This window comes from Corapipo altera, unplaced genomic scaffold (genome assembly GCF_003945725.1).
Source record: "Corapipo altera isolate COAL_440 unplaced genomic scaffold, ASM394572v1 133, whole genome shotgun sequence".
Taxonomy (NCBI): domain Eukaryota; kingdom Metazoa; phylum Chordata; class Aves; order Passeriformes; family Pipridae; genus Corapipo; species Corapipo altera.
Genome location: NW_020884939.1, coordinates 1,543,433 through 1,605,983, shown reverse-complemented (window position 1 = coordinate 1,605,983; position 62,551 = coordinate 1,543,433). Strand labels below are relative to the sequence as shown.

General features: G+C 46.9%; 2 protein-coding genes across 4 annotated transcripts in view; both read right to left on the bottom strand.

Moving 5' to 3' along the window:
* Positions 1-2,167: 2,167 nt before the first annotated feature.
* On the bottom strand, positions 2,168-37,394 carry LOC113955493 (hexokinase-1). Its single transcript, XM_027661063.1, has 18 exons — positions 37,219-37,394; positions 30,425-30,587; positions 25,646-25,794; positions 20,817-20,936; positions 18,084-18,179; positions 16,817-16,916; positions 16,546-16,729; positions 16,175-16,330; positions 14,407-14,640; positions 12,699-13,003; positions 11,954-12,102; positions 11,734-11,853; positions 10,835-10,930; positions 9,930-10,029; positions 7,826-8,009; positions 5,651-5,806; positions 4,714-4,947; positions 2,168-3,994 (listed from the first exon to the last, which is right to left on the bottom strand). The coding sequence occupies exons 1-18, from the start codon at positions 37,279-37,281 to the stop codon at positions 3,850-3,852; spliced, it is 2,754 nt and encodes a 917-aa protein (XP_027516864.1). The 5' UTR covers positions 37,282-37,394; the 3' UTR covers positions 2,168-3,849.
* A 14,313-nt stretch (positions 37,395-51,707) lies between these two features.
* The window catches only part of LOC113955491 (putative hexokinase HKDC1), an 18,569-nt gene continuing 7,725 nt past the window's right edge, over positions 51,708-62,551 (bottom strand). The window contains exons 6-19 of one of the 3 annotated variants that reach the window (XM_027661060.1): positions 61,478-61,577; positions 60,657-60,840; positions 60,206-60,361; positions 59,229-59,462; positions 58,415-58,472; positions 58,168-58,309; positions 57,717-57,865; positions 57,502-57,621; positions 55,941-56,036; positions 55,750-55,849; positions 54,711-54,894; positions 53,849-54,004; positions 52,996-53,229; positions 51,708-52,674 (exon numbers count right to left, since the gene is read on the bottom strand). In XM_027661060.1, the coding sequence (XP_027516861.1) occupies positions 52,530-52,674; positions 52,996-53,229; positions 53,849-54,004; positions 54,711-54,894; positions 55,750-55,849; positions 55,941-56,036; positions 57,502-57,621; positions 57,717-57,865; positions 58,168-58,309; positions 58,415-58,472; positions 59,229-59,462; positions 60,206-60,361; positions 60,657-60,840; positions 61,478-61,577 (2,058 nt within the window). In that variant the 3' untranslated portion in view covers positions 51,708-52,529. Of the gene's footprint in view, positions 52,675-52,995; positions 53,230-53,848; positions 54,005-54,710; positions 54,895-55,749; positions 55,850-55,940; positions 56,037-57,501; positions 57,622-57,716; positions 57,866-58,167; positions 58,473-59,228; positions 59,463-60,205; positions 60,362-60,656; positions 60,841-61,477; positions 61,578-62,551 lie in introns of all 3 variants that reach the window. The other 2 variants (XM_027661059.1, XM_027661062.1) reach the window with 2 other exon arrangements.

The following is a 62,551-nucleotide window of genomic DNA, read 5'->3' as shown; positions in this document are numbered from 1 at the left end:
GGCAGCCACCAACTGAAAACCAGCTGGGAGGGATGCTCTGCCAGGCACACATCTCTGGGATCAGGCTAGAGGTGGGCAAAGACTTCTGCTCTGAGGAACTGCAAGACACCTACAGAGTTCACTATATGATATACATAAGCTGTACCTCCCCCTGCCCAGCTGATGTGATTCTAAGGCAGTTTTCTAATGCAGAGCTTTTCAGACCAAACAGGCCTACCTTCAGCATCCCCCCTTCCCCTCCACCTTCCATCACACCTGAACAGCCAGAGCCTATTTCAGATGTCACACATGTGCTGCCAGTGCAGCCCCTGTGCAGCCTCTGACAGGCACCAATGTCTGCTGACAGCTCAAGGCATCTTTCTCTTGTTTGATGCAGAAAGCAGGGGGTGATTTCTTCAGGTTGCAAAAGGAATTCCCCATGCTCTGGTGGACTCCCACAGCAGATCCTGAGGTTTCATCCCATAGAAACAGCAACAGTTAAGGGAGCAGAGACCCTCTGAGCCCCTGTTACACTGGAAGAAAAGGCATGCCAAGGCAGGCTACATTATTCCTGTGATACATGAGGTAACAGGAACACCATGCTCCACAGTAAATACATGCAATTCTTCATATAAATATAGACAGGATTAAATACCACACAGCAGTAAAGACCTCCAGGGCAGCACTAAATCCCTCCTCTGCATGGTTTCTTGTGCTCTAAGCAGCAAAGCAGTCCCTGCAGTCAGTAAAGAAAATATTTGAAGAATCTCATTTTTAAGGCAAAGGAATGAACAAAAAGCACAGAACGGGGTTCAGAAGTTCAGAAACACTTTATTTTGCCTTCTGCTATTTTCTTAAGAAAACAAAACAAAACAAGGTCTGCTTGTTTTAAAACTCATTCAAAAGGCTTCTGAGAGAACCCTCAGAGGAGGAAGGAGCAGATGACATTACAACAGTGGTATGCAAATGGTCTTTTCCCCAGGAAATATAAGATTTTTGTGTTCATATTGCAGTAACTACAGCTTAACAATTAAGAGGACTGTGATTTTATTCACCAAGCCTAAAAGCTTCAAGAAAGACATCTCAGTCATTGTTTGGATAACACTGGAGACATTTCTTCAGACAGTTATAGCGTGTGATTCACTTGGAACAGTTTCCTAGGGGTAAGAAGTAGTCTGGAAATGAAAATCCCACCAGGTGTCCCTTTGGAAAAGAACTACTGTGTCTTATCAAGCACATCAACTATGGTCCACGGTAGGAAAAGTTGCGCTGTTAGAAACACAAACTCACTCCCTATTTGTTATGAGCTGGATCCAATAAACAAAATGACCTATGCCAGCATCTCCAAAATTCACAGTCACCCTGAGACCGAGTTTAACTTCCACTTCTCATTCCCCTCTACCCTGCACTGAGCCTAGTTCTCAGATGCCAAAGAGCTCCAAACCCAGGTCCCCAGGCACGGCTCACACCACCCCTACAGCACTGCCGACTACGGGCAAGCACAAGATTTGCAAACCTTCAAGCAATTCAAATGCAACATGTACCCTGTGCCCAAAAAGTTTCTCACCTTCTTCTGTCTCCTGTTTGGGGTCATAGCTGCACATCAAGGGTGTCAGAGACTATTCAAGCTGTAATGTAAAATGCGCGTTATTGGAGAAGCACAGCTCTAGTGTATGCAAAAGGGGCTTTCATCTACAACAACTCCAACACAGACTGTGCCAACCAGTGGTGTAGGAGCACCTGACACCAGGATTCTGCAAATGTTAACCCTTTGCACACAGGGAGCTCACCGACTGTGACATGATGTATCCATCACTGTGTATCTGGCAAAGCCTAATATAATCACACTGCTCTCGGTGCAGTGGGCTGAGGTTTTCCTGCACTGCAGATCCCCCTGCACAAGACAGGGCATGAGGTGCCCCCAGACAAGCTACGTGCCCCCTAAGATTTGGGCGTTGTCAGCGCTGTGCCTCTGCTGAACTACATTAGGAAACACGAGGCATGGGGACCTGGGTGAAATCCACCCTGTTTGAATCTGACCCCGAATGCCCGGGAATAAAAACACACACACAAAACACAGGCACCACTGGGATTAGGTTGCAGCTCTCCCTACACAATAGCTCTTCCCAAAGCACTAAGCCACCAGCCAACAGCACCTCTTCCAGAAAGAACCACTAAACACCAGTTAACGCACATCAAAAAAGTTTAATATTTTCACAAGTATCACGTAACACTAGTACCAGAGCTACTAGTGTGCAAAGTAAAAAGACTCTCTACCTTTGCAAAACCAGTTAGGCATGCAATTTTTCAGGTAGACACACACTTAAAGCTGCAATGACTGTTTGTGACTCACATGTTACTTTACAACATTCACTCACAGTGCACCATAATGCATATTGAAATGTTATCGGTAGGTAGGGCAATCCAAATCTTAGAGGAGTGGAATGAGGACAAAGAGGAGTAGCCTGCAAATTTCCATCTACTTTCTGCAGGAAAAGGCAGCAGGGAAAACCATGCAGATATCTCAAATTCATTTTTGGTAGAAGAGTGGGAATTAAGGACTACTGTGTGGTCTCCCTCTTTGCAGAAAGTGCTGTGACTTGCAAATGTTACTCGACATTTACTTTCCTAACTGTTTTTCAATTTCAGTAATGCAACTGGTATGCAAGTATAATAATGGCATCAACTCGACAGAGGACAGGGGACACCAAGTGTGTATGATCTTTGCTGTTGCTTTCATCCTTGGAATAAGCTGCAGCCAATTTTGGCTTGGTGGGTTGTCTATACGCCCAGGTCCTCAAAGGCAAGATCAAAATCAAACCCTCCTATTCCTTTCTGAGCACTAACTCTAGCTGAGTGTTTGTGTTCTGAGTGATTGCTGAACAGTATTAAAGATTAAAGCTCTGTGTGGAAGCAAATACCCATTTAAGGCGAGAGACGGAAGTGCTGCATCCCAGGGACACAGGCGAGCTGCAGGTTCCGTGGAAGGGCAGCAGCAGTGCCCTGATCCAGACTAACAAGAAGAGATAGGAAATACTTTTTATAAGAACTCTTAAACAGAAGAGCACAGCACAGCCGTGCAGGGACCATGAATCTGCCGATCTCGCAGGTCTGGAGGTTTGGATTACCCCAATCACCAACCACTTCATTCTACTCTTTGGGGATTTCTTGCCGAAACGTGGCGGATTTCGCCCAGTAACACAACACTGCTCACAGAAGCAATGGGAAATACCAGTGGAACCAGATCTGTGGGACAAGGGTGTTTACTTTTACCATGACAGAACAGGCATCAAGGAAGCGAGTAAGTCGCGGTGTCAAGTCCCACTATAGAGTTACGTGCGTGCACAGTGCTGACACACCATAATGTTTTCACAACCGCTTTAGACGGAACAACAGCAGGTAGATATGCAGGAGGGAACTGTTGCTTCCCCTTCACTAAAAGCATCAACACCCAGGTCTGGTGGTCAGCGTGCTGGCAGTGCGCTCACAGGGATGCTGCAAAGGACACACTCGGTACAATGCAACGGTAGCTCTCAATGCACATCACTTGGGGGCAATTTTGTCTCAGACAACAACCGAGATTTGACAACTGCAGAAATTATAGACTGATTTTTTTCCATGACCTACAGATGGGGAAGGTACCAACAAGGTGAGTAAGAAACATGCAGATTGGGGTCCAGAAAAAGGAGATATTATTAACAGCACACATTCTATCTTGTATCCTATTTTTTTTCTTTTATGTCATTAGTTGTAATTTCTTTTTTCCCCCGATAAAGCAGTGAGTTCTGGGTTTTTACCAGTTCTGACTATGCAGTCGCTGCTTTATGAGAAAGTGCTCACAAGACAGAATCGGGGCCAGGGCTGTGGAGTTCAGTTCTGCTCGGCCTCACGCAGCCGGCATCCCACCGCTGTGATGAGCGCGGCCCCCTTCCCGCTGCCATCCTCTGACAGCAGGAAGGTCACGTCGCAGTTGGGTGCCAGGTCCTTGACTGTTTGGTGCATGATCCTTGAAAAGCTGTGAAAGGAAACACAGGCAGTGGGTAAGGGAGGCCTTGCAGCATCCGCAGAGCAGAGCGCTGCCATGGGCCTCTGCGCTGCATCCCCTTTCACCAGGGAAAGAACTGAAATGTTGGAAACTAGGGTGGATTTGAAGACTGGGCGCAGTAGGAGTTAAAGGAAAGAAGCACTGGCATCCCGGCCCTGCCTCTCTGTCTGTGTGGGGTTAACTCAGATCACTACTACCACAGCAAAGGGAAGAGAACAGATCACATAAGTCATCTCCTTCCCACCCATCTCCCTCCATGCACACTGGAGGTGGGCACTAGTCCTCTCCTCCTGCCCCTGCTCTTTTAGACTCCTACCCTCACCTGCATTGCTCCTCAGCAGCCCATCTCCGCTGTGCCCAGAACAGAAACATCCTCCACAGAGGCACCAATCATTTCAGCACTGCTCTGTCATTGCCTGTGCGCAGCCAAGAGATCCTTCCCTCGCTGTACAGCTTCCAACTCGTCCAGCAAAGGCTGTGTCCCCTTCAGTTTGTCACTGCCCCAAGAATCTTTCACAAGTCCTTCTTGACCCTCTTGTTGCCCTTCAGAAAGCCCCAAATCCCCTGATTAAGACTTCTTCCCTGGCTCTTATCCTAGCAAGTAGGAGAGCCCAGTTTGGTGTGTCAAGAGAAGGGATGTACACGCAACGCGCTACAGGCAAACAACTGCTGAGAAGGTAGATACTCACTGAGGATGTAGTTTGTACAGAGTGCCATCCACACCGACCGTTATCTCCAGGCGCTCCAACCCTCTGTTCTCCCTAATTTTATCTACAACGGCAGCCATTCCAGCGCCACACAGCTGAGCTGCTCGCCTTGACACCGCCCCGCAGACCGTCTTGACAATGATACTGTCGTCGCAGGTGCTGTTGAGCCCCAGCTGCTGCAGGATGGTTCGCACCTGCAGCAAGGCCAACCTGTCACTGCAGGAGAGCACAGTGGTAAAACTAAAGGTTCCCCTCACACAAGCCAGTGCCACAAACCCCACTGCACCCATGGCTGCGTCCACGCACCCCCACCAGGCAGCAGCCTTTCCTGACAGCACTAGAGACCTCAGGGAATGCAAATTCATTCGCCCCAGCACCATGGCTGCAGTGTAGGAGGGGGGTGCAAGCAGCCACAGAGGCTCCAAGTCCAGCTCTGCATTGCTTCCCCTTCTCTTTTCTTACCATGAGGTGTTTCAGGAAAATATTTTTCATTATGAATTTGGGGTTTTTTTCCCCCATAAAGACTCAGAGATTGCTTTAAAATACAGAGCCCAAGCAATAAAAACACAAAAACACCCAGTAAAAAGTGCCCACTCAGCTAGTGTTCATTCCATCCCACAACTATACCTACACACACACAAGGGGCCCAGGAAAATGGCTTGATTTCCAAACAAGCAAATAAAACAATATGGTGAGGGAATCTTTAATGGCCCTTTCCAGGATTTAGCAGTGAGCACTGACAGAAATTCAGATGATGCTGTAAAGAGTCCTTCTGCGCACACACACAGAGGCTCTTACTGAAACCAAAATAATCTCTGGAGGAGTAAGCAATGCTCTCCAGCTGTCCCTCCCCTTCAGGAGTGTCACCAGCCGAGCACCACCACAGTATTTCACACTGAGCAGCCTCCCATGCTCTTACCTCTCAATCTGAGAAAGGAACTTGGTTTCAAAGATATGCCTGGTCTTCAGTGTCTCTGAAATCTGGCCTCGGAACAGGAATCCCCGTTTGGTGAAGTCGATCAAAATATTGCGGACTATTTCCCCCAGGTACATCCCACTGATCATTTTCTCATACCTGCAAGGAAAGATAGTGGTGCAGCTCAGAGGAAACCTGCTCACGTTTGCAAAGGCAGCATCACAGGTCTGTCACCAGCCAGGTATCCTGCCCACACACTTTGGGGACGTAAGATATGTGACCCCATTCACACAGAGAGGCCATTTACTAGAAAAAGTAGGCAAGAAAAAGCATGAAGACTTGGTGGGAAGCCTCATGAGCCCATCTACAGACACTTCCTTTAATTTCTCACTGCCATGTTCCCCTGGCCAGGCATGTTAATGACGGCTGGTATTTCTCCCAGATGAAAGAAATGAAAACCTGTCACCAGAGAGCAGAACGGTGCCCAGTCAAAAGGCACATTAGCCATGCATCCCCCAGGGACAGCCCTGAGTGGACCCCAGGAAAACTTGTCTCCACATTTGGGAGCCCTCTTGAAGCAAGGCTGAGGCCTTCAAACAGAAAAAGTTCAGTGGTTCCAAGCAGCAAAATTACAGGGAAACTAACAAGGTACAGTCACTGCAAGTGCAGGGTTTTTAAGGGAGTCCTGTGCTGCAAAACCAACCCTGTGGAAGATAAAGGATGTGAAAAGGTACATCTGGCATGTTCACAGGACCACTGACCCATAAACCAGCAAGCTGGAGGTCCAGGGTTGGCTTATGCTCTTCACTTAATTCCAGCACCTGGTTTCCAGTAGGAAACCAGTAGTCCCAAAATGACAGGGAGGAACCAAGCTGTCTCAAACCCCTCTCACACCTCACTCTGCACACAGGACCCAAGTATGCCCCCAGACTAGAGAGAGGGAATATTTTCCACCTGCAGACCTCCTCCCACCACACGACAAGGAGTGGTCCCGGAGCGATGCTCAGCACTGGCACAGGGCAGCCCTGCTTTGCATTCCCGCCCCTCCAGCACCATCCTGGTTTGAATGGAGCTTTCTGAGGTCTGCGAGTTGTGTCCTTACCAACAAACTGAATGCTCTTCCATTTCCTGAGCAGGGCCATTCAGTGATGCCTCCTTTATTTCACCTCCTGAAGCTCTACAGCAGTGTCAGTGCCCTGGATTGAGCAGAGCCCAGCACACCACCCTGCTGGAAGCAGGCCACGCAGTCCATTTAATACTGTGAACTCTCTCAGGCTTGTACCCAGCAAGAGTCCTCCCTCTTGAGTGCCTAACTATCTCAGGAATAAATTATTCCCCCTGGCAGCCTCCATGACTGCCTTTGGCTGCTTACTCCATGCCAACTCTGCTGCTGCATCAGGCTCGCCCAGCATCTGCCTCTCTGGGTCTGTTTGAGCCTCAGCTTCTAAAGAGCTTCCCATGGGACCTGCCAACTTGTCTGTATTCCCCAGGTTTTTGGGCAGATTTACTCCAATCACAAAATCTTTTTAAAAGCTCCTGGCATCAAAGTATTGCTGCAGAGAAATGATGAAAAAGTGTAGTCCCAGCATGCAGCAGTTTCAGCCCAGTTCTATCAGTGCTGGGTACACCTCCCACGAGCCCTTTCTTGAAGGGGACAGGGAAGCACTTGCCCAAACAGGAGCTGAACCCCCAGAAGAGGACCAAACTCCAGGACCAAGAAAGACAGGTTCTCTAACACAACACATTTCATCCAGAAAATGGCCTGAAATAAGAGCCTGCGACTGGCTGCAACTGCTAGAAAGCTCCTGACTGCTTTACAGCAAGCAGCTCCAAGCTCCAACCACACCAGCTGGTACAGGCTCAGGATTTCTACAGGCACAAAAAGAGAGTTCAGCTAAAAGAGATTAACCTGAGACCAAGAGCAAAAGAATGACAAGACATCTTAACCCCCTCAGTATAGCACAGGATAAGAAAAAGGGTTTCTTTGTAATTTCAAGACTTTTGAAGCAGGGACCAGGAAAAGCACAGGAAGGGAAGATCCCACAGGATAGCAAGGCTGCAGTCATTTTCCACCTCTACCTTCTCCGACTACAAGAAATCCAATTCTCTCTTAAAAGCATTTAAGACAGCCTGGCTTACATCCACAGCACACAATTTACAGAATTTATAGCAAAGTACCTTTGCTTTCCAGCATTCAGTGAATAGTCATCAACTGCTTTGTCATATATTGTCCTGATGTCATCCAGGCATCCGTTATCCCCGAACGCTCCCCACTCCGTGTTCACGCACATCCGCCCTTGCTCACCATCCACCATCTCTATGTTCCTCATCTCTTCCATGTAACAGGCATTGCTGCCCGTTCCTGGAGGAAGAAAATACTGACATTGCTCTTTGTTTGGAACAAAACAACACTAGGATCAGCACCACAGCCCTGAAAAGCCTTCTGGGGGATCCCGATCGTGCTTCCTTCTGAATGACGAAGTCAAATCATCATTTGAAATATCAGGGAAAAACCAAAACCCCACACTTTGGTAGTCCTAAACTGAAGGAGAACATTTCTGCCGTGCTGCACAGCTCAGGGTGGCTCAGAGAAGAGGCTCACCCTGGCCACCCATGAGGGTCCCATGCTGCAGGGAGGGGCAGCAGGGCAGCACTTTTGGTCCACCAACCCTCATGGTGTTTCTGAACCCAAAACCACAGCAAGCAACCAGCTGGATTTTGCAGTTAGGAACCACCCTTTCACAAAGCCCACAGACCCAGAGAATCCAGGGAAAATGTGCTGAACTGAAAACCTCAGCAAGTTCTGAGGCATCAGGGCTTTTACCAGCTGATTGCTTGGGTTTTTTTCTGATTTAAATTGCTTATTTTCTCTGGCAGGAAGGTTACTTCCATGTTGAAATGACACAATATCTGATTCTGCTTAAAGAAGATCCTAAGGAGTGTGGCAAGTGCTCCATGTACACAGAGGTCTTGGGGAGCAAAGCTTTACTAGCAATGAGAGGTAGCTTTAGCTGCTATTCAGGACGAAAAGTTTTCTTGAAGTTACCTAAGGAACTCCATTTAACCCTGCACCACAGATTCTGCATCAGTTATGTCAGCAAGTCTGTTTTCCTTTGCCGTTTCTGTAGGGAAATATATCAATACAGTCTGAGCTAAAATAGATCCTCCCACAGTACTCCCTGCTGCAGGAGAGATGAGCCACAGCACAGAGTGTGAGGGGGACGTCTGGGCTTGCAGACTGAGACTCAGGATTGCAGGACCAAATCAGACCAAACCCAGCTGTGGGCCACCACCAGTGTCCAATCTCCCCCACCAGGTGCCACCAGCCCGGCCCAGGCAATCCAGGCAGGGCAGAAGGAGCCTGTCAGAGCCGAGGGCTCTCACTCCCATCATCCCAGAAGTACCCAGACCACCTCTGACCCCCTGCTCTGCACACAGACACGCTTCTGCAAAGCATGCCTGGCAGGGCTGCAGCAGGCAGTCCTGAGAGGATGCTCCCAACGCCCCAAGGACACGCTGTCCTTCCCGTAGGGAACTCTGGTTCCTGAAAACACGCCACCGATGGAGCTGCGCAGACACGACTTCCTACCCACACTGCACTGTGCTGACTCATCCTGGCCACCTTCCAACTGTCTGGAGGAGAAATTGGTGGCGTTTTATTTTCCTACACGCCACCTCACAACTTAAAAGCTTGCAGGTGCTTTGTCCCCTTCTCTCCCACAGAACACTCATTTCTCTGGATAGCTTTGGGAATTCACACCGCCCCATGTCTCAGGCTTCCCGGGTGTGTGGCATTTGCATGTCACCCATGGAATTACTTCAGCTGTCTCGCTGCTGGGAAGGCAGCTCTCAGTCACTGCACTCTGTCTATCAGAGCTCTCCATCACATGCCATTTGGGAACTGTGGCTGTGCTTTGCAAGTTTATTCTGAGAGACCACATGCTTGAGGGAAGCTGTGGGCTACTGGAACACCCCGGCAGGGAAACTCTGACAGGCTGAACTAACAGAAACTCCAGGAGCTGGTGAGGCTGCCTGAGCCCACCTCTGCTCTCTTCTCAAGCAGCACAGTGCCTTTACTAGATAAAACAGGCAGGATTTGTTTGGCACCACAGCCTCTGCTTATCTCAACTGACTGCAGGCAGAACTAAGCTGGCTGCTGAATTTTGCTCTTTCACTCCTGAACACCCTGGCTTTATTTTCAGTTAACTACAGAGATGCCTCCATGAGAATACACACAGATGTGTTGACGTGCTGTTCAATAAAAAGCAGCTCTAACACATACCCACAATGAGCCCGATTTCACAGTTTGGGTCTTCGTAAGCACAGGTCATCATTGTGCCCACTGTATCATTCACCACAGCCACCACATCCAAGTCAAATTCCTTTGGGAGAGAGAAATACAACAGTGAGAACTCTGGGCTTGGGGCAACCATCACACCAAAGGGGACACGAAAGGAGCATACCATAGGCGATGCTGTTGAAGCACACTGGAAACAACTAAAATTATCATCCTGATTTCACACACACAGAAATAGGAACTTAATCTACCAGCAGGCAGCTAAGGCTCCTCACATGTTGTACCTGTGATAGATTTGTCTCCAGATGAAAGAATATTCCTGACTGTTCTCTTTGGCTTAGGTATGTTATGTACAGATCTTGTTCAGAGGCACATGGTAGAGGACTATCAACACTCTCTATTACAGCAATAAGGTAGCAAATCCAGTAACAAAGGTTTTAAGACCTCCTTTTCACTGGCTGACAAAACCTCTGCAAAAGTAATGTCCTACTCAGGCTATTTTTCTTCCCTTCCTAGAAAGTTTTGGCTAAGCTGGTTGAGGCATTTTAAAGACCAAGGAGGGGAGGGGAGAAAACTGTCCTTTAGGGTGCACTGAGGTGCATTCCTACAACCACCATTTTGAAAACTCGTGCTTTCTCCATGCTCTGATGCATGTGAAATTGCCACATGGTTTGAAAGAAGTCTTGAAAGTTTGGGCAAATTTGGAAAGTTAGAAGCCTCTGGGGGAAAAAAAAAATCAACCTTCTGTGCAGGACAAGAGATACAGCTCATGTCCACAAGGCACACAAACCTTGTGAGAGGGAGCCAGCCTGACCCACAAGGTCTGTCAAGTCTGGAGGGGACGGAGGAGCAGGAGGAGAAAAAGAAAACAAAACCAAAAGAAAAATCACCTCTCTTCTTTTAATTCCTTCTCTAAGCAAATATACCACATCTTCTCCCTCGCAGTCCGTAGCTTTGAAGCCTTTTGTCCAGTTGAGAAGGATACCCTAAAAAGCAAGAAAATAAGTTACCAAGTTGCTAAGACTCAGATGTTGCTCTTCATACTTCAAATGATTTAGTTTGAGGTTTTATGGAAGAGCCTCTGTGAAAAAGATACGTGGAATTTGCATCTAAAACTACTAATTGTGCTTGGCCTCTGAATTTCCAGAGCAACGTATGAAACTCACAAAAAAAAAAAAGTGTGACAGGAACAACAAACTCAAAAAAAACAAGTGTGTAACAGAAAAAATGTCTTTCTTCAAAACAAACAGCTAAGTAGACAGGAAAGTATTAAGAGCTGCACAGGTGGGGTTGGTGTAAACTCGTGGCAGCGAAGGAGTTAAACACTAAGAGAAAAGAACAAAGGCGCACTTGTCAGGGACATGCTGCAGGCCACACTGTCACCTCAGGGTGACACAGCCCACAGGCCCTGGTCCATCTGCTCCATCCCATGAGACAAGATGAACTAGGAATAGGTGCAGGGATGGACTTTTGCTTACTGCTTGTAAAACTAGGGAAGTATCACAGAGCAGCAGGTTTATATGGGGGGAAAAAGCATAATGCCTTAAAAAGTGGTATCAGCACCACAGAAAATTTAAATGCTCTTATCTTCACAGCCATGGGCTGAGCAGCATTTGCATTACTACCCTTAAAGAAACTATTTATAGGAGCAGCTCTACTGATGAGGGTCAGAGCATAAACCTTCCCCTTGTACAACCTTCCTGTAAGTGTCACATGGATGATATGAATACAGAGAAACCAGGCCTGACACAGGCACAAAAGCAGATTCAAAAGACACTAAGGAACTTACAGCATCCAGACTGGTCTGCTTGCAAGGGAAGGAAAAGGTGAAGCCAAGAGGAAGACGTGCACCTTTTATCCCCATATAATCCAGGAAGTCAGAAATGCAGGTAACGATGTGATCAAACAGCTTTAAAGAGAAAAGTCATATTATTTGAAGGTGTACATGTTACTTGCTCTTAAGAAGTTATTTAAAAAGCAGCACTGTAGCCAGAGAGAAACACAAATACCTCTTCTCCTGTTCCCTGCATCACCTCTATAGGAATGGCATAGATCTTGTTGTGCATCTCAACTGTTCTCCTTTTACCACTGCGGATTTTCACCAGCAAAACTCTAAAGTTTGTCCCTCCAAGGTCAAGTGCCAGAAAGTCTCCGTTTTCTGTAAAAGAACATGTGTGTATATTTAAAGAACCATAAGCAAAATATGAAAAAGTGCTTTCTCCAGAAAGTACTTTGACAGAAAATCTCCGAGAAACTCAGTTGGGAAGATCTTCATCGAAGGAGGATTTTAGATGCTGTTCTGATTATTCTACCTCCTTTTTTTGCATGTGTTTTTGTTTTATTTTTGGTTTTGTTTTGCTTTAAACTGACAAGGAAAAAAGGACCCACACAACCGTTCCCTGAGAGAAAGAAGAAATTTGGCCACACTGATGGGCAAAGAACTGCCCACTTAGCGTGAACAGGGTTCGTGTGGGTTTGGATTTATGAGCCCAGCCGTGGCTTTATGAGCCTGACTGTGGTTTTATCCCCTCAAGCTTTGGCTTTGCTTGCACCATGGGGTAAGAACGTGGGGCCAGCAACTAGCCCAGGGCAGTGCAGGCTGAGATCTCCTCCTTTGCACAGTTCAGATTCCTCTTTGACACCAGTTCTGCTCCCCCTCCATCAAACTCAAACCCAAACCCCATCGCCGGGAGCCAGTTTTGGGCACCCCATATCCGAGCCAGTGTCCTCCCCCCGGCGAGGTCATGCCTCTACCTGTCCCATCCGGCGTGCTGCGGACGAAGGTGGGCAGCATTTTCACTTTGGCCGTCTCGTGAGTCTTCTTCTTCAGCCCCGCTTCCATCTCCGCCCTCATCCTCTTCTTGACCTGCAGCAGCTGCTCGTGGGTGAGCTTGAACTCGGCCAGGGTCTCGTCGATGAGCCGGTGCTGCTCCGACAGCCGGTAGGCCACGGCCGTCACCATGGCCGCCCCCTTCCCGCTGCCGCTCTCCGACAGCAGGAACCGCACCTCTGAGTCGGGCACCAGGCGCCGCGTGGTTTTGTGCAGGCGCCGGGCGTACCTGGGGGAGAGGAGGTTGGTGAGCCCCATGTCTGCACGGGCTCCCCCCGAAACCTGCGCTGCCAGCACGGACTGACTGCAGGCAATGAGGACACTCATCGTGCCCAAACTACATACAGCCTCCCAGGCAGGAAAACTGCCAGGGAAGAGCAGTTCTTCCCTATGGCCTCTTTGCACTGGAATTTCTAAGTAAAGCCAGCAAAAAGCAGGGAAGAGCATCAGAGTCCCATCTCCTGACCACGAGCCCAGACGGGAGAAATCCCCTGGCTCCCCTGCTGCTCTGATCCCCTCTCCTGAGGTCATCTCCTGAACTCACTGGTTTAGATGGTGTGGGGAAACAGTTCAGAAACCAAAATTGCCCGTGTATGTTATCTTCACAGAATATGCTGAGCTGGAAGGGACCCACAAGGATCACTGAGTCCAACCCTCAGCCCTGCACAGGACCATCCCCAACAGTCACACCATGGGCCTGAGAGGATCATCCAAACGCTCCTTGAGCTCTGCCAGCCTTGCTTTGACCACTGCCCTGGGGAGCCTGTTCAGTGCCTGACCACCCTCTGGGGGAAGAACCTTTCTCTAACATCCAACCTAAAATTCCCCTGACACAACCAGGCCATTTCCTCAGGTCCTGTCACTCCCTAGACCTGCCCATCTGGAAAAACTAGGCAAAACAGGATTCTTGGAAATTCTTTTGTTTGCCAAAATTTTATGGTTTCCTTTAACTGAGGGAAACACTGTTTTCAACAAAATAATGCGAAACTGAAAATGAAACACTAACCATATTTCTGCTTTCAGAAGTTTCCTCATAAATTACACCTTCTGATTTCCACATAACTCTAAGCAGCTTAAAAATTAAAGATATTATTTGATTTAAATATTATTTGATTAAAAATATTGCTTGATTTAAAATATTGTTTTATTTAAAATATTCATTTTCAAGATGCAGAAAAAAAAGACAAAGCCAGTTTTTTAAAGGCCACGGAAATGTAAGCACAATTTTTTTCCCCTGGTTTCCAAGAATATCTTCAGAAAAGACCAGAAAAAATAGGGTTCAGCACAGGCATTTTAAAACCAATTGAGTTTAAATTGGAAAGGGATATGAAGGTGAATTTATGTAGGTCTCTTCATAGCCCAAACTAAGGGCATGAAGTAAGATTTCATACAAAGAAACTCTCCTTCTGAGAGGTCTACTGAGATCCCTTAAGGTATCTTGTCAGACCATTGTAGCTTTCCCTGATGCTGCAGTACCCAGTTACTCAGGGGTCTAGTTCTTTTCTATGTGGTTTTTAAAATCTCACACTGCTCCTTCACTTAAAGACATCTCTGCTTTCCCCTGAGCTCCCCAGCTCAGCCCAGATGCCCAGATTTCGAGTTCCTCATTTCCCACCCAAACCGGGGACTCACTGTGGGTGCATCTTGTAGAGGGAGCCATCCACGCCCACGGTGGTGCGGAGGCGGCCAACCCCCTTGTTGTCCCGCAGCTGGTTGAGGATGGCACCCAGGGTGGAGGCCACCAGGTTGGCAGAGCGGAAGGACACGATGGTGCAGACATGCTGGACGGCGATGCAGTCCTCGTGGGACGGCTCCACCCCCAGCCGCGTCAGGATCTCTTTGGCTTTGTTCAAACCTTCTTTGCTCCTACAAAGAGACAGCAGCAGAGGGGACTCCTCAGCGGGGATGTACTGAGGACTAAGGTGCATCCAACCACGGGTGTCCCTGCCTGGGGCTTGACAAGGTTAGGAAGAGAATTTCTCAGAGATCTGGACTGGGAAGCTCTATGAGGCCTGACACAAAATGCTCTAAACATGCATTCATTCACAGATGGAAACAGCCTTCCATTTAAGCCTGGTGCAAATATGCCACCTACAAAGGGACCTGGAGGAATTAAATGCTTTTTCATCATGCTGATGCTTTAAACTTGAAACAGCTTCTCTCAAGCACGAAGCACCAGCCCCATATTTCAGCACAGGCCTGAGCACACACCTAATCCCACGCTCGCTCGCTCTTATGTCTCAGTAAATTAAGCCCAGTGTGAAAAACAAAACCCTGAGCGAAGGTTGCCTAAGCAATTTCATGCTAACGGGTCTCTTTTCAGGCTTTTACAACCTCACTGAATCTCTGCCTCTTGCACTGCTTTTTCCCTCATTAGCATCCAGCCTGAGAGGAAAGCTTCTGGCAAAACTTCTCCACATCCAGCTCGGTCATTTTCCAGACAAAAACACGAGGAGTACATCTTGTCATCACTAACTGCACTCCATACATCTTTTTAAGGACTCTTGCATTTTCCTAGCACCAGCTAGAAATTTGAAGCTGCACAGGGATGTGCTTTCCACTTATAACCAAAGTGCTCTTCAGGAAGTGAGGTAGGATTTCAGGGCAAATTTTACTCTTAATAACTGAATTCCCCAATAACTGTTTTTCTCACTGCTGTTCAAAGTTACCTTGGTCCATGACACAGACCTCTGTGGTTAAGACAAATGAACACACACATTTAATGGAAAACTATTTGGAAAAGATGGTCTGCAGGGACAGGAGTAAAACGTGGCAGGAGGAACAGGCACTGTAAAAGTTACTGGCTGTTTTCAAAAACAAAAGCCAGACCAGTGACTACAGCACAAACTATCCCAGTGATGTGAATTTTAAAAACACCAGGGAAAGAGCCTGTAAGTAATGACCAAAGGGGCGATGACACCCTAAGAAACCAACTGGCACATAGCCCAGAGGTCACCGCGCAGCACCCGGCACTGCCTACGAGACTGAATGCTCTGCCTTGTCATGCTTGTTTTCCTCCTGCCCAGCAATCCCAGGGATACAGCAAGGAGCAACACAAGTATTTGCTAGGAGGCACTAAGCCAATTCACTCCTATGTTTAGCTGTGGGGTGGCAACTTTGGAGATTCTGTGAGCAGGGTGAGAGGTAGTACAGCTCATACACTGAAGCTGTGCAAACTGGCAGACTTTACAGTTCCTCTCAACACCAAAAAAGGGAGAAATCTTGGGGAGGAGGGCACAGACAGTCTGCTGGGGGTCCTCACATGCCAGCTCTGCACCTGCATGGGAGGATGGCAGCCACCCCCAATGCAGCACATCTCCCCACAAAGCAAAAAGAGGTGCTGGAAAATTAACATTCAGTGTCACTGTGAAGCCCAGGGGAAAACAGATAGATTACTCACTTTTCTATGGCAGAAACATGCTTTGTCTCAAACTTCCCTTTGGTGAGAAGCTCAGGGGTGATCCTCCCCTCAAAGAGCAGCCCCTCCTTGGCCATCTTCACCAGGATGAGCCTTACCAGCTCCCCCATGTACAGCCCGCTGACCATCTTCTCAAACCTGCAGGAGAGGACAGCAGTCACTCACAAATCCATGGGCAACACCAGGAGGCAGAGCCCAGCTGTGCCACTGCAACACCCAGCCCAGCCAGAGGTTTGCCTCACCACAGGCAAGGTCAAGCTTTCTTGAACCGCAGAATTCATATCACAGGTGGAAAAGGGAGCACGGAGCAGAAAAGAACAGAAGCAAAGTTCCCAAATAACTGCCTCACTCACAGCTGCTTCCCTGGGTTAAGAGATCCACGGTCGATCTCTCGATCAAACTCAGTCCTGATGTCTTCTAGTGAGCCGTCGTCTCCAAAGGCCCCCCACTCCGTGTTAATGCACATCCTGCCCTCGTCCCCTTCCACCAGGTCGATGTGCCGCATCTCCTCCATGTAACAGGCGTTGGTGCCGGTGCCTTTGGGGAAAGCACATCAGAAGGTGCTGACCGAGCCAGCCAGGCAAGGGGAGAAAAGCCACGTGCAGCAGCAGCAATGTGTGTTACCAATGATCAGGCCAACTTCGCAGCGCTGGTCGTCAAAGCCACAGGTCATCATCGTCCCGACGGTGTCGTTCACAACAGCCATGATATCCGCATCGTAGTCCTGAGGGAGCAACAGACATCACTGGGGCCCTGTGGGAAACACTGCTCCTGTTCATCACTGGTTTGCTTTCACAAGGAACAGGAGACAAATATCACTCACTGCTCAACTTCCTAAACGTCCCCTGCTCCATCTGCCAGTTCCCTATCCCACGTACCCAAGAAGGCAACAAGAGCAGACTGATGCACCAGGCAAACAGTAAAACAGCACTAGCATCATTCTAGACAGCAGAGACCTGCTCTCACATCAGCACCCTTAGGCAGGAAATAAAAGGGCTATACATGAAGAAAGAGGGACTCTGCATGGAGTGATTTGAAGCAGTTGCTTGAGGAGCCAATCTGGAAAATATTTCTCCTAGGATTCACTAAAACCAGGAGTTTTATTTCAAGTGAAGATTTCAATACAGAAATAATGCAATTAAATAAGTTAACCACATGACATGCACCCATTGCTTTCCAGATTCCTCAGTATGTGATTCCACCAACTCTAATGATAGTAACTGACTATAGTAAGGTTGTTTGGTGACAGCAAAACTCAGGTGTGCTTAAGAGTCCACAACTGCCCAAAGAGAGCAAACACTCTCAGCTCCTGATGAATAAAGATGTTGAGTAATCAACATATCACCTGGTTGCAAGCATTATGCAAACCCAAATTCATGCTATCTCACACTCAGTGCCTTCTTATTTGTTTAAATCAGCAACCCGGTCACCTTCACTCTCTATGAAGTCAGCAGTGAGAAACTGCAGGGAACATCACAGTTCACTGAGCCTGAAATCCCGCTTCTCTCTGCTCCTCTTCTGCCCCCAGGCACAGCAGGTGCACAATTGAGCTGAGCCCAGTAGGTGAGACAAAGTTTCTCAGGAATGGGATGCATTGGTATCACTGAAAAGCCACTGCACTTTCTCAGGTTTTTGAGACTGATAGGTTTGCTGAAGGTTGCCAGTAAAAAGACACGTCATAACAACTCAGACCTGTGCTGCGAGGAAAATCACAGCTTCCACACAACAGCTCTGACGTCACTTCATTTTTCCAGGAAATGGCAAAACCACACCTTTTCATGCAGGAAAGCAGAGCTCCACCATCACTCAGACCACCCACCCAAGCGAGTGACATGAAAGTGGTCCCCAACAAAGCTGAGATCCAGTTAAAAAGAAATTAAGTACAATTTACCCCACGTTTCTTGATGGCCTTGTTAAGCAGCCTCACAACATCTGCTCCCTCCACTCCACTTGCTTTGAAGCGCTTCGTCCAGGTTATCAGAATACCCTGATAAAACAAGACAGCAACATTCAACATAATACAATAATAAGACACACACTGATTACTTTTTTTCTTAAAAACAAGATTTGATACTGCAAGTGAATCTTCACGTCTCTTTTCTTATATGGCCTAACAACCCAGCGTGAGACAACTGGTGGTCTTTGAGTCTAGTCACAGTTTGCTGAAAGATGGAAAATTGTTTTCCCCTCCCATGTTAGAAAGTGGTGTGTCTGCATTTTGTATTTTCAGCCTACTCTTCTCCCTGTTACTCCTCGACAGTTTTTCTTGGAAAACCATTTAATCCTTTTGGACCATGGAAATAGACTGCTTTCAGAAAAAGCTGACTGTGCGGGACCGACCACAGAGCAGGGATGTGCTGTTGGTATGTCCAGGACTCAGGGCAGTGGGGATCAGGCTACTGCACAGCTCCTGCCCAGCTTGTTTAACTGTGGGATCACGTTTATGGGCTGAGGTAAATGGAAATACTGGAAATGTAGCAATGTATGTCCCCAGTTTACAGCACGGATCAAAAAGGAAATCCTGGTATTGAATTCTTTGTCTGCAAACTGTCATGAAGAGCCTGCAAATCCCCCAAGGTAAGGACTTTTGCTATTTACAAAATGACTGGCTGAATCAGAGCATTCAGTATACAAGTAAATAGTAATAAAAGAAAGAAAAGAGCATTGACAGTAGTCAAGAGGAAAGACAACTCAAACCAGCTCAGCCTTCCATACCCACAATATTCACATCTGTCACAACAGAAGCCCAGGAAGCTAAAAACCAGAAAAGCTGAAGCCTGTAGGCACAAGCAGCCATTGCCCAGGTGTATGTTTGCCCATATCTCAGCTTAAAAATCAAATTTGCCCTCCAAACTGGGATAGCTACAGGAGACAGAGGGTCAGGGCAGCTCTTTACAGACCAGGAGGTATTCTCCTACCACTAGACCACAAACTCAGGTTATTAAAGTTTTGTCACTGTGCTGCTCTCGTTTAGAAACCTCATTTGACATCATTTAGAAACCCAGCAAAGCCCTGTTCTGCTGTGCAGGGAAACCACGGGCAAAGCCCTCTCTGCTGGCACAGCTTTAACAGGCTAAAGGGCACCTTGTTCCACATAACTTTTATAAGAAACTGGTCAAACCACACTGGCAATGAGCAGCTCCTCTCAGCTGTCTGTGACACTGTGCTGGAAGGAGTTTTTGCCCTACCAGCAAGGCCTTGGCAGCAGGAAGGAGCCCTTGGAGTGCAGCAGGGTTGAGTGAGACCCAACCATGCAGTGTCCACCTTGTCACCCGTGGAGAAACTAGGGACCACCTTGCCTCCTTTTGCCCACCAAGCACAATGAAACAGCACCCAGGCAAGCACAGCCTCACAGAAGCAGCAACCCAGGAACAAAGCTGACCCACAGAATCCAGAAAAATGTATTTTTCAAACAGCCAAAACATCACAAAAACTCTCAGAAAGAGAGGTGAGGGGTTTTGTTGGATTTGTTGGTTTTTCTTTTTAATTAAGAGACACCTTCCCTTGTCTCTTACTACCCCCACTGCACTCTGCCTCTGCACCCCACATGCTGCCTGCCTGCCCCTGCCCCACACAAGCATCATTCCATCCCAGCCGGCTTCAGCAAACCAGCCCACAAACAAGTGCCTTCCATCGTGCAGCTGAACAAACCTCCCAAGGGCAACTCAACTCCACAGCCACACCCCCAGCACGGCTGGTCAGGAGCCTGAGCCTTGCCATGCACCATGGCCAGACAGGAGAGCTGCACCAAGGTCAGCTCATCTCTCCTGATCCAAGGCAGGGAAAGGCAGCTCCCTGTTCTGAGACCCTGAGGTAGTCAGCACCCTGGGGCTCAGCTCTCAGCACCGCTCGACAAGTATGAAATGTAATAAAAATCGTGCCTCACCTGGCCCTCAGCACCAGCATCTGGGGGGCTGTTGCACCAGGCTAACCTAGAGACCTGCAAGCTGGAAAAGCAGGTCGGGCTTTAACAGGGCAACCTCTGTGTTTGGTGAAGGTTTAACTTTCCTGCACTCACTTGCTACACCGTTGCCATGGCAATGCTGTGCCAGGAGGCTGCTGAGTCACTTGTGATACAGTGAGCAAAAGGAGGAAAATCCCACAGTATCCTTGCGGTGGGAATTCAGTCCGTCGCTTCACAAGGCTGGTTAATCCTACCCTTTTTAAAGTAGGCTGGCCCCAGGTGACCTGCCCGATTGCCCTCAGTGCACCCAGCCTGTGCCATGGCTTATGCTCAGGAGGGACACCTGGATCCGGATCCGTGGGTACACTTGTGAGGGTCAGCAAAACCTGAGCAAACCCTGCTGGGCTGGGTCCCTCCCAGTCACACCCCATGGAGAGGTGAAAAAGGCTGCACAGGAGGCAGGAAAAACCGCCACCGTGTTTATGGGGTAAACCATAACGCTGAGGAGCTCACCCAGGGACAGCACAAAACATCAGATGCCTCTTCCTCATGTTACCCAGCTCTTTCAAGCAAAAACATAAACACAAACACAGTCTGCCAGTGAAATATAACACTCATTTATCCCCAAAATGAGCCCTGTCTGGGATGCTGCTTTCATCACAGTGTTTTAATAACACAGCAGCTCTTCTACATATTAAGAGAATTGTGAAATCTTCTTACCTCATCTAGCTTGGACTGTCGACAGGGGAAAGAAAACGTAAACCCGACTGGCAATTTCTTGTCTTTGATCTGTTGTTTCTCCATGAAGTCTCCCAGGCACTCAGCAACGTGATCAAAAAGCTATAAGAAAGGTATAAAACCACCATGATTAGATATACAGCTTCGGAGAGAAAATGTTTCAAGTTCCATAATGAAAACTGCACAGGGTGAGGGGAAAGGGGAAAATAGCTGCTGCTCCAGGCTTTAAAAGATATATAAATGGCATAGCTATGAAAATACTCTCAGGCAGTGCACATTAACATTGTAATAATTAATAAACTATGAAATACATTGTCCTTTTACACACCTAATTCTGCAGGCATCTATTACACCCATATAAGAACACTTTTCATGAAACAAGGGGCTCTTGGCTCTCAAGCCTGCTGCAACCCTTCCACTTAATATTTGATGAGATCAAAAATGTTCTTTTAACCTTTCAACAACAGGAAGGAGAATCTCAAAAGAACACTTGGGATCCAGACCCACAGGAGGTTAAGTACTTTTATAATGACGCAGAGAAGATAACATCTGCTTCACTCAAGCATTGCTGAGACCAGAGAACCCAGCACTCTGCAGGAACCACCCAAAAGAACATCCTCTCTCAAATCTATTCCTAAAGCACACAACAAACAAACAAAAAGAACACCCAAGGGATTCGTCTGAATATTTTACATGCTCTGAGAAACAACCCAAAATGGGGACATTTTCTGCCTTTTTCTAACTGCTGAACTATGCAGGCAGCCTGCACCAGGCTTGTGGGTACCAATTCCCACCCAGTGCCTTGATGGCACCTGTGACCACTGCATGATGTGTCCCTGCCAGCCAGGTCTGGAACCAGGCAGGCGCAAAGGCCTCTCACACCAAGCCTTTTGGAAAGCCCCTCAACACTCAAAGCTGAAATCAAGTCCAAGCAATTAAAGCAACAAACATACACATTTGTATTTACCAGTACCAGAAAGCCAGACATGCCTTGAACTGACTCGTACCACAAATGGATGGTAAACTATTAACAAGTCGCTGTCTGCCCCAGGAGATAACTGGGCTTCACATTTTAACTCCCTGGAAAAACAAACAAACAAACAAACAAAACCCCCCAACCCTATCTGCAGCAGCATTGGTGGGACAAGACCAGGTAAACTGCCCAGGAGACTGGGACTAGCTGGGAAGGAGTACAAAAAGCCATCTGTTGTGGTTCCAATTAGCCCACATGGCCTTATTAAGAACAATTTAGAATCTTGGAGAGGTGGGAATGCACTACAGACAGGCTGCAGCAATTACAAATGATGAACAGGAATATTCTGCCCTTTGAGGCAGGTCAAGAATCGGTGCGTGTAATGCTACAATTAAACTGAACACCTTAAACCCATTCTTTAATTGAGGTCAGATTTGATTAAGCAGAAGAACAGTAGTTTCCCAGAGAGAATGTTGCCATTCACTGTCCTGGGCAAATCAAGGACATTTTGCTGAGCCCACGCAGTGAAACAACATGGGAAAGAATGTACACTGCTGCACTTCTGGAAGACTACTTTCAGCTATTCAGATTAATGAGAGAGGAAGAGGAGTTATGAAAAGAACTATAGTTAAGTAACAAAATATGAGAACTTCTCCAGGAGGAACACAGAAAGAGCTGGAGTGTGTGTTTTGATTATGCTTTTCATCTGAAAGTATCTTGCTGAATACTCAATACTACTAAACTTTCAGCTGCTTCCAGGATTACAAACAAAAGCCAGGGGCCAACGTCAAACCCCTGGGGAGTTCAGAGAGCAGGAAGCAGAAACGTTGACTATGTATGTTGCTACAAAAATCCCTCTCATGCAACGAACCACAACTGCACAGAGAAGAGACGAGATCTGCTTTGTAAGTCCAAAGGCAAAAAATCCCTGGGCATTCCCCATGGACTCCAAAGAGTCTGTGCACCTGCTGTGTTTGCCCAGGCAGCCCTGGTAGGACCTGCTGAGGCTGAGCTCTGAGCTGGCAGTGCTCTGGGAGTCGCTCGGGTTCTGGGCTGGCAGCAGGCACGCGAGCGTAACCCGGGCAGGAGGTGCAGTTAACTATCAGCCACGACCTGGGCACTGCAGGAGCTGTGTCTGGTCAGTGAGGCACAGCCTGGCTGAGCTACTGTTCTTTACACAGCACAGAGGGAAGGCAACACCCAAAAGCAGAAAACAGACAGGCACTTATTCATTTTATACCATGGATGTTCGTAAGTCTTTCCCTAAGGAGACTCAAGGCAGTGTCTGTATGTGCCCATGCCCACGCTAACATCCAAACCTTCCCAGTGCCAAAGGACTCTGACAGAAATCTGAGGGAACATTACAACGTTCCTGTGGATTTCACTAAAGCAGGGAAGGTGGACTGAGATAAAATCCAAATCCCCGTTCACCTACAGGTGTGTGGTAGGGAACAGTGTGAGCCAAGCATTTTATCAAATGTCCAAGATGGACAGAGCGAACGCCGCAGCCAAGAGGGAAGGACCAGTCTGATTTCACACATTTATAAAATTGAAGCAATACAATCATGAGATGCTGAGCAATAGATCAGGCTTCATTAATTCCTCTGGCCATGAAGTTGCCTGCTCAGGCTGGGCTCCAAGAGGGCTCCACAAGGACACATTTAGCTGGCAGACAGGAGATTTTGGCAAGCAACTGAAGATCCGAGCTCAGGCTCAAGCTCCCAAACGGGGATGTTTTAAGGAGCAAGGAAACCACAGTTTCAGATCAGAACAGCCACAAATCCATAACCTATCTCCAGTGGCAGCAAAACACAAAAAGCAACAGCAAAACCAAGCCTTAGCTATGCTCCTCTTTGCTGAGCTGACATAGAAGACAGGCTTCTTACAAATTTTACACCTGCTATTTCACCACTGAAATCAATGAGAGTTTTGCCCTTGATTTTGACAAGGAATAGACTCTGATTGGCAAAGCTGTCAGACCATGCCTAACAGATGGGAAAAAAAAAGAGGTTCGAATGCCATGAAGTAGAAAATATCAAAATGAACCATGCTAGTGAGCCATGAAGCCATAAATCACAATCCTGCAATAAGCTGATTATGTACTAAGCTTTATGAGTATAACTCACCCAAGTTAATGACACAGCTTGCTGGAAATCATTAGTAGCCTACCCCAGACAGGCAGTTCAGTCCAAGTATTCCACAAACCTGGCTCAGAGGTTTCAGGAAACCTCCACCATATCCATCAGTCAGAAGCAACAAACCATCACCTGTCTGTGCCTCCTGGGCCTGTGAAGTCACACAGCAAGCACTGGATATTGTCATGGGACAACTTCAAACCTGGCTGTAATTCTGATGATGCTTCCAGTTCTTCTTCTCCTGGTTCTCAAACACTGGGAGTAACTGTGCCCACGGGGTCAGTGGAAGCCTTGCTTGCCTCTCTTTCAGCTTAAAAGCCATGACAAAGCCTATCAGCCTGAGCTCCACACTGCTGCTTCCTGACAGCCAAATGGTCTTTGGGTATTTAAAAATTAAACCACAAGCATGACACAGCTGTGGAAAGAAAGCAGACCTGATGTCTCCTTTCTTCACTTCTCTTGATCACCCTTATCATGTCTCCATTAAGTCTCCATACACCCATCCATGGACACACAGCCCCCTGCTCCCAACCTGCCCCTGAGCAGCCCACCCAACTTCCCCTCCTCCACCAGCACCAGGCAGCTCAGCTCAGCTCCCCTCCAAAGTCACTCTGTGGGAAAGCCACTGCATGACCTCTTGGCCCAGGAATAAAGCAGTAAGGTACGAAAAAGTCTTTACAAGAAGGTTATTTTACTGCTGTGGTTCAGATAGCACAGTAATGCTGTCACCAGTTCTACTGACAGGCCATGATTGCCACCTTACACTCACTACTGCATAAGAATGCAGCAGATACATACATTAAGGGTATTAAGGTGACTACAGAAAATATATTAAAGGTAGAAATGCTGTTCCCAGAATTTTTCTTTTTCTTCTCCTTTGTTTATTCTTCTGAAACAAGCTTTAAGTTACCTGCAGGTCTCATACTCCTAAGCAGCACCTCATTCGAGTAAAAAGTGTAAAAACCTTGCTGTTTCCAACAATGAAAATTATTTGTTTTGCCTTACTCTGACGCGGAGACAAATCTGTCAGTAATATATTCATTGTAATCCACTTCCTGATCATAAAAAGAAAATAAATTCCTCCAAAGAACCCAATTTGAAATCCAAGTGAATGGATCCAAACATTTTCTACTCTTGGAACACGGGGAAATAAAAAAAATAATAATAATAAAAAAAAAAACAACAAAAAAATGTTCAATTATTCAGCAAAACTGAAGTTGAAGCTGTGCCAAAACATTCTATGAGCTTCCTGTAATTTTTCTAACGTACTTGTACTTTTCATGAGTGCTGAGTTGCTCAGACTGCCGGCACAGATATTTGGCTGTCATGGGGATTTCTATCCCTCACTTAACACTACAATTGCAGGGCTGGTCATGCTCATTGCTTACAAAGACTAAGTTGTTTTCCTGCTCTCCATTCGTGCTCATGGAAAGTAACTTTACTATAAAAGCCAGAATTTTTATTTCCTGGTCATTTTTTCCCTAACTCATCCAAAAGTCTCCCAACAGGATGACAGCAGGTTTGCAGCAGCCATGGATGCTCTGTTACACTAAATACTGCTTATTATTTCAGTATCGACACAGAAGTCGAGTCCCTGCACGCTACAGGTGCAGCTGTTAAGATGCTACGGTCATTCCTGTGGGGCTTTCCTAAAATCTAAGCAGCTAATCTTTCCAGACACCTCTGAGGGAAGAGGAGCTTACCCGTGTCCCGCTGCCATGCATGATATCTTCAGGGGTGTTATAAATTTCACTTTCCATCTGCACCGTCTGCTTCTTTTCATGCGATACCTTCACCCGCAGAATTCGGAAATAAGAACCACCAAGGTCCAGTGCAATGAAATCTCCTTTCTCTACATGGAAAACAAGATACAGGTGATTAAAAACTGTATGCAGCACAAATCTGGAAAGTTAAGTGCAACACAGAAGCGAAAGTCCAGTGCCTACAGCAAGGAAGTTCTACCCACAGGGCATCCATGCGAACATCAACCTGATTCCCTGCAACTTAACGTGAAGTTGGTGGAATGGCAAAACCAACCAAAACAGGCAACTGCAATGAGGGTTTCTCCAAAATCATTGGACTAACAGTGGACAGTGTGTATCCAGATCTCATGATGAAGGTGCCAGATCAAAGATCTCAGGAGAAAGGCAAAAAAGATGTGGAAAACAGACAGTAAAATGAAGGGATGCCAGACCACTGATGAGCAGCCTTTTGCTGTAAGTAAACCTCTGTCATTTTGGCAAATAACCCTGAATAGTGGCTGGATTGTGCTTACTCCAAAATCAACAAATTATACACAGACGTAATTAAAGTAGGAACCACTTACTTTGCACCCAGAAAAGCTGAGATTCACTGCAAACTGCAGTCAGATAACACAAGTCAGAGAAACGACAGCCTGAAAAAACAGCTCTGTACTGCTGCAGGAGTTATTCACAAGTTGTGATGCCTTGCCCAGAGCTCCTAAATACCTCCCCAGGAGCCAGGGAAATACTTAGAATACCTCCATCTCCCTCTGTGGTGGAGAGGTCTGAAGGCAAATCCACTACCCTCCAACCTCCACAGACTTCAGGGTGCAGTTCAGGCCTGGCTATCTGAGGAATGACACTTTCAGCACCCCGGGGAGAGCGAAGCAAACATATCTGACTAACCAACTCACCTTATCAATGTTATCTCACCTTATCAATGAGAGAGCAAAGGCAGTGATCGTTAAAGTCCTCGAAAAGATAATATTTACGGAAGCAGAGTGCACAGTTTATCCCCCAGGAGTGTGTGCCCAGGCTGCAGGGAATCCCCAGGGCTATCTGCAGGCATTCCTGTCTGTGCACGGCATCCACCAAAGGCACACAGAGTTTTCTCATCCTACTTCCTCGTCAGCTGTGACTTTAGGAAGGTCACTCCTAACACTTTTTCCACTTCTACCTAAATTCAACGTGGAAAGACCTTTGACAGCTAGGAAGGCAGTTTGGTCGTGTTACCTCGAACAAACTCCACGAGGATTTCCGGAGCCAGACCTGCCTCTGAGATTACTCTGTCTAATCTCAGATCAAAACTCCGAAGTCTGGTTTAGCGAGCTGTTCCTCCTCCTCATTGTACCATGCACCTCTGGGAGCCTTGTCTCGCTCAGCAAAGCTGATGAGCTGGACAAGGCGTCCCTCAGGGCAGGATCTTTAACAGAAACAGACCAAGAGAGGCAAAAGCACTGCAAATGCCCTTATGGTTTTCTAAGGATGCAATACAGAAACAAAACACTGCCACATGAGAAACCACAAAGAACAGTAAGCTCCATACAGAAAAATGTAGCAAAATGACAGTGGGAGCCCCCAATTCTAATAATCCTCCCAGTTTTACTGTGCTGCAATGCAACTTCTTCTTCTTCTTGCTGCTTAAGACGTGGGCAAACTCAGTTTGCCAAAACACAGATCTTGCAGTGCTTCCCTACCTGTTCCTGAGTAGTGCGGCTTTAAACATCACTTTTTTTACCAGTACAAATGTCATTTAAAATGTGAACATACCCAAACACATCCAAAAGGAGATGCAGTTCCCCTTACTGGGCTCAGCATAACAAATTTAGCAACTCATAACCCCTTCACCACAGCAAGTCCACCAGTCAAACATTGACCACAAGTGCCTCATTAAGCCAAATACTCATAAGATAAAGCTTATTTGGGTATCATCTGTTGAGTGCAAGCCACTACCTCCACTAATGGGAAAATCAACAGTGGAGCAGATGGCCCTTTTTCAAGCCTAAACGCACATCAGTACATACCTCAAACAAATACTGCACTTCAGAAATATCTCCCCTGTAAAAAAATTAATGGGTTAGCATGCTTGATTTCCAGCACCATCAAGCTCATTGCAAGGTAAAATTTATTAAGAATTATCCTTGTCACTCAAAAAGATCTCTGAACTAGATGTAAAGCTTTCTTCATTGCAAAGTAGCGGTTTTCTTTTAGTGTATTTCAGGAATTAAGCCCAAGTAGCAGCATTTAATCTGTGCTTTGCAACACCAAGGTGCAATCAAACCTGCCATGAATTTATTTAGGAAGAGCCTCTGACAGCATTTTGAATTAGCTTAAGGTACCATTCTGGGCACTCTGCACAAAAAAACCTTGTGGCTTTTGTAAATAAAACCAAATCTGAATGAAGCAAAAAAACCCCCTGCTAACACCAACACCTCCAGGGTCTCCAGAATTATTGCTCACAAACTCCTTGTTAGAAAAGTACACAAGCAAAGATCTGAAACTAAACAACAGTATTTTTCTGAATAGTCAGCTCCCATAATAATAATTGGACTCAGAGGAAAGAGCTTACAAGGCAGTAATGAGAGACAGGCCAGAGAAAAGGGCAGGCTTTCAGCCTCTGGCTTTCACGGAGGGACAGCTGAAGGCACAAATTGCCATCTTTGGGCACAGCAACACGGTCACATCCGTGAGGGGCCCCTAGAACCTTCTGGAGGAAGAGGGCAGGGGGCTCCATGTCTGCCCTGGCTGCACCCGTGTGGTGGCTGAGCCAGGCGTGACAGGCACAGGCGGGTGAGTCAGGGAAAGAAACACCACACCCACCCACAGCAAATATTGCTCATACCTGGGCTCGGAATATGCCCTGTCAGGGAAAGAAGGGAATGGTTGTGCCTGCTTCACTAACAGCTATCCAAAGATACCCTCACCACCTGCACGTACGGATCACTATTGTGTTCTACAGAAATTGCCTGGCCAAAGCCCTGCCTTGCCCTAATCCCTGCTGCAAAGCCCTGCCCAACCTGGAGAGGCTGGCAGGAGCCAAGTGGGCACAGGATCAAGAACTGAGCACCCTGTACACAACACACAAGGCTGCTTTTTTAAGTAGGTGTGTCATACATGATCTGAAATTAATGCCTTGGCATACACACATGCCCATGCTCAGCCAGGGCTACCCACTGTTCTGCCTTGTCCTCAGTCCCAGCAGCATTCAGCAACCTCTCAAACCTCTCCTGGCCCGGTGCATATCCCCTTTTTCCTGTGCCATATGGCATCTCAAAGTCTTCCCAGTTCGTACCACAGAACAATTCACTGAATTATCTGACGTGCCGCCAGCAGCTCAGACCTGGTGCCCTGCAATGGCTGATGGAGCAGGGTAGGGGGACAGCTCAACTAAACTCAAACACACATGGAGGAAAACACAGGGATTTCTGAGCCAGTTAAATTGCTGGGATTCTATGCAAAGGCCCTCAAGTCACCTCACCTCACCTGCGAATCCTCAGTGCAACCCCTGCCCATGACCCAGCTGTATGTAGTAGCTTTTAGCTTTCTCAACAGGTTGCAAATTTCAAAACAGTATTTCAACATAACAGCCAGCAGTGCTGAATTACGGGGAACACAGCATTCATATTCATTCTCCCTTTGCTTTTTTTTCTTAGACAGAGACTCAATTCTCAACTAAAATGCTTAAGGTGGCAGAAAGCAACAGCAAAGCAGAACTATCAAAGATTTCCACCTGCCAGACAGCAGCAGGAAGTTACACAAAGCACCAGGCCTCATGTTCTTTCACCAATAAATTCTTGATTTTAACCCAAAAAAAAAGAAGAAAGCCTCAAAACAGATAACTCTGTTATGCAGTTCTTGCAACCTTGCAATTTCTGCACACAGGGACATAATTTGTGGTAGGCACCAAACTAGTTAACCTCCTCACACTACGTGAGAAGGAAACCCAGTGTCACTACTAAATAATAAACACTATTATATAATGTTTATAAATATATTTATGTACTCCATATATGGTATTTATTTTTTACAGACACCAAGTAATTTAGAAGTAACAACAATAATTAATAGAGGTAATCTTGGTCTCAAATACCAACACAACATCTTTTTGGTTTCTGATAGCTCTTTGTTCCACTTTTATCAGTACAGTGAGCACAGAAAAACCAAGTCCTACATCTGGATGGAAAAAGCTTGGTACACTAGAGCAGCAGCTTTGGAGCCACATGCTGCAACCTCCTTGAGTTCTGTGACTTTTCCCCCAAGACAGTCTGCAAGGGACAGCTACAAAATAAAAAACAAATGCCAGGAAACTCAAATTCAGACTTCCACTGGGGAAAAAATAAGGAGAAGGAGATGTTGAGTGAAGCAGCAAATGACTAAAAGCCACTGTATTTGTTAAGATCTAGATGACATCGGTGTAAACTGCACAAATCAAAAATCATCCTATCTGAAGTATTGATTGTTGGCAGACAAGTCTCAGAGTACATGTATTGACTGATAATGAACTGTTTGCTAGGAAGGCCTCTTCCATTGGCATCAAAATGGCTTTGACACAGGAATCACTAAATCTTCCAGCATCTGCGGGAACAGACCTGCACACAGAGGGGGAGCTGCCTTCAAAATGCTGCCTGGGCTTGCCAGGAAGCAAATCCCTCTTGTTCTTGGTGGCAACTAGTGTATTTCTAACAGGTTTCCACGAAGCACATCATGTTTAACACGGAAAACAAACACCAAGCTTCTTACCTGAACCATCAGGAATGGACCTGACAAACGTGGGAAGCATCTTGACTGCAGCCGTGGGGTTAAAATCCCTGGAGAGGCCGTTCTTCATCTCCCTCCTGAAGCGAGCCATGACATCCAGCAGCGTTTCGTCGGAGAGCCGCATGGCGTAGAGGTATTTATCAATCTGGGGACAAACACACACCACCATGGAGTGGAAGACTGCCCTGAGGCACCCAGGTGGGGCTACACCTCTCCCTAATTGCAAGGAGAGTGTATAGCCCCAGCTCAGCCTCAGGGCTCCGGCCAAGCTGACAACACAGCCGCATGCTTCGTGCCTTGTCTTTTGACTCCAAATCATGGAAAACGGGAAAGCTGCACATGAGCTGAAGCCCACCCCATCCTACTGCTTCCCAAGGCACAACCCAGTCCCACTGCCTCCTCTTTTCCACTCAAAATGGTCTGCCCACAGCCTCTCACTACCTCCAGCCCTTGCTCCACTTCTCAGCTCTCCTGACTATCCACGAGCTGAGCTAAAAATCCCTCTTTTGGCACCCTGTCCCAGCTGGGGTGATGCGGATGTCAGAGGTGCTTTGTATTTAAAGCCTTACATTGGGAAGGATATGCCACACCAGTTTCGGGGCTACATCCCAGGCTGAGGAATTATTTCAGTGCAGCAGACCAAAGCTATCACAGCCAGAGGGTCAGGAGAGGCAGAATTTGGCTGTGGGCAGGTGGCATCTTCCTCCATCAAATTAAAAGTTGTTGATTTTTCCCTTGTGGCTTCCAATGACAGGAACTTTCTTTACCTCCCTGGAAAAAGGAGGCAGTTCTAGTTTTCCAACAGTATTGCTTTCCATAATATTACAAGCACCTTCACCATCAGGAAGACAGAGATGCTTTGATGCCCAAAAATACAACTTGTCCTTGGGGGTTCTTGCCAAACACACCTCCCACCCCTTTCATCTCAGCTGCCAGTCTATTCTCACCTTGTTTCTCTACTTGCCTTGGAAATTTGGTTCTGTAGATGGCTCAGACTAAAGCCACACCTTCAGGATCACTTTTGCTTTCGGCTTAGCAGGACCAAGAAAATAAAACCCTGCCCATGTTTTCTGTCCTCAGTAAAACTGGAAAAGCCACCTCGTTTTAAACCTCAGGCCAGCTCTGCGCCAAGGGTGCTCTGGAAGCCTTGAGAGCAACTCATCTCCAAGCTGGCACTATGTCTTACAAGACCAAGGCCACAGTAAAACACCCCATGCAACACATACATATGCAAGTGCTCCATACTCCAGGGCCTTTGAGATGGGAAGTGATGAACAATGCCATTCACAAAAGAAATGCAATCAAAATGTAATTAAACTCTAAACTGACCATAAAACCAGTGCCGATTTAATGGCTCGTGTAGAAAGTCCACCTGCCACGTGTAGTCAAGGCCTGCACCAAAGATAGTGTATCTCCCTGACCCAGGCACCCTCAGTGACCCAGCAGTTACGTACACAGCCAGGGAGGAAGGAATGGATGGTGCTGCTGGGCACAGCTACCCAGCCTGATCCCAGACCACAGGGCTGGTGCCAGGCAGGCCTGGCCACAGGGGACAAGCCAGAGGCTGCACAAGCTATGAAGTTTTCCATGTCATTGATTGCAGAGGAAGAGCAGAAGGGGCTGTAACAGTGCAACAATACCATGATTGATAACACCACGATGAAATGAGACCATGCATTTTCCCCACGAAGCGGTGACGTGACAGTGCAGGCGTACAGCTAAATGGCAGAAGAGCTGAGCTCAGGTTCTCTGCAACACAGGCCAAATGCAAGACCCCAGGGCAGCATCCCCACATCCCAGCTGTGTCCTGTGCCGCCCTGATGGGCTGACAGCCCCTTCGCAGTGACAACCGCAGCCAGTCACCAGTGTCATTTCACTCCAAGAATAAAATCCTGGATGGGATGTGCCCTTTCTGCAGCCCCAAACGCTGTGGGGAAGGATGCAGAGGCTGCTGTCAGACTGAGTAGGAAAGTCTCTCCTCTGTGGCAAACCCTGACATGTTTTTTTTTTAGCAGAGTGTGTAAAGCCATGATGTCAGAGGATGAGGCTATTTCTTTTTAAAGGAGGGGGGAAACAACTCTTTTTCAGGCTGAGCTTTCAGCAGCCCACGCTGCCGTTCAGAGGGGTGATCCCCCAAATCTTCCAGTGAAAGCTACACTAACACATCATTCACACAATCAGACCTCACTGTGCAATTAATACACCCCTCTACAAAGCCCCACTGCTGCAATCCTCCTCCCAGAAACAGGAAGGAAGGATTCCACCCCCCACCGAAAGTCCTGTTGTGAACGCAGGTTTTGGCGTTTGCACAGTCAGGACTGACAGACCCATTCTCCCCACCTCTGCCCCTGTGCTGCCCTCAGCAGGGAGGGAAAATGGGAGGGAGGGCTCTTTTTGCTCCTGTGGAAACCCAGTGAACGTGTCAGCGCCCTTGTATAATTGGGCTGGACCCTCCTGCCCTCGGGAGCATCGTGTAGCACCAAGGCCATCCATCTCCACCACTGAGACCCACAGGGAGGAAGGCAGGGGACACGGAGCCTCTGCTTGGAAAAAATCACTCCTGTGTGTTACAGCTTCCAAAACCAAAAAAAAAAAAAAGGCAGGGTTTTTTTTTTCTCCCAGGCAGGAAAAGGGTTAGTCATTCCAGCAGTGTGGCGGCAAGGGAATAAGCGCTGCTCTCCTGTGCTGGCAGTACATGCTCCTGTTTTCCCTCTGAGGGAAAACTCCCAGCAAATAGCCATAAATAACTTGGGGCAGGGGGAGCTGGAGGCTGGATTATGGGATGGAGATTTAATAACTCCCAGCTCTGTCTGCAATAAAAGCCGATCAGAGAGCAAATCTCAGCCTGATCCACAGGGAAGCTGTGGAGAGGCTGGCAGGGACAGACGGGAGCTGCTGGCAGCACCCAGACAGACTCACAGTCCCACTGAGGCTCCCATGGATGGGAGTCAGGTGCCAGCCCTTCCCAGGGGATGGCAAAGGGCAGGAACAATTTCAGGCAGGCAGTTGTGTGGGCAAGGAGCAGAAAACACTCCTTTATTTAGCTGCCACCTCAGAGACACGCCCCCCAAGAAGGGCACCTTCCCAAAGTGCCATATAAAAGTCCTCCAGAGTGCTATAGGAGTCCTCCAAGAGCTCTATCACTTCTTTTTTTTTTCTCATTTGCTTAAAAAAAAAAAAAAGACAACCAGCCAGACAGAATCTATGAGCAATTTTTTAAAAATAGGATTTCATAATCTGAACCACATTCACGTAATTTTTCCTGGTCACATAGGAAAGACACTCTTTGTAATTGGGGAAAAGAAGTTTCTGAAAATCCAGGCATTTCAGCAGTTGTGAATAATTATAAGTGCATAATGAAACAGGCAGCACTTAATGAAACAGGCTGTTCCTTAAACGCATGCCTCATTCCAGGGACAGTGACAACAGTCACTGGTATCCAAGAAGAGAGCACTCCCACAACAATTTCAGAAATCATTAGCACTTATTTTACTGACATAGCCTTTGCACCAAAACCCTTCACCAAAACGTAAACATTTTTCTGCACAGCTAATCCTTTCAGCACGAATAAAATTCATCAGGAGCCAAGGCATGTTAAAACAAGTAGTTTAAGACATTCTGAAACTGTTTATGCTTACTTATGATTTATCTGATTGGTTCCTAAAAAGCCTTTATAGGGGCAGGTCACCAATAAGGGCTCTTCTTGATGCCAGTTGTTACATTTTACACTCCATTCCATCACGGTTTTTTCAAGGTTAAACAACATTTAAACATGACTCTTGGATTGCAAGATTTTTTCTTCTCTCTTCAGGTAAGACAACAAAAACATATTGTTTCCCTGACAGGCAGAAACCAGGCAACACCCAGAGGCTCCCTTTGCTGGGTTCAGGTACTGCAGGTACAAACCTGTTGGAAACAAAGGGTACTCCAAGGCAGTTTTACAAAGCTCTCCTGCACATTGGCCAGGGGCACAGCTCCCAGGGATGCTCCATGACACCCTTGGCCCTGAGGATGGGAGTTGGCCCTTCAGAGAAATCAGGGTCTGGGTTCAGCTTGTGCAAAGTGCCCTGTCACAGCAAGGGTGCTGAGCTCCTGCTGCTGTACCCACAGTGCCACAAACATCCAGGGAACAGACGTTTTCAAAAACATCTGGATAATTTAAGCTGCTTGGAGCAAACCCACAAACGTCTTTATACAGTACAGGGCATCCCACATTGCCAGCTTGCTGCTGCACAGAGAGGGGACATGCAAGTGCCATTACAGGTGGATTCACTGGAAAATACCCCCTTGCAGGAGCCACAGGGCTGCCAGCATCCAATGAACAACCCCCTCCTTCAACACTACACAGCCACCTTGCCTATTCCTCCTGCTTGCCACAATTCATCCTGGAAAATACTCCAGGAACTACAAATTTGAAAAAAATACACTCAAATTTAAGGGGGTGCGTAAAAATCCAGCAAAATCCAGCACAGAAGCATTAGCTCTTAGATCCAGGGTACCCCAAGGGCCTGGAACCACCAGCCCTATCCATGGCCCTCAGCAGGGCTCCCACCATGGAAAGGCAGCACGGAGCACTAGAGCCACACAGGGATGGGAACACAAAAAAAAAAAAAAAAGGGTGGGGAAATAAAAAAAAAAAAAAAAAAAAAAAGAAGAAAACAGGGTCACAAGGGAAAAAGAATGCTCAGCCTTGGCTTGCTGGTACTTTTAACCTGTTCACACCCCTCCTGTGACTCAGAGCAGCATCCTGAAGGTGACCTACCACCTGTGCCACCAAACGCTGAGCCGATGGCTGCGATGGACCAGCGAGGCAGAGGAGCTGCCACCGTGGCCAGGACACCCAGGGTACAGCGTGGGGAGCAGGGACAATGCCTTGGGTGGCAGCCCTCGGCCCCAGGCACGTACCAGCAAAGTGCTGCCCTTTCCGGAAGCAGAGAGGAGAGGGAGGGACCTGAAATGAAGCCATGCAGGCACGTATCCCTCAAAGCGGCACACTGATGGAGCACAGACCTCGGAAGCAGCGTGCCGAGATGGAGCGAAACCACTTTTGCTCCACAGGGAACCAGGGAGTGGAGCCCACCAGCTCCCAGCAGCTGTGGGGTAGCAGAGCCCCTGGCTGCCACTGACACCCTCCCTACAGAACAGCCAAAGGTGAGCAGCTCGATATCCGTTCCAAAAGCATACAAACAGGAAAAGACGTCTTACATCCTTCAAAAACAGTAGCCTGCCTTTTTTTTTTTTTTAATTGGGCTTAATTTTTTTATTTCCTTTTCCAGACAAAACCAGATCGATCCATTAGAATGCTTTACAGCTCCCTGGCCAAACCATTTCCCGTGCTGTTAGACAATAGGAGCCCCACAGTGCCAAACCAGCCTGCAATAAATAACCCCCAGAACACCACAGTTTCCCTGTGCTCCCTCCATGCCTTCCCCACAGCCGTTCTACCACTGCTGGGCCACCGTGCTCCCTTGTGCTTATCTTGGCTTTCTAAATATAACCCACAGAGCGAGACAGAGAAGGCCTTACCCAGGCATGCATGCCTGGCACAGCAGCAGCACTTACAAATCCTGCGGGAAAAGGAACATAATGGGCCTGGGGCACAGGGAGAGCCACGTCTGTGGGGCCAGAAGGTGCAGGACGGTGCAGGCTGAGCAGCCTCCGGCCCTCGCCAGAGTTACTGGGTGGAAAAGCAGAAGACCTAAACCACGGAAGGAGACGTGGAAAATATGGGGCGCTGCCTCGGGTTTTCTCCGAGGGAGGAGTGGGCACGGGTGAGCACATGTGGAGTGGGGCAGGATGGGTCACCCACACACGGGAGCTAAGGTATCCCCTGGCACAGCTGGAAGCCCGAAGGGAGGAGGTGCTCTCCTTCTCCTGGCTGGGGAGGTTCGCAAGCCCCGGGAACAGTACAAATCAGCGCTGCTCATGTTGCCATTGCGGCTTGCCCAAAATATTTTAGGGATGCCTGCAGCCATGCGGCCAGGTGGGTCACGCAGCACGGCCGGAGGAGGTGGCACAGGGGAAGCCTCTGTTTCCTGACGTCAGCCCGGCTCAGGGATGTTTGCAATTATTTTCCCAATTTGTGTCCCCACATCCCTCGCCCCAGGCTCCCCGCTTCCTACAGCTCTGCAATATGCTCAGCCGGGCCCTAACTGCCGTGTTTTTATTTATCCTGTGCTCCGCACCCTTTTCCTTGTGGTAGTGCTCAATTCCAGGGCTGCACCAACCACACAGGAGCAACCACCTAACGCTGAAGGAAAAGAAAAGAAGCCTATGGAAATGCTCCTTTTTAAGTACAAATGACAACCATTTCCTGTAAATTTTGAACCTGCAGTGGCACATAATTCAAAAACTACCTGCTCCTCGCTTGCTGGAGTGACGATGCCCACAGATGCCCTTGGGAAGAAGGGGAAATACCCTCTCCAGGGATGCTGGTGCCCACCAAAAACCCGAGGAGCCACCATCCTCCGCTCAGTGCCAAAGCCCCCCAGCTCCTGCCTCGCCTTGCTGAGCTCAGTCCTGCGGCCTGAGCCGCCGCTGTGCATCCATCACCCACGCCCCACTCCCATCTCCAGCGGGGATGCTCGGGGCGGGGGGGCGCTTAAAACCAGGGTTATCCCCCTTTCTCCCATAGCTGGGTGGCTCTGGGGACAAAGCAACAAAACCAACGAAGGAGGAAATTTTAGAAAGTGAAAAAAAAAAAGAAAAAAAGAATGGAAAAAAAAAAAAGCGGTGCGGGCGGGGGGCAGCCTTGGGGCGGGGGATGTCCATCTAACCTTTTTGACCTGGTCCTCCTTCAGCTCCGTGAAGTAGTAGGCCAGGAGCTGGGCGGCGATCATCCTGCCGGCTGCACGGCGGCTCCGCGCACGCAGCGATGCGGGGCCGGGGGATGGCCGCGCCGAGCCCAGCCGAGCCCAGCCGAGCGCCGCCCCTTCCTCCTCCTCCTCCTCCTCCTCCTGCCGCTCCTCGGGGCCGCCCCGGCCCCGCCCGGCGGGACGTGTCGGCGGAGGGCGCGGGGCAGCGTTCCCGGCCTGGAGGAGCAGCAGCAGGGCAGTGCCCTGCCGTACCCCGCACGGTCTGTGCAGCAGCCATGGAGACAGCCTGCTGAAGGCTGCCCCGAAAACACACACACACACACAAACCCCCTCCTTCTTGGTGGCCAAGGGCGTCCTGGCCTGTATCAGCAAATAGTGTGGCCGGCAGGACCAGGGCAGTCACTCTCCCCCTGGACTCAGCACTGGTGAGGGGTCACACCTCGAGTGCTGTGTCCATTCTGGGCCTCTCAATTCAAGAAGGACATGGAGAGGCTGGAGCACAAATTTGAGGAGGAGCAGCTGAGGGGGCTGAGCCTGGAGAAAAGGAGGCTCGGGAGTGACCTTATCGCTTTTTACAACCACTGACAGAAGATTGTAGCCCAGGTGGGGTCAGTCTCCCAGGCAACCAGTGACAGGACAAGAGGACATGGCCTTAAGCTGTACCTGGGGAGGTCCAGGTTGGACATCAGGAGGAATTTCTTCACAGAAAGGGGGATAAGACATTTGAATGGGCTGCCCAGGCAGGTGGTGGAGTCACTGTCCCTGGAGACATTTAAGGAAACACTGGACATGGCACTTAGTGCATGGTTTGGTTGATATGGTGGTGTTAGGCATAGGTTGGACTCAATGACCTTCTGTCATTCTGTGAAAATACTCTAAACCAAAGACACAAATCTTTGAGAAAATAGGAAAACTTCAGGAATCTCCACTAAGCCCAAGTATCCCCTGCCTGGGTGTGATCCTGCAGCCCTGGACAGACAGACGAGCTGCTGGAGACCCGCGGGGGACCCCAGAGTCACTCTGACAGTTGTACTTTCAAGGACCCCACATTCATATTCCATCAGAAATTCCCCATATCAAAGGTGGTCTTGGGCACATGGTGTTGATTCTTGGGGTGTCCTGTGCAGGACCAGAAGCCAGACTCGATGATCCTTGTGGGTCCCTTCCAACTCAGGATATTCTATGATAATACACTTTTGGAGAGGTCCTCTCCTCCCTGCATGTGATGCCTACATTTTTGCCACACTGGAGCATGTTCCTCAGCACTCCGAGGAGGCATCCACCACCAGGAAGGGTCTTAGGGCCCACACACACATAAGAGAAGCAACACAACGCCCCTCTGAAAGCTGAGGCCAAGTGCAGATGCCAAGTGACACATGTCAGCAGCCCAAGGGGCTCTTGCCTGCCCTGTCCATCCGCAGGGACAGGAACACACACCCATGCATAGGGTGGTGATGCTGGAGGCGTGATTTGCATAGAGATTGTCTACCACAGTCTAAGTGATTAAAAACCTGCTTCTTGAGTTTCCGGCTTCCTTTTCAGTGCTACTTTAATTAAATGGTTTCACTGGCCAAAATCAAGAGCTGCTTTGGCAGACACATCCTCCTTCAGACTGCCCTAGTCGCTGCAGGCAGGGTGGGCAGGATTTCCTTCTCCGCCTCCAAGCTCCGAGAGATTTTCATCAAGCGTTTCACTGTTCTGCACGGTGTTACTCCTGCTTGTTTGCTTGGCAAGCTAATGAGCAACATTCCCGAGCTCCCTGTCACAGGCAGGCTGCCTGTCTGCGGGCACAGTGGCATCACCCTGCGACCAGGCACAGCAGGAGCTCACAGGCAGCACAGGAACGTGGGGCTGAGCTGAATCATCCCAGTGTCCAGCATCACCCAATCCCTTACACAGGCTGACCAAGCTCTTGCTCAGATGTAATTCACTGCTCAGTCACGCTCCACCCCTTCTGCTGGTCAGAAACTATTTTTAATTCCCAGCCAGGCTCGCTCCTGTTTTCAATCCATCTGTCATCTGCTAAACTGTGTCTTTCATCTGAGATAACTCTCCTTGCTCTTGAGTGTTCACTTTCTATAAACACACTGAAAGTAACCCTACACATCCCCAGCTTTTGCTTCACTTGGTTCTTTTTGGTCTGAACACTGCCTGACACTGCTCACTCCACACAGGTTCTCTGTTAGTGGAGCTGCCTCTACACAAGGTTTACAAACCCTGCTATCTATCTGCTCCATCCCAGACACCTAACCACCACCTAAAATACACAATACTCCCCTCAGGTACCTTGCTGCAGGAAGGCTTATGCAATTAAAACACTTGGACAATCACACAGGTAGACACTTGAGCAGGAGGTGGTTCATGTACGAAAGTCAAGTTAGGGGACAGCTAAACAAGTATTGCAAACAATTGGGTTTGTCTTCAGTTACTGAGTGTGGTATTCAGGAAAAACGAACTGAGCACCCAAAAAGCCACCAGAGAAAATGTAACAGTCCATCCACGGTGAAACAGCTGCAATATTTAAATACGTGGTATTTTTAAACTCCATGCAAGGATAAGAGTGCATGACCAGCTTTGATGCTGTTACCAGCACTGGGATAAACAAGACGGAAGGGCAACTAAATATCCCTGTGGACACCCCAACCCTTTGCAAGCCCTCTTTGCATTGCCAGGCCAGCAGTGAGCACCCAGGTGTTATTTTGGGGGGGCTAGGAGGAGCTGTGCACAGGCCGCCAGGCAGGAGCAACCAGCTCTCCATCTCGGGCTGCAGGAGTCTCGTACCATCGAGCCCTGGGTTTTCCCTTCTGCTTCACTGGAAGGGATCAATTCAGCAGCCAATTAATTACCGGCACCTCCCCTACTCTGCCAGGCATCCAGCAGACTGTTTTGAAAGCCACTGTCCTTTAAGACAAATTACTGGAGGCTGAACGTGACACCTGATGACTTGCAGCTATTTTGATTGCGCTTTAATCTTATTGTCCCTATTTAACTGTAGTCAAGTGCTTCAAGTGACTCAAGTAATTCTGTGCATCAGCCCTCCTGGATGTGTTTTGGGGTTTTTTCCCCCTTTGCCTGTTTCTTCACTCCTATACAACGTGGGGATTTTTTTTTAAATCATGTCCATCACGTAGTTTTGATGAACGCAGCTGTTAGATGCTTTCTACTTTTATAAGTAAACAATTAGGTTGTAGTTGTGTTTGTTGGCTTTTTTTAAGTGTCTGGAAAATGACTGATCCCCTTTTCCTCCCCATTACATTTTCTTTCACAATTCTCAAAAGAAAGTGAAAGAAAGCACCCTCTCTAATAAATAGTAAGTTCCCAGTTAGTGACAGCATCTCTGATTAACAAGGGAATTTTTAGGTAGCCTTTGAAGCTCCCTTTCCAGGGCAGGAAACCACATATCTGCACTAAAGAAATCACTGTTCATTTGTGCTGAACTTAGTGCAGAAGCTACGAAGAAAATCTAAAAGCAGCAGCGATATCGATTTGATGAGCAATTCGGCCAAACAAGGTTAAATAAGTTATGCAACTTCACCTTGCCAGGGGGCACAGCAAGCAGGCACTACCACACACAGCCAGCCAGGATGCTTTAGCTCATGTTTCCCCTATGAGGAAACAAAATTAGCTAGGAATGCCTTGAGGGCAGCTCACCCCACGCACAGGAAAGGCCACTCCATGTGCGGACAGAGCCGCGCACACTCTGAAAGAGGGTTTTATGCTCCTGGTACAGCACACCAAGAGGATGTTTCCAAAAGATGTTTAAGGCACGAGGACTAGCAACAGGTTCTGGCATGGTTTTGGCTTGTTTTGTTGGAGATGCTCCAGGGAGAGGGTGAGCTACTTTTTAATGAAGTCCGGTTAGAAGGATTTTAGCACCATTCACCACACTGAGCATTTGATGGCCAAACTGCAGGGCTACAGGTTTCAAGAGTTAAATCCCTCCAAAGACACAGCAGGATTACTGTAAGCTGTGTACTAAGCAATTAAGGATCACAAACAGCCATGTCTAGATTCTAGACTGTGGCCATGGTGAGAGGACAGTGGAGGAGGAAGCAAATCCAGCAAAGGAGGAGTGTTGTCTACTGGTTCACATGGGAACAGAGACTCCTGGGGCAGAGGGAGATGCTCTGTGTCTCAACTCCCCATACCTGAGCATCAGGCAGATGTGTTGGCTTTTGTTTCTTTAAATTGGTTGCTGTTCTTCAGCATCAGAGGGATGCAGAGACCACGACCCCCACAAACCCAAGAAAACCAGAAAGCAGATAAACACAAGCCCCAAACCCATGGCTTACAATAAAGCTCCCCTATTTGGAAGGCCTAGATGATAATTTCTTTTTAAACCTCTTAGTGACTGCAAGGTTCATTAAACTGGGGGCAATTATTCCATCTTTAGTTAAATGATACTTCCAAAAGCTATGGGCTGCATGAGCTACATTGCAAAGGACTTCCCAAATCTGCACATAGGTGGGGAAAAGAGAAAAATGCTCCCTGGAGTCACACCACCACAAAACTTAACATCTAGCTCCCGTGTTGCACAGCAGAGCTACTCTATGCTGCTTTCCAACCCACTGAAGTTTTCTAACACATCCAGCCTGCTGACATCCCCTGGCACTTCGTATGCAAGTCCACTTACTTTGCTCTTCCCTTACACACTGAAAGTGAAACAAGTGTAATCCATCCAAACTCATCTCTTTCTTATTTCTCCTCCTGTCCTAGGTATTCACCACAGCACCTTCCCTCTCTCCAGTGCCAGAATTACAACTCATTTTACATCTCTGCATAGGAAAGCAATAACCATCCCAGTTTTCTGACTCAGCTGAGGGGTTCTGCATTAGTTAAACATTTTTTTCCACTTAGGTGAGAGCTGCTGCATCAAGCAAGCACTTTTTGTAAGGCATTAGTAGTAAGTCATTATTGCAGCTCATGTACCCATAAAGCAGACCATAAACACACACACATCTACATGCACACAGAAGCAAATCAACAAACTCAGTTTGTAAGGCAATAGAAGGGCCTCGGTCTTCGGGTGATGAGCCCAATGTCAATGAGTTGCCTTTCTTGACCAGGAGATTAATCATTTATTTAATTTCATAAAACATCTCAACTTCAGCAAACTGAAATGAGCACAAATGAACATTTCTGACGCCTACTAAAACTCCAGTTCTGGTAAACAATGTTAAAAGAAATTATATTGAAAAAAGGGCAAAACATAGAGTGCAAACTGGTTTCAAATTTCAGAAGGGATAAGTTTAAAGTATTTTACTTTACTGATATCTTCAGAAGAGGCAGTTCAATACCAGTTAAAGAATGTCTGCATAACCAGCAATTCACTTAAGTGATGAGCCAGTTACAATGATTTAAACAAAGGAAAATATAGCCTAATTTATTGTACTATATAGAGACAGCTTTCCTAAATCTGCTTTCAGCTCCTCACAGATCACTGAGCTCGTTTGTCAAAGTTCAGCTCTAACACACTCACTGTGTTAGAGGACATACAAAACCAAAGGCAGTCCTTCAGCCCTGCAAGGACCAGTGAACCTCAGCAGCCAGCTGGTTTCTGTGCACTGGTGTGCACTATCCCAGGAAGGGTTGGATAGCAGGGTCCCAGTTGCTGCTCTTTAACGACAGTGCATCTTTGCTCTGTGAGCAGTAAATCCATAATGAAGAGCCTGAATTTCCAGCACAGGGAACGAGACCTGCCCCTGTCTTTTAGCTTTCCACTAACACAAAACAAGGCAACAACTCTCAATCCAGAGATATCCACTCAGGATACACCTTTCTCCTTGACCCAGCGTTCGATACTAGTGCAAATCAGCTTACATCACAAGCCCCAAACCCACAGGGTGCCAGCATTAATTGAAGAGGCTTTGGGTTTGTGCACCTTTTCCAGCAACACCCAGCGTAAGAGACCCTCCTGCCAAGCCAGGTTAATACCCTCACAACATGGGGCTCTCTCCCAGTAAGTGAAGGACCTCCACCCTTTAGCCCAGGAGGGGTGAGAAGCAGGTGCTTACTTTGCACAACGGGGAGCAGCAGGAGCCAGGAACATCCACGGCATTCGGCTCCTCCTGCGTGGCCATAGCAGGAGCACCTCTTGCCATGTCACATGGTCATCACAGGGGACTGTCAACAAGAAAAGAGGCAGAATTGTAGGTTTTCACATCTCTTTCCCCAGCCTCAAGACGCCTTTGAAAGCCACACTCCCCACAGACAGGTGCTCTCTTAAAAACCCATCCAGTGGCTGGAATACAGCAGACACAGACTCACTGTTGCCATCACCCCAAGAGAGGGGAAACAGGGGACATACAGGTTGTGGACCACAAGTGGGACCTAGAAGAATGATGGGAATGGGGAACATGTTGGCAAAGCACTGTCCCTTGCATAGCTCCCAGATGCAGCAGTGCCATGGGATTCCTGCTGCACTCAGGGAAGGAGAGCTTAGCAAGCAAATGCTGTGTGGTGAAACACCTGAGACCTGCTACAGTTTGTTGTTCTAATTAAAAGAACCCACACAGCCTTGAAGAAAACAAAATAATCACATTAAAACTCAGTACAGGAAGACAGACACAGATGCTGGACTTGCAGCTAAGCATCATTTAGGAGCAACTGCAGATTTTGAGCTGCTCTGTGATGATCTGGAGATATCTTTTTTTTTTTTTTTGGCCAGAGTCCAAAGCTATCTCAACAGAGGCTGGAGGAAGATGCAGACAACACCTCTGAGCAAAATTCTGGCTTCTTCAGCTTTACAGGCTCTTGTCATTAAACAATTTAAAGTGGGATCAGAAACCCAGTGAGGTCAGCCCTGGCCGGGTCCTGGGGCATCTATGAGGCCTATTCGGGGTTGTCCTCTCCCTCCACCCCAACATTTGTTCCCTCATGCCCCTCTGGCTCTCTCAGGTCTTTCGGGGTGTCCGTGCCCAGGGGCAGCAATGGGACTGAAGGGTCTCTGTGAGGAAAAGTGGGAACTGCCCCAAGCTGGGCTCTCCTGCAGCAGGGCAGGTATCCATCCTGGTGGACACTGGTGCACACTGGTAATGCTTTTACACTGGAGAAGGTGTTGCCTTAATTTTGTGTTTGTTTCTCATCATCCCAATCCACTTTAATTAATATTCCCCAAGTGGAGACGTTTTTGCCCATGATGGTGGTGGGTGAGCCATCTCCTATCCTTTTGTCCACCCATGAGCTTCTTCCTCCTATTTTCTTCCCTGTCTTGCTGAGGAGGAGACTGTGAGCGGGCTGGGTGGGCATCAGGCAGCCAGATACAGCCAACCTGCCACACCAGGTCAAATACAAACCTAGGAGAGACTTGGACCCCTATTTTCATTCTCAGATTTTCACACAAAAAAAAACATAGAGGAAGAATAAAAATTTTCCAAAATTCATGTATGTATCAGAAAGCAAGTTATTGTTTTAATTAAGCAGGTTTCTCCATCCCTCTGATACATTCCTGATAGGAAACCTGAGGGTCTGGCTTCACAGCATAGCTACAAAAGATGGTGATGGAGACTTTTTTAAAAAATATTTTAAAAAGAAGTTTTTCTTGTCATCCCAGTGCTTTATAGGGAACCCAGCCCTCCGGGCTTCCTGGTCGGCAGCTCTGGCCCCAGATTTCAGCAATGGTCCCCAGAACTCACTGCAGCAACAGATAACCCCATCCTATTTGTCCTTCCCTTTCTTCCCTGAAGAAGATACCATTTTTAGGAAAGCAAAAGTATCCTCACAAGGGCCCTGATATCTGGGGCCACTACGACTCATCCCCTGCTGGCCCTTTGACAGCTGCTGAGCTCACCAGCCCCATCTGGGACCAGGCCCAGCATGGACAGACCCGTGCTCCCACTCCCTGTCTCCCAGCAGGGTTACGGGTGTTTCTACTCTGACATTTGACATTGACACAAACAAATGTTCTAATCACACGATTTATCTATAATCATGTTTTGGACACATTACTGCAACAACAGCCCGTGGCAATCAGTCAACATTCGAGACCCAGAAAATGCCCTCAGCTGTTTCATCACCTGCCCTCAGTATCAGAATAAAGCTGCAGGGATGGCACAGGTGAGCTCTCATGATTTTCAGTATCAGCCTGGTCACCTCCTTCCCTCCCCTCACAGCAGTGTCATTGCACGTGGTTCAACAGATGCTTCCCTGGGTGGTGGGATAAGCACCCTCCTTGCAGAGCTTTGTCAGCACCCGAAGTGCCCTGAAGGGATTTTTTCCTCTCTCTGCAGCACTGCATATTCAGAACAGCAGGGTTTGACTCGGGCTCCTTAAACTTTGACCAGAGCTGGGACAACAAATCCAAACGATTTCCAACTTCAAAAGAGGAATTTGCTTAAAAATAAAACTGAATTTTTAACATACCCTTGGCTTTATCTGGAGACCAGTCTGGACAATAAGACACAACCACCAGCACAAACAGGATCCCAAATATATTTGAAGAGCAAAAGAGCCTCTTTGCAGTCGGGTGACGATGGTGCTTCATTTGGATCTGCTTTCCAAACACTTCCACAGCACCCCCTTCCAATCACAACATGCCACTTTGAAATGCCAGTACCACTTAGCTCCTGAGCCTATTAGACCATGAAGCAATAAACCCAGAGAAACAAAAATAACCCAGATACCTACTTTAGCACCCAGTTGAGTAGACAGGTGTTACCCCGAGGGCTCCATGGCAAAAGCATCCTCAGAAATGCCACACCTTGACCTCTGCACAACGGGCGGCATGAAGCTGGTCTCCAAAAACCGTGGTGTCTTCCCAAAAGGTGCTAATATTAACTATAGCCCTTTGTTTCTTTGCACTCAAGGTTTCTCCCTGTCAGCTTTCTGGTATTTGCCAGCGTGGTACACGCTTTACTGGGCAGATATTGAGCTGCAAATTCCTTCATATTTCTCTATCCGCAGCATTCTGCAGCTAAAGCTCTCGCCGGCCAGCAGATGAAAATGCCACTTACTGCTTATTCCTGCTGCAGTTTGTTGAATTAAAACCTCTTTGTTTCCGAGCTGTAAACAAATTCTTCTTAATCTTTTAATAAAAAAATGTCAATTATGCTCTCTAACAATGTAACTTCATTGTGATGAAAGAAGTCATTGCTATTGCTCTAATCGTGATAACATATCAGCTGCTTTTAGAGTCAATTCCTTTTTGTGCAAAATTTAATGACCATGCAATTATTCAAATTTCAGACTAACAGACTGGGCTTTAGACCTACAGCTCTGAAAACCCTTTGGATATTGCTCTGAAAGCACACACTTGAAAGCAACAGAAAAGGCTCTAGAGCAGAGTTTCCGAGTTCAGAACGCAAACCCCCTTCACAATTCATTCAGCACAGCCGGCCTGGGGCCCACGTCAAACACAGCTACTTCACTGGAGAGCCAAGGAAAGAGAGCCAAACTCTCAGCACGCTACAACAGGCACTTGCCAGGCCCATGGCTTTCATTTGGCTTCACTGGGAGTCGTGTTTATGTCCAGTTTCCTCGCCTCTCCCTGGTTTCAGTGCATTTCCTGCAGAATCGCTGGCCGCAGCAGATGTGCCCTTCGGGCATTTCAATTTGTTTTTTGTTTTGTTGGTGTTTTTTTTTTTTCTCATGCCAGTATTTATCGCATTTGTTTCCAGAATCAGCTGTTGCTCCCAAATCAGAATCCGTAACTTTCCGCTTTGAAGTGTTCAGGACGTGCCTGCTGGGAAAGCACCTTCCCCGTTTACCTACTCAGACCCTCACAGACCTTCCCTCCACGCCTTTCAGCCATCCATTTTCTCTTCCTGCAGAGAGCTCCCCTCCACGACCAAGTTGTCCATCACCAGCCAGTCGGCTCCATTAACCACTTACATCCCAATTCCCGCCCTCGGCATCCCAATCATGCTTTATTTGTGCATCCAGGGATGGCTGCTGCCCCAGGACCTCGGCTCATCCCAGAAGGTGCCTTCCCTTGCACTGAGGGGAATGCCTGTGCTAAACTCAGCCCCAGTGTCTCACCCCCTCCACCCTTCCCCGCTCTGACTCCCTGTGGCAACACAGAACAGCCTTTTTTAGCTCCCAGGAGCGGACACAGCCTGCAAGGATGAGGACAAGGATGAGGACAAGGATGAGGACAGTCCTCTGCAGTAGCCTGGCAGGCAGCAGTCCCAGTCCCACTGCTACACAGATGGCCAAGGCAGCCCTACAGGAACAGGGGCTTCCCAGGGGCAGAAACCTTTGGCAAGCTGGACATCCAAGCAGCAAACTGAGAGCAACAAAAACAGACCTCAGCAAAGCAAATTGAATCGATAACACCAGTGGGTTTGAGAACAGAACCCCAGCATTTCTGCAATGCCTGGGGCTGGGAGCTACCTCTCACCTCCAAGTCCAAAGAAAATGGATACCAATAAGGTTGTAACCCCATTGCCTCCCTCCCGTTCTGTCCGGCCCAAAGAACAATAAAAAAAATGCAGCAGTTAACTCAGTGAACATCCTTGAAGAGTCCTTGTAATTAATGGCTCCTAAGGTATCACACCTGGCATTGCTGTCAACCCTTTTCTCCACTGTTAAGACTTACTTTATAGTTGTTCTGATATGCAGTAATGAATTTATGGAGAAGCTTTCACTGTTGACTCTTCACACATCTCTCCCCTCTTCTCCAAACAGCCTTTATCCCTCCCAACAAAAGAAAGAAAATAAAATATAGTGGTAGTGAAACAGACTCAGTCTCCCCTTACCTCTCTCTTTTTTTTTTTTTTATCACTTTGGTTTTCACCTGGTTCTGATTCAGGCTTTTCTAGATAAAAATAAAAATTTGGGATTCTTGGGGGGTTGGGTTGTTTTGAGTTTGGTTGCAGTTTTTTTTTTTTTATAACCAGTCAGGAAAGATCAAGGGTGCAAGGACCTTCTTCCACTCCTTCCAGCAAGCTCCTGCTTGTTGAGATTCCCCAGCATTTGGTTCTTCAACTTGTGCACAGGAATCCTCCCACATGGAGCCCTTTGTCCATTTTCCTGTAGCCAATTCCTTGTGCCAATGGGGAGAGTCTTCTGGAGGAACCCGTGTTTCCCGGGTTTCTATCTGTTCTCTCTCCACAGAACACAGCTTTTACTAACTCTGGGGGTGCCGGGGCTGCTTGAGGCCCTGGGACACAGAGTGCAGACGAAAGGTAAGGCTGGGGAGGGAAAGGCATTTAAAAAAGCACACAACAAGATCCAAATTATTTCGGCATTCCCCTCTCAGACAGACATGACCCATCACGTTTACAGCACCTTCAGTGTGCACCTGCAAGGTGATAGTATCAATGAGAGAAAGGAAAACATTAATTAAACTTTCGGTGGTTTTCTATCTTGCTTTACACATCAGCTTTACAGAGTGGATGCAGTGCATGGACAAAGCAGATATCTACCTTATTTCCCTTCCCACTCCCACCCCAACAGGCCACCCATACTCATGTACAGGAATAGGTTTTTTTATAATGATTATTTTTTACATATATATATATATATCTCAATATCACTTGACAAGCTAGAGACTTGACAAGCCTGAGAAATGCTCTGGATAAGCCCCTCAGTGACAATTCAAGGCAGTGGAATTCCTTTCTAAAGAAACTGGAAGCTTACCTGGAGCAGGACAACATTTACAAAGTCTCCTCCTGTCCCTGCCTCACTCCCTCTCCACCTGTTCCTATGGTGACCTTGCATCTGGGACCCCTAAACCAAAGCCAGCTCATTTCACCAAATGCAAAGAAACAAATCAAAAAAGATCAAAGAAGCAATACTTTCATTTTGGTATTACCTACATTTCAGGTTCAAACTCCTTTACACTAATCTGCTAATCCTATATAATATTGACTGCCCAAGAAAGGAGATCACGCTAATCAGGATTTCTGAAGGATTTACACATGATCCCACACTTACTTTTGAACTTTGTCAGAGTGAAAACAGGAACATGTCACTACCAAGCTGCTACTGCATTTTCTCTGGATTACAAGTCAAGCGCCAGCACTGCCCAAATCTACAGCCACCCAAATGTGTCTCTAGCAGGCAAACCAACATGTTTATGACCCTCTTTTCCCCACAGATGAAAGGGTAACTGCAACCATCTGCTAGGAGCTTCTGAAAAGCACAAACCTTAGTTCCTCCACCCACTAATACTTCTGTCACACCTGTGATTCAAAGATCTTTCAACTTTCCAAATCAAAAGCATGATCTATATCTGAAAAAAAGATGTTCACGTCTCAAAGAAGCATCAAAACAAAATCAATAAATTTGAGCATTAAATGTATTGACTGGAGGGGAAACAGGCAGAAATGAAGCATCACAAAGCTATCCAAAAAGTAGTAGAAAAGAAAAAGCAGAAAAAAAAGAATCTCATTTTATTTTAAATTGACTAACAATGTCATGTGATAAATTGCACCACATTTTTCAGTGTATGATAGGCTGATTTAATAGAAGGCCTCTACTTTTATTTTAAGCAAGAGCTTTAAACTGAATCACCACATATGATGTGCAGAGAAGGGTTTTGCTTCAGCAGTTTAACATCTACACAAGGGAGGTGGCAAGTTTGCAACAGTCTGAGTTTCCACATGTCGATAGAATCAGGAACATGATCGTTATCCAGTCGGAGAATGTTCTGGTTTAGGGACAGCCAAAGCATTGGTGTGTCTATGGGATCCCTGGGAAACTGCAAGTGAAGTGTTGTACCCCTGGTAAAATCCCACAGGAGCCAATCCTGCCCTTCTCCAGGGCTGTCCAGCGAACCTTTGTTCGTTTCCCTTTCCGAAAGCAGCTGCCTCCCCAGCTCAGGTGTTGTGTCCCTGCCCAGCAGATGTGTGGGAGCTGCCTGGCTCCAGAGCAAGTCAGCTGCCTGCAGGAGAAGCAGGAGCACGCGTGTCCTGGGCCTCAGGGACCTCAGGACAGCTGTCGGGCACTGAGCAACACTGTGAGCACTTCCAGGTTCATGTGATCAGATTCCACAACACCCACAGACTCACTAGGAAAAAAAACCAAAACACTACACATGCAAAAAATTATTATTGTGTGGGTTGAATCTACTGCAGGAAAGGAACAGCTGCAGCTGAGGTGTAAACTGCCCCGTGAGAATATTTCCTTTCCCAAAGAGATTAAAAAGAAAAATCAAAGCAATACAGGACTCCTTTCTAAATGTGAGGGGTTTGCCTTCTTTTGTTACTGGTTTGCATTCCAATTCTGTAGAACAGACTTTGGAATAAAAGTACAAAAGGAACTCTTGCACCGTACTCATGTGGCCATTCTGGGGCAGGTCTGCAACCCCTCCTTCCAGATATACAGGGATGAACGTCCACAGATGCACTTTTGCAGATTAGAACAATTCATTCCCCCAAAAGGGTCCAAACCCACCCAAATAGTACAAGATTTCAGGTGCTGAAGGGAGAAACAGTCAAGGCAGAAGAGCTGTTCTAGGCCCCACATTGCCTCCATACCTGATTTTTTTTTTTTTGCTTCTATACCCAGCCCCTCCAAATTTAACCTGTTCATCACCAGGAACAAACTTCCATTCCAAATAACTGCCCTTACTACACAGGAAGCTTTGGTTCCTGGGGCTCTGTGGATTCTGAAATATAAAGTAAAACACTGAGTTTCTTGACAAAAGGAGAAAAACATTAAATGTAATGAGTTCACAACTTGCCTCTTCCCAACTGCTTAGTACAGTGAGCTCAGCACCACACCTTCAGAAGTGAAAACTATTTCCAAGTATCATTTTTCACCCATCCAGTAACTCCAACACAGACACAGCTGCTGAGACATTGGGGTTTTTTTTGAAAAACTACAAAACAGGAAGGGTCTGTAGCTTCCAATTTTGAATCTGTGATTGCTAAATTTAAACCCGGCAGCGGCCTGGTTACAGATTATTACATAAACCCAACTGCTGATCCCCCCCTGCACGATGGTTACTTTTGACCTAACCAGGCTTAAAGCACATTTCTTGGCCCCACTTTCTGCTGCCAGCCTGGAAGGAAGCAAATATCCAAGAGAGGATTAAGGGAGATAGAGGAATACTTGAGAACAGGAGCTAGGCAGGATGCAGATTTGCTGCCTCTCTGTGTCATATGATTGCTTTGGTTTGTTCTGGGTAAATCAGGTGAAGGACATTTGGTCACACAAGGCCATGGGCTCTGTCCACAAACCACCTTCAGAATGACTGCAGTGCTGCTGAGCACTGTTAGACATTTAGGTTTAAAGAAAGGTTTAGGTTTAAAGATTTATATTCTAAGAAAGCTCCCACTTGCCTGCATGTTCTTCCCACAACTCAGAAGAGGCATTAGACAGAGAGGCTCATGGCACCCCAGATTTATTTACAAACAGGCTACACACAGGCAGAGCAGGAGGCAACAGAAGATGAAAACCAGGGATAAACTCCTTTCCACGCAATGGAAACAATTCTCTCAGGAACAGGCAAGGAAATAACAGAGGGAGAATAAAGAGAAGAATTTCAGAAATTCAGGTGATTTTTGTTTCTCTCTACACAGCTATTTTGGTGGCCTGTTTGATACTCTCTACGTACCTTGACATAGACATAGCAGACTCTGTAGCTGCTTGTTTCTACATTCTCTCTTTCCTCCAGTATCAAAAGAGTCAGTCACAGTCAGAATCCACCCAGTGCTGGTTTAGCTTTATGTGCACTCTAATGCACTAACACATTTTGACACAAACTGATATTCTGTGGAATCATATTTTTATCTTTACATTCATCTATTAAACATGCCTCTGTACTCAGGAAGTATTACATTACAACACACGTGCAACCAGAGTAGTGGCAGGGGGAGCATCACTGACCAAAGTCCATTGATTTATTTTACCTTCAATTTTATTTAAAACCTGTGAAGCATTGAACAAATATGTTCACTAGATAGATGCAACATCAGGATCTCAGCATTCCTTGAGCCAGGCCAAGCCAAAACTAAAGCACACGAATCCTAAGAAACTGGTGATAAACCCAGTTGTGGTGCAGTAGCTTAATTAAGACATTGTAAAAAGACACATTTGGGGTAGATTGCATTTGATTGTTTGTTTTCTCCCGTGTGCATTACAGATGCACTGCAGGAAGTACAGAACCCAGGAGACTGTGGTGTGCCAACAATAATGCCAGTGGGGAGTAGAAACACCTGATCCAAGCTAGCAAAGGACAAAAATCCACAGTCCTGGTCAGTCAAAAGCAGCTGCTCCCTGAAAATGTGTACCTGTGTGCTGGTGCCTGGCACAGCTATCTGGAATCACCACTCAGCAGATCCCTATGCACACGCCTGACAGCACTGGAATTACTTGACCACTCATTTCTACTTCTGCCCAACATTATGCAACCGTTTTGCCACTGCAGTGATGAGGGCAGCTCCCTTCCCACTGCCATCTTCAGAGAGCATAAAGGTCACATCACACTGAGGTGCCAGTTCCTTCACTGTTTCCTGCAGGACCCTGGAAAAACTGAAAGGAAAGGGAGAGAAGAACAGAGCATTTTAACAGCTGCTTTCTGGTCTCAAATCCACTCAAACACTGGTAAATAAATATCAGAAGAGTAAGTTCACTCAACACCCTGGAGAAAAGAGCCTCCCAGTGGTAACTGGACTTGACTTCGCAATTTTTGATCCTTTAACTAAGGCAAGGGAAAGGACAGGATGCAGGGAACCTAGTAGGATGATCCCCTCTCACACTTTTTAATCATCTCAGTAGAAAGCTGGTACAGCTGGGGATGTTTCCACATAAAAATGAGCAAACAGCAAAGGGCAGTGGTACCAAGGCACTCACTGTGGATGGAGCTTGTACAAAGTCCCGTCTACTCCAACAGTGATTTGCAAGCGCTCGACACCTCGGTTCTCCCTCTTCTTCTCCACAATGGCAGCCAGCCCTGCCCCACAGAGCTGGGCAGCTCTTTGTGACACAACTCCACACACTTCCTTCACGATGATGCTGTCCTCACACGTGCTGTCCAGGCCCAGCTGCTGCAGGATTCGCCGCACCTGCAGGAGGGCGAGCCGGTCACTGTGCAGAGGGAAGCACACGGAGCAACAAGGCATTAGGGAAAGCCTCAGTTCAGACTGAAAACTGCTCCTGCCATGCCCTTTGCCATGTCAGACTGTATTTCCAGGAGGCACACACAGTAATTCATCTAACTCCCAAAGTCATGAGGGAGCTGAGCCAGATCAGCCACCCACCCGTTATTTTTGATCTCAAGGCTGAGACACTACTTTCAAGGCTTTCCACAGCAGAAAGGGTTTCAAGTGGCCTGAAGACCACTGCAAACATGCACAGACATGTAGGCAAGCATGTATTCATCTATCACTGACTTTTTACTTTCTTTGATAACTAATGTTTTAAGTCCCACAAGAAACACTCCAAGTATATAATCACGCTTGGTGGTTAAGGCACCCAAGGTAACCCAGTTGTGTGAACGGGAAATGATAATTCATGTAATCACAGAAAAATTGTGGAACTCCCTCAGTTCTTCATTTTTGGCTTTTATTGTGGGGATGGGAAGGAGGGACGTATGCAAAGAAGAAAATGGTAATTAACTTCTTGAAGGAAAGGGCTCCACATACTTGTTTTCTAGGGGTCCCAAAAGGCCTTAAGGATTTAAACCATGTAAATATAACAACTTTACCTCTCAATCTGAGACAGGAACTTTGTTTCAAATATGCCTCTCTTCATGAGTGACTCTGAAATGTGTCCTCTGAACAGCAGCCCTTGTTTGGTTAAGTCAATCAAAATTTGCCTTACTATTTCACCTAGGTACATTCCACTGGTCATTTTTTCATACCTGTCAAGTTATAAAAGGAAAAAAAAGGTGCATTTAAAGAGATGGTATGTTAGCTTTGTTCAGCATGAGTGGTACATACATGCCCTATGAACTACCAAAAAAGCAGTCCAAATTTGCAGAGCAATAGCCATTGAAATCCATCTTTCAATCGGCAAAACTCTGTTGCAGTGACTTCAAGTGCAAACACTAATTACAATATATTTATCTAAGGCAAATGGTAACAGAAATAGAAAAAATCCCTTGCAATAATAAACAGAACACAGTGTTAAAGGCAGAGTCCACACTGAGGTGAAACACTTCCCTGTCTCTCCACGCATTCCCCAGTGAGTCACATCTGATCAATACTGTCTTTACTGAAAAAAGAATAGTCAAGTTCAGCTTATCCTCTTGCTTGAGTTGTATTTTGCCTTTGAAAAATCACCCTAAGGGAAGGAACAAAGCATGACCTAGACTTTGCAGGGAAATCTTAAAAGCTGCACTGTTTGGTAACTGCCCTAAGATGAGAACAGTGCTGTGATAACAGAAACAAGGTACCTCTTTGTTTTTTTCTGGATATTTAGGTTACTTACCACATGGCACAAGACATGCAATATTAACATTTCCTTTTTGATTATTCATTCATTCATTAAGAGTGTTCTAAAAACCAGCCAGTGTCTCTTGAAGACTGACTTCATCAGGCTCTTGGCATCAGGACCATCACATTTACCTCTGTTTCCCTGGGTTTAGTGAGCCTTCATCTACTTCTTTATCATATTTTGTCCTGATGTTGTCAATGCAGCCGTTGTCCCCAAACGCTCCCCATTCTGTATTAATGCACATTTTTCCTTCGTTCCCTTCCACTATTTCTATGTTTTTCATGTCCTCCATGTAGCACACATTGCTGCCTGTTCCTAGAAGAACAGAAATGACAAGGCTTCAGCCAGAAAAGTGAAGCAGCACCTGAAATTCGTGGAAGATGATTGCAGTGGTCATGTTAAAGTTCTCTGCGCTATACCCCAAATTTCAAAGTTTTCTCCTTTATCTTACAGAAGCAAGGGCTAGCCAGTGATGGGAAGAGTGCTTTAATTTATCCCAACAGAATGTTACCAAGTAAGACAGGCCCTGCACAGAAAATCCACAGCATAGAGGAGTGAAGGCCCTTTGTTGCAGGTCAGAAATGGCTCTGGCAGTGAAGCACTGATCAGTCATTGCTGCCAGTCTGGTCATAATGCACCACAAATCATCTTGCTCATCATCATCAGTGTGCTCCCAAGGGCAAGCCCTGCCAAGAACCCAGGCCATTCTATGATTCTATGTTTAGACACATTTCTGGATCAAAACTTGAAGGAACTTATTGGGGGAATCTTCTAGAAAGCCTCAGAAGAGTTCATTCAGATTTTTAAGAACATTTGCTTGTTCCAAGGTCTATGACCTGGCTACACAGTAAATATCAATACACTTGTCAAAACAAGAATTCATGCTCTATCTGCTGTTCTCACCTTCTGTTACCCTGCATACACTTGTTAGGCACCATCAGAGATGTGATCAAAAGTCCAACAGATTCAGGATCCTACCTGCTACAGGTGTTATGTCTCCTACTGAATACCACACAAATCTGCCAAGAACCCCAAGTGACCAGTATCAAACATGTTTGTTTGATACACCATGTATCAAACTCAAATAAAAGATGCTGGTTTACAGACTCCAAAGCCTAGCACCTGCATATGTGCTTTTCTCTCATGGTGGTCACTTCAACATCACTGTACCTGCAATGAGGCCAATCTCACAGTTTGGATCCTCATATCCACACGTCATCATGGTCCCAACGGTGTCATTCACCACTGCTACAATGTCCAAGTCAAACTCCTAAAACACAAGTCACAATCAGTAGTGGAATACCAGGGGAAGAGTGAGGGGGCATTAAATACACCAAAAAGTGCAGGAAAGAATAGCTCACATTTCTTCTCCTGATGGCCTCTCTCAGCATATCAACAACATCTTCTCCCTCACAGTCTGTTGCCTTGAATCCTTTCGTCCATCCCACAAGTGTTCCCTGAAACAGAACAGAAAGAAAATTCTAATTGAAGCCATACGTTCCAAGCATCAGTCTTTTCTTGCCTCCAATCCCAACCCTCTTTATTTTAAATAATGTGTTTTCCTGGACAGGTCACTGTGAATGTCTAGTGCAGAGTGTGTGCGTGTGTATCTTTGTTACTCAGCTGTTGGTGGCAGTGACTCCAGTTTACTCAGCTATTTATCAAGGCGCTGCACTCAGTGCCTTCTAAGTTCCATTTGGAAAACCTCATCTAACCTTCTGTGCACAGAGCCATTGTATTATCTGTCAGGGAAAGACTGCAAAAAAATACTTTTGCCCTAAATAATTAAGCACCCATCAAACATTAATGAACATCTACTGTTAATTTTTGGCTCGTGTACTGAAGGACACTTGGTGTGATCCCACAACTCCGGGCAACACTAATGTGTTTTTGGACAGCAACCTGGCCCGACAGAGGTTGATGTCCAGGTTACATGAAGTAATTAGTCTTCCACTTGGAAACTGGCTCTGGACTGTCTGTCCAAGTAAGAAAAAGAAAACAGAGGGCAAGTGGGAGAAAAAGCTGCTCTTAAAAACCACCCTCAAGTTCTGGCAACAGTAAAAGACCAAGCACACAGGGCTACATATTGTGAGACCCTGACATAGTTGTCTCTCACTCAGTTTGCCACCAATATTGTGGAATTTGGTTCCTAATTATTTGTCAAGACCTAAATACTATGCTGTAGGTTTGGAAGGCATATGGATTCATGTTTCCACAAAAGGCCAAGTTCTACTGCTGTACTCTTGACTGTGAGCTGAAAATTTAGACAGACCAGACTAACTTCCAGGCTTTGAAGGTACTGTGAAACCCACCAGGAGATAAAAACATTTAGTAAAATAGCAGTCCTTGATTTCCCCAATATCCCACATATTTGACTGAAACTAAGCACAACATCTCCTGTCCCTCTTTGGAAATGCATCAAAATAATCTTTTCTTACATCAGATCTGGAAAGATGAAGATACATCTGTCCAAAAGCCAATTCAAGTCTGCCCACTGACACTCAACAAGAAGAAACTAATGTAGTGCAGCAGCTGTACAGTCAGAGCTGTGCAGCATGGTTTGGAAACACCCTGGGATTATATCTGAACAATCAGAAGGAAGCACCCATTATCTCCTGCCATTGAAGACTTAAGGTAGCATAAGGAGATATCTGGGCTATTAAAAATATGCAGTTCATTTCGCTGTCATGAGGGCTTAATCTTTATAGAATAAAAGCAAGTAGCATCCACCTCTTACCAGATACATGAAGTTTAAGTTCCACCTCCCATATCCACATAGGAAACTTTCTCACAAAACACAACTAATTTGCACAGTACAGCAAATTAGTCTCCGAACCAACAAGTCACCCTTGTCCAAATCGATGTCATTCACCAGGCAGCTGCACAGCTGCCATCTGAGCCATTGTGTCCTGCAGCTCTCACCTTGTCAATGCTGGCTTGCCTGCACGGGAAGGAGAAGGTGAAGCCCAGGGGCAGCCGAGCACCTTTAATCCCCATGTACTCCAGAAAGTCTGCTATGCACTGGACAATATGGTCAAAGAGCTGGAAGGAAAGCAAAAGCAAAAGCATGTAAATCTCACAAGTAATCCCATACAATGGGCCCTGGCTGGATCAGTTAAACATCCATTCGAGATTACCTCTTCCCCTGTCCCTTGCATGATCTCCAAAGGAATGGCAAAGATTTTGTTGTACATTTGCACTGATCTTCTTCTCCCGCTTTTGATTTTGACCAGCAGAACCCTGAAATTTGTGCCACCAAGATCAAGGGCAAGGAACTTTCCTTTCTCTGCAGGGGAAGAAAGGTATTTAATTCTGGTGCTTCTTGTAACATGTTTGCCAGTCAGAATGGCACACTCTGCCACACATCCCCAAGACACCCATGTTAAAGAGAGCACACTGCTCCCTATAGCACTTATCCCATTGAGTGCTCGTGTGGGGCTGAAAAAACAGCCAGGTAACATCACAGGAAACTCTGGTTTAACAACATAAATACCCCTGCCATTTTCCAGATTGTCACATTCCCTTCCCCCAGAAAACAGACAAGAAACTTTCCTGAACCACTTCCAGGTGATCAGGAAATAACTTCACCTGTCCCATCTGGTGTCCCACAGACGTATGTGGGCAGCATCTTCACGGTGGCATTGGCTTGTGTCTCTCGCTTCAGCCCGTATTCCAGCTCAGTCCTCATTTTGTTCCTGACTTCTCTGAGGGTCCCCAGGGACAGCAGGAAGGGGGCGAGGGTGGCATCGATGTGGCTGCGCTGGGCAGCCAGTCTGCGTGCCACGGCCGTGACCATGGCAGCCCCCTTCCCGCTGCCACTCAGGGACAGCAGGAACCGCACGTCGCAGGTCGGGACCAGCCTCCTCACCACCTTGTGCAGGCGCTTGGCGTATCTGCCAGGGACAGAGAGCCCCTTCAGACCCTCACAGACACCTCGGGCACGGTTTACTGCACACACATACACACCCAACAGCACAAGGGCTGCAGCACAGGCAAGAGGAGCACGAGGTCAGAAACTGCTCCAGGAGGTGGGAACAACAATCCTGATTTCTGGCTGTTCTGCAAAACCTGAACACTTACAGGAAAGTGAAGATACCTCTCAACAAGTGTCAGCACCAAGGGATAGGGACACTGGAGAGAAGCCAGGCAATGGTCACAGAGGGTGTGAGTCTCCATTTGGAATCAGACCTCCCTCCAGTTTGGGAGAAATATTTGAGCAAGTTTCCAGTTTGGGAAAGCACAGGTTCAAAAACAAGGAGGTAGTGCGGGGAGAAAAAAAGAAAATTAAAAGCCCACAGTGTTAGAAGAAGAAATTAAGAAATTAGTTAGAAATTAGTTAGAAATTAAGACATTAAAAACCCAAAAGAAAATTAAAAATTCACAACTGCAAGTGCTCTGGAGGCCCAGGAGTCACTTGAGAAACCAGTTGCACTTCCCCATATGCCATTATTCCAAGTGTTATGTTTTTCCCACCCCACTCCAAATTCCAAAGCTCTCAGGAGCTTTGCAATAACTAAGCCAGTCAGATCTCACCCCAAACCTGCAGCAAAACCAGTAGTTCTCTCAAAAGCCACACATGCATGCAGATGGAGACTCTTTGCAACGGGAACATGTGGCCAGCAATTACCAACCCCCCTTTGGCTACTCACTGGGGGTGGTTTTTGTAGAGTCCCCCATCAATCCCGACCGTGGTTCGCATCCGTAGCAGCTTTTTGTTCTCCCTCAGGCGGGTCAGGATGGCAGCCAGGGCAGCAGCACACAGGTTGGCCGAGCGGAAGGACACGATGGTGCACACGTGCTGAACAGCAATGCAGTCCTCCTCAGAGGGAAACAGGTTCAGCTCCGTCAGGATCTCCTTTGTGTTGCTCAGACCTTCCTTGTGCCTACCCCCAAAACAAAAGAATACAGCATCTAATGCAAAGGCAACACATAAATCAATAGCTGCATGTTGGCTCAAAGAGAAATGAGAGAAGACCAGGGCCGCCTACCAGGCAGCACCATAACTGGTTCCCATAAAGTCAGTAGTGTCTCTCCCACACTGTTCCCAAAAGCACTCAGGGGAGAGATCGGATTTTTAGGAGGCTGCTTCCTGAGGTTCAGTTTTTGGTGAGACTTATTAATTATTTAGCCAAGAAGAGAATGGGATAAAATAGTTCATAGGAGGAGAGCACAGGAATGGACACACAGCTTCGCTCAATACATTCATTCCTGGAATGACAAGGACCAGGATTCCTCTTCAAAACACCAGAATCCAAGAGTTTTCCATGTAGTCATTCATTAGCTGATCCAGAATCTGTACTACACCTCCACAGCACCAGTGTTCCCACACCAGTGAAGTCAAAAACTGCAATGTCTTCAGGTCTCCGAAGAGGTTATTTACACAACCTGCCTCTGTGATGGTCAGCAATACATTTGCTACTCTGGAACTTCGCTAAAACTTTATCTTACATCCATCCCACTGACAGAAAGGTCAACTTTTCTCCTAGGCAAATGCAAAGTCAAGTTGAACACTTCAGGATTCTTCCCAGCACTGACAGATTATAATTACACATTCATTATTATTGCTGTGCTTGTGAAAGACTAACATTGAGTGGCTTCTCTCAAAGAACATATTACAGGTTCTTACTTTTCCATTGCAGACACATGTTTCATTTCAATCTTGCCCTTGGTAAGCAGAGCTGTTGACACTTTCCCATTGAAGAGTAGACCTTCCTTTGTCATTTTTAGGAGAATGAGTCTTACAAGTTCTCCCAAATACAGGCTGCCAATCATCTTCTCAAACCTGGAATGGGGCACAGGAGGGATTACAGGTCTTCACCAGCTCCTCTCTTTAGCCCTCCACACCATTATACCAGAGCAATCACCTATTTTTAACAACACATGAGCCACCACAGCACCAATCCCTTGGCCTGAAGCAGAGAGGTGTGAAAGGTACCCACCCTTCCCAGAAAGGTCTGAATAAGACAGGACCAGGACCAAGTTAACTCAGGTTCATTGAAACAATTCCTGGACCAAAGGGGCTCTTGGCATAGGCTGGAAATGCACTTGGATGGCAAGTCAGTCAGGGAATCACTTACAGTTGTTTCCCAGGATTGAGAGATCCCAGATCGAGCTCCCGATCGAACTCCGTGCGGAGATCGTCCAGAGCACCGTCATCTCCAAAGGCCCCCCACTCCGTGTTAATGCACATCCTGCCCTCATCCCCTTCCACCAGGTCGATGTGCCGCATCTCCTCCATGTAACAGGCGTTGGTGCCAGTGCCTGGGGGTGTTAGAGACAGTGCAGATAAATCACTCTTTGTTCCGGGTTTGCTTTTTCTCGTTTTAAGTCCACATGTTTGGGAATAAGTCAGTACATTGCCTTTGGAAGAAAGTACAAACACAAAACCCTGAGGTCCGTGATGCTAATATAGGCCACCTGCACTGGTGAAATCGTCATTTCACAGCGAGAGAAAAAACAGGGAAATTATTCCAAGGTTTGACTTGTTTAAAACCTTTTTTTCTTTTTCAAATGTACTTGCATGTGCCTTAAAAAAACCATCCCAGCGCACAAAATGAAGAAACTACAGAAAGTGTAACTGATTCTAACTACCAGACGTGAGAGGAATTTCTTTCTCTGGACAGACACACAGTAATTTTCTATACAGTCAGCAGAAAAGTTTAGTATGCTGGTCACAACTGAACCCAGACAAAATGGGGACTGTGGCATTTGATGGCAATGTGATCAGCATAAAAACAGCTGCTTTACAGAAGGCAGCCAGGCTTGAAAAATCTAACCATTGTTTTTTTCATTTTCTTTCTGCTCTTTCCTGTACTGGGAAACTCCCTTCTACTCCAGATTTGTCAGAATTCAACAACTGAGGGCAAAAAAACCCTACTCAGTGAACAGAAAAAATTACCAATTATGACTCCAACTTCACAGCGCTCGTCATCATATCCACAGGTCATCATGGTTCCCACAGTGTCATTGACCAGTGCCAAAACATCAACATCTATGTCCTAATAGCACAAAGAGAGGTGATTAACAGGGGAAAAAAGCTGTGTGTTAAAGCACCAGCATGCAGACATACTCTTTGGAGCTGCACTTCGGAGGCCTGGTTCAGGAAAGTTCCTTGGTAGAGAGACACACTACTTCCTTTTATAACATTATCCTCACAACCCTGTAAAATAACAAAAACCTCTGAATTCTCAAGTGCTTTGTCAGCCAGGGTTTTTGTTTGAAGAATTTGTTTTTCCCCAATACAACCTCATTTGCCAGAAAAGCAACATGTTATTGGTTTGAATGTTGTGATCCGGTGCTTATGGGGCTGTGTGAAAGGATAATGCCTGACCCCCTGAGCAGATCCCATCAAATGGGACAGAAAACATACACATATGAATGCAGCTATGGCAAATATCACCAATATCACACTCAGGTAAAAAGCCTTTCCATCAAGGCTGTGCGGTTTTCCTTTCACACTCATCAAAGGACTGGTGTAACTCAGACGCCAGCACTACCAGGAGGCCACACTTCACCCAGAAGTCTCAGATCCTTTGTTACTGCTGAACTACAAGGCTGATGCAGAAAAAGAAGTGAAACAAAATCAAGGTTGGATTTTTACCACATGAGAAAACAGAATTTCCTCCTTTACCACAAAGCCATGAAGACACAGAAAGATGCTTTTTATTTCTTAGATGGTGTTACCAATAGCATCAAACATGAACAACAAGGTTTTACAGAATATTAAACCACAATGTTATCTAAAGTATACGCTAGTTCAAGGGCAGATTTAACCATGTCTTACTGCTGATCTTAAAAATTACAGTCAATCGCTCCATCCCACAGATTGAGGTGGACAGGCAAGCCCTGGTAGAGTTAGGCTAATTTGAGATGATAGTTTCCCCTAACCAACCTTCATCCCACAAGCCAGGCTGTGAAACACAGCGTGTGAAACTACTGAGTGTTTTATATCTCACTCAGTACTTTCACAACA

Coding starts and splice junctions, on each gene's coding strand:
- LOC113955493 (XM_027661063.1), bottom strand. CDS start 37,281: ATGATCGCCGCCCAGCTCCTGGCCTACTACTTCACGGAGCTGAAGGAG. Junction 10,030..10,834: donor AAGGAATTAAAAGAAGAGAG/GTGATTTTTCTT, acceptor TCTCTCCCAAAG/GAATTTGACTTGGATGTGGT. Junction 8,010..9,929: donor TGAAATCGGGCTCATTGTGG/GTATGTGTTAGA, acceptor TTCTTCCTCCAG/GAACGGGCAGCAATGCCTGT.